The sequence below is a fragment of the Henckelia pumila genome, chromosome 4 (genome assembly GCF_033568475.1).
Source record: "Henckelia pumila isolate YLH828 chromosome 4, ASM3356847v2, whole genome shotgun sequence".
NCBI lineage: Eukaryota > Viridiplantae > Streptophyta > Magnoliopsida > Lamiales > Gesneriaceae > Henckelia > Henckelia pumila.
This window is the reverse complement of record NC_133123.1, coordinates 124,715,090-124,787,178: the sequence shown is the minus strand read 5'-3', so window position 1 is coordinate 124,787,178 and position 72,089 is coordinate 124,715,090. Positions and strand designations below refer to the sequence as shown.

The following is a 72,089-nucleotide window of genomic DNA, read 5'->3' as shown; positions in this document are numbered from 1 at the left end:
CTTATTATTATTATTGTTATTACTGTTGTTGTTGTTATTATTATTATTATTATTATTATTATTATTATTATTATTATTTATTGCATGATTAATTAAGCTTTAATATCTGATTAGTAGTGGATCCGGATTAGGCCTACACTACAAAATCTCTGAGTGTCATCAAATATTTATAGGTGATTTTTTTATCAACGTTCAAAAAAGTGGCCGGTAGAATATTTGTCTCTATTCAATCAAGAGATGCCACGTGTCCTCGTACTCTATAGTGGAACATTCTGAATCATTGTCGAGTACGAAAGATAACGGCTATATAACCAACAACTTTTTGTTGTCTTTTAGTCTACTAACTCGGATGAGATTAGGCCGCATAGATTGATCTGGTATGGCTTTGATATGGTCTCATTTTATCTTGTCTGAATAACGAGTGTTTCAGAAGAGAGATTTCCAAACATTTTAATTTATCCAGATCACTTATATCAGACCGACTTGATATCAGATCGATTTGAGCTGTGCTTTGTTCTTGGTTTTTATCCAATTGATCTGCTTTGTTATCACCAAAATTAAGGTGTATTGTAACGCCCGAAAATTCGTCACGTAAATCCGCATGCATAACTAGGAGATTTAATAATTTTAAAATAATTTGAAAATGTGTTAAATTGTTTTTATGATTAAGTATGTGAATTATGTGATTTATTTGCATGTTTTAAATATTTTTTCGGCATTTAAATCTGTATGATGTGATTTATGAATTTATTTAAGAAAATCATTTGATGACCGCGTAGGCGGGACCGTGGACGGACGAGATGTTAGTTTTTCACCCAAAATATTTTATGAGATATTTAGGAGCCCTAAAATATTATTTTAAGGTATTATTTCATGAAAATTGTAGTGTTTATTAGTATATATATTTGTGTGTCCATTTTTATCCAAAATAAGTCATTTTAATGACTTTTAATAACTTTTAAAAATCCTCTATTTTTATATTTCGGGATTTAAGTTAAATATCAGATTTAATTATTTTGTATTTAAGAGTTTTAAGTTTATTTTATTTTATTAAATAATTAGTTAATATCTTAAGCTTGTTATATTAAAGATTTAACCTAAACACTATCCCTAATCCCACGTGAAACCCCCTAGCCGCCTCCCTCACCTCTTCACCGTTCACAGCATAATCACAGCCTCCATAGATGATTTTCTAAAGTTTTTGTATTATTTTGGAGATCCGTTCGTCCCGACGAGCCCGATACACGTCGTTTTCATTGTTTTGTCCAAATCTTCAACAAGGCACGTCTCGAATCCATTCTTGAACACCGTTTAAATCATATACACGATTTTTTTAAGCATGTGTGATCTGTTAATATATGTGTTATTCAGATGTGAATGAGATTTTTTTTATAGTCATGCATGATTCACGTTTCTTGAACCTAGATGGCACGGTTTTGACTTGTTTTCTTGCATGGCTGTTCGAGACTGCTACCCAATGATTTGTGGTCCTAACTAGAGTCCTTAGGGTCGGTTTGAGGAGGGGGTTCAACCTTGTAGGGGGCTGGAACCATGGCTGGGCGTGGCTCCTCGGATGTGCAGGCCACACAGCAGCAGGTTGGGAGAACTTGGAATCGGGTTCTACATGCTGGTCCTTGATCGGACCAGGGATGGACCGAGGGCTAAGGGTTCGAGTTAGGGTCCTTAGGGGCTGTTCTAGAGGGTGTCTCGGTCTTGGAGAAGGCAGGATGATGCGATCATGGATAGTTCGCATGTTGATCAAGTGGTTAAGGATCCGTTGGAGATGCCAAGAGGACCGATTACGAGAGGTCGAGCTAAGAAATTCAAAGATGCGCTTCAATCGTTGATAATGGACTTTGGAATGCTTGAAGATCATTTTGAGGGATGCTATAATCTTATTGAAGTCCAAGGAAGTAAAGAAAGTGGAGGAAATATCAAAGAAAACACCAAAACAAGTGTCTTGGACAGTCATGCATGCGCGCCCGCGCCATTTCACGAGCGCCCGTGCGTGGATGCAATTTTAAAGTTTGGCGGACAGACCCTTATGTTCTCCCGCGCCTCCTTGACGCGCGCCCGCGCCTGATCTGGTGTTTTCAAGTTTTTCTGGACAGAGTCCTGTGCGCGCCCCCGCGTCGATTCAGAAAGCTATGCGCGCCCGCGCTGCACTCGTTTTCACACAGTTCGGCATGTTTGTGTGTGTGCGAGACTTTTTGATATTTTGGCATTATTTTCCTATTTTTGAGTCTTTCAATTATACTAGGAAACTTTTAGGAGATATCTTTGATATCTTTAGATATATTTTGAATTATTTTGCGATATCTTCTATTATTTGTAGTTGTATTATAAATACAACAAAACATTCATTATTATATAGAATTCAGATTTTTGATATTAATCAATTAAAATTCTCTCTAGAATTTTATCAAGCTTTTGCTTACCCAAAAATCAAACTTATCAAAGTTCTTCAACTTTGTGGCGTTTGTCGATTGATTATCCTCGTGGGTTGTCAGAAACAGGTTTTCTGAAGGTCCCGTTGTGATCAATTGTTTTCTTCGTGTTTAACTGTTGCTAGTTTCGTTGTAAGCTAGAGGTGGTTAATCCCAAAAAATTTTACTTGTTTTAAAGATTGGGCAATTTCTTGATGTCTTTTGTTATTGGATTGAGGGTACGATTTTAATATAGTCGTGTTTGCCTTCCATACATTAAGAATTCATATCAGTTGGTATCAAAGCCAAGGTTTTGAATCAAGTAAGTATTTATCTTCATCTATCTCTGTTCTTCGTGTTCCTCGTTCTTATCTGAGTCTATTCTTTATCAAATTTTTGTGTCGTTTTCTCTCAAACTTGTTGCCCAAGTCTCGTGTCTTGTACTACAAGTTATAAATTTCAAAAAAAAAAAAATAGAAAGGATCGAAAGCTTCAAAAAAAAATATATTGAAGAAGGAAGATAACTTGTGGTCAATTTTTGTTCTTGTTCATCCTTGGGTGCAAGTCAGAAATTCAAGTTCCTAAAATTCTTCATCTTGATTTTGTCAGTCTTCGAGAGTCAATCTTCAAGTATCTACAAGTTGTAAACTTGAAAGTTTGATTGAATTCTACATAACGCAAAAGCCTACATAAATTGAGTGAAAAAAAAAGGAGTGGTTGAGTGAATTCTTTGGAGTGAATTGTGAGAATTTGTGTGAGGTAATTTTATTACTAACGTTTTCTTGCAGGTACGATGAGTTCTTCTAGCCAAAACTTTTCTCAAGGTCAAATGGATGAATTGACCAAGATGATAATGGCGGCTTTGGGGCCAATACATGAGAAGTTGGATAAGCTTGAAGTTAGTGGGGGTGATGGTAAAAATAAAAAGAAAATATTTGAAGAAGATGATGATGGTGGAGAGGATGAAGAGAGTTTGGGTGAAAATTGGGGTAGAAATAGGAGGGTTCATGAGGGTGAAAGAAATAGAAGGGGAGCTGTGAGAGGAAGATACATCGAAGGGAGTCGAGAGGATGGGAATATTAGTGGGATTAAGATGAAGATTCCTTCGTTCCATGGAAAATATGATCCGGAGGCTTATTTGGAGTGGGAGATGAGAGTTGAGTCGGTATTTGATTGCCACAACTACAATGATGCGAAAAAAATAAAACTGGCGGTGGTTGAGTTTGTGGATTATGCTCTCATTTGGTGGGATCAATTTGTTACTTCTAGGAGGAGGAATCGAGAGCGTCCCATTGAGACATGGGAGGAGATGAAGCAAATATTACGGAAGAGATTTGTGCCTAATTACTACTATCGTGATATGTTTAGGCGTTTACAAAATTTGAAGCAAGGTTCGAAGAGTGTTGAGGATTACTTCAAGGAGTTGGAGGTCACCATGATTCGAGCTAATATTGAAGAGGATCGTGAAGCAACTATGGCTCGTTTCTTATGTGGTTTGAATAGGGAAATTCAAGACCAAGTGGAGCTCAGACATTGCATGGATCTTGAGGAGATGGTACAATTGGCCATGAAAGTGGAACAACAACTCAAAAGGAGAGGCATGGGTCAAAACTCTACTGTTGTGGGTTCTTCTACTCCTTGGTGTCCAAACATTGGTAAACGAGAGGATGTCAAGCCGGTGTCCAAACCAAAAATCTACACCAAGAAAGAAACACCAAAGCATTGAGTGCAAGGTAAATCTGAAACTCCTAATAATTGTTCTAGGGACATTAAATGCTTTCGATGTCAAGGTCTTGGTCATATTGCTAGTCAGTGTCCGAATAAAAAAATTATGATTATGAATGCTTGTGGTGAGTTTGAGTCGGAGAGTGAGGAGGAGAATTATGATAGTATGCCTGCGTTGGAGGATCCCGATGATGAGGGATATGATGCGGTGGTTGGAGAGTTGTTGGTGACTAGGAGAGTGTTGAATGTGCAACAAAAAAGTGAGGTGGCCTTAAAAAAAAGAATGAAAGAAAAAAAAAGATGAGAAAAAAATTGAGATGAAAGAGGCCGATAAAAAAATATACATGGCCCAAAAGAGTGAGTTACGAGAGATTTTACATGTGCATACTCCACTTGTGTTGATTTTCTATAAGGAGATTCTCCTTAACACAAGTGATATAGCCGGAAATCTTCCGAGCAATGTTGTTTCTCTCTTGCAGGAATTTGAAGAATTATTTCCGGAGGATTTACCTCAAGGACTACCACCTTTGAGGGGAATTGAGCATCAAATTGATCTTGTGCCCGAAAGTACGTTACCGAATCTTCCAGCTTATAGGAGTAATTCGGAGGAAACAAAAGAGCTACAAAGGTAGGTAAGTGAACTTCTCGATAAGGGGTTTGTGCGTGAGTCGATGTCTCCTTGTGCTGTACCTGTTTTGTTAGTGCTTAAGAAAGACGGTTCATGGAGAATGTGTGTTGATTGTAGAGCCATTAACAATATTACCATCAAGTATAGGCATCCTATTCTTAGGCTAGATGATATGTTGGATGAATTTCATGGTTCTAGCATCTTTAGTAAAATTGATTTGAAAAGTGGTTATCATCAAATTAGGATGAGAGAAGGCGATGAGTGGAAAACTGCTTTCAAAACGAAATATGGATTGTACGAGTGGTTGGTTATGTCATTTGGGTTAACTAATGCACCTAGTACTTTTATGAGATTGATGAATCATGTCTTGCGTGCTTATATTGGAAAATTTGTTGTGGTATACTTTGATGATATCTTGGTGTATAGCAAAAATTTGAATGAGCATGTTGAACACTTGAGAATTGTGCTAATCACACTAAAGGCTGAAAATTTGTATGCTAATTTGAAAAAGTGTGTGTTTTGTACAAAAGAACTTGTGTTTCTTGGTTTTGTTGTGAGTGCTCAAGGAGTCAAAGTTGATGAGGACAAGGTAAGTGCAATTCGAGATTGGCCAACGCCTACTTCAATTGGCCAAGTTCGGAGTTTTCATGGTCTTGCAAGTTTCTATAGGAGATTTGTAAAAGATTTCAGCACTTTGGCGGCTCCTATGACTGCAGTGATCAAGAAGAACGTTCCATTCCATTGGGGCGAGGAGCAAGAGAAGTCTTTTGATATCATTAAGCAGAAATTAATTAATGCTCCTTTACTTGTATTGCCTGATTTTTCTAATACATTTGAAATTGAATGTGATGCATCAGGTGTAGGAATTGGTGGTGTCTTGACGCAAGGTGGACGACCAATTTCATACTTTAGTGAGAAGCTAAGTGGAGCAGCGCTGAATTATCCTACCTACGACAAGGAATTCTATGCCTTGGTTCGTGTGCTTGAAACGTGGCAGCATTATTTGAGGCCAAAAGAATTTGTGATTCATATGGATCATGAGTCTTTGAAGCATCTCAAAGGACAACAAAAGCTAAACAAGAGACATGCCAAGTGGGTGGCGTTTGTGGAGACTTTTCCCTACATTATCAAGTACAAGCAAGGGAAAGAAAACGTGGTAGCAGATGCTCTATCACGAAGGTATGTGCTTCTATCTACTCTAGATTCTAAGTTTTTGGGATTTGAGTATGTGAAGGAGTTGTATGCCAATGATCATGATTTTGGTGAGATTTATGTGTCATGTTTGCATGGTCCGAGGGATAAATTTTTCATGCATGATGGATATTTGTTTAAGGAAGATAAATTGTGTGTGCCTAAATCGTCCATTCGTGAGTTATTTGTTAGGGAATCACATGGGGGTGGTTTGATGGGACATTTTGGTGTGGCTAAAACTTATGATACTTTGCATTAACATTTTTATTGGCCACATATGAAGCATGATGTTGAGAATATTTGTGAGAGATGTGTAACTTGTAGAAAAGCTAAGTCTAGGACACAACCACATGGATTGTATACTCCACTTCCTGTTCCTAGTGAACCGTGGGTAGATATTTCTATGGATTTTGTTTTAGGACTACCAAGGTCTAAGAAGGGGAGGGATTCTGTGTTTGTGGTGGTTGATAGATTTTCTAAGATGGCTCATTTCATTGCGTGTCATAAATCTGATGATGCATCTCATGTTGCGGACTTGTTCTTTAATGAAATTGTTAGATTGCATGGCATGCCTAGGAGTATTGTTTCTGATAGAGATACTCGTTTCTTGAGCTACTTTTGGAAAACATTATGGTGCAAGCTTGGTACTAAATTACTGTTTTCAACTACATGTCATCCTCAAACGGATGGTCAAACTGAGGTTGTTAATAGGACGTTAGGAACTTTGTTACGTGCTATAATTAAAAAGAATTTGAAAAATTGGGAGGAATGTTTGCCATTTGTTGAGTTTGCATATAATCGTAGTGTGCATTCTACTACAAATTTTTCACCATTTGAATTGTGTATGGTTTTAATCCTTTAACCCAATTGGATTTGATGTATTTGCCTATGAGTGAAAGGGTTAGTATGGATGGAAAGAAAAAGGTTGAGTTTGTGAGAAATTTGCATGAGAAGGTGAAAGCGAACATTGAGAAAAAGAACTTGCAATACACAAAGCAAACAAATAAAGGTAAAAAGAAGGTTGTATTTGAACCGGGTGATTGGGTTTGGTTGCACTTGAGGAAGGAGCGTTTTCCGGAGAAGCGGCGTTCTAAATTGTTACCTAGAGGCGATGGACCTTTCCAAGTCTTGGAGCGGATCAATGACAATGCCTACAAATTAGATTTACCAGATGAGTATAACGTCAGTACTACTTTCAATGTTTTTGATTTGTCTCCGTTTGATGTAGGAGATGATTAAGATTTGAGGACAAATCCTTTTCAAGAAGGGGAGGATGATGCGATCATGGATAGTTCGCATGTTGATCAAGTGGTTAAGGATCCGTTGGAGATGCCAAGAGGACCGATTACGAGAGGTCGAGCTAAGAAATTCAAAGATGCGCTTCAATCGTTGATAATGGACTTTGTAATGCTTGAAGATCATTTTGAGGGATGCTATAATCTTATTGAAGTTCAAGGAAGTAAAGAAAGTGGAGGAAATATCAAAGAAAACACCAAAAAACAAGTGTCTTGAACAGTCCCGCATGCGCGCCCGGGCCATTTCACGAGCGCCCGCGCGTGCATGCAATTTTAAAGTTTGGCGGACAGACCCTTATGCGCGCCCGCGCCTGATCTGGTGTTTTCAAGTTTTTCTGGACAAAGTCCTATGCGCGCCCCTGCCACTTCCCACGCACGCCCGCGCGTCGATTCAGAAAGCTATGCGCGCCCGCGCCTGCACTCGTTTTCACACAGTTCGGCATGTTTGTGTGTGTGCGAGACTTTTTGATATTTTGGCATTATTTTCCTATTTTTGAGTCTTTCAATTATACTAGGAAATTTTAGGAGATATCTTTGATATCTTTAGATATATTTTGAATTATTTTGCGATATCTTCTATTATTTGTAGTTGTATTATAAATACAACAAAACATTCATTATTATATAGAATTTAGATTTTTGATATTGATCAATTAAAATTCTCTCTAGAATTTTATCAAGCTTTTGCTTACCCAAAAATCAAACTTATCAAAGTTCTTCAACTTTGTGGTGTTTTTCGATTGATTATCCTCGTGGGTTGTCAGAAATAGGTTTTCTGAAGGTCCCGTTGTGATCAATTGTTTTCTTCGTGTTTAACTGTTGCTAGTTTCGTCGTAAGCTAGAGGTGGTTAATCCCAAAACTTTTTACTTGTTTTCAAGATTGGGCAATTTCTTGATTTCTTTTGTTATTGGATTGAGGGTACAATTTTAATATAGTCGTGTTTGCCTTCCATACATTAAGAATTCATATCACAGGAGAAGGGGCTGGGCGTGAGTCAAGCAGCAGGTGGTTAAGGGTTGATAGTAGCAAATTGCGGCAGTTTCGGGATTTCCGAATCGTGTGTCGCTAAGGCGGTGTAGGGATCGGTTCAAGGCGAGGCTTGGTTTGTTGAAACCGCCCAGACGTCGGCTACGTCTGGGCGGTGGAGCTCCGGCCATTCGACGGTCGGAGCTGGCCGGCAGCAGGCCTCAAAGCCTGCTGCTACACGGCCATGACCTGCACAATTTTTGTGCAGGTCACATTGGGTCTTGGGTGAGTGGGCCGTGGGTTTGGGGTGTTCTTGGGCCGGGCTTGGGTGTCATGCCCCGATCCCGGGGTCGGGTGACATCGCCATTGATTTCAAATAAAATTCGAAAACAGCCAGGCTCTTAATACAGTATATGCAAACCTGTCTTTTCTCATAAATAAAAGCTCCAAAAAAATTATCTTTACAACTCGTTAACCCAAAAACTAATACATAATTGCGGAAGCGACTAAAAGACTTAAATATCAAAATATTAAATGCAACAATCCCAAAAGAAATAACAAAATTAAATCCTAAAGTTCTTTCTTTCACCAACCCCAAAACTGGTCTTGTTCTCAATCCTCTAATTCTTCTTCTGTATCATCTAGGAGGGAAAAGGTAAGGGGTGAGTGTTTTGGGAAACACTCAGTAAGTGGGGACCGATCGATCATATCAAATATATACATATATATATATTTATTTTAAAAACTCATAGAATATTCAAAACGTAAACATTTTATATCATGTCTTAACATAGCATAGCATGAACATCATCATAACATAATTGACATGACATAACATAACTTTGGCCAGACACTGAAATTCCTCTTATTATTCGTGGCTAACTGATCAGTCCCCTATATGTAATCCTTCTAAGAGGTGAGGTCATAGAACGGTTATTATTACCCACCGCATCAGGGCCATAACATAACATGGTTCGAAAATTTCCTTTCCACTCATAATTTGAGTCATAACAGTGTCAAAACATACTCTTAACAAATCTTATCATGAATAAGAATTATATAGCAAAATTCCAAAGATTATCATGAACGATCGAATTTTAAATCATACATAATATTTTAAAACAAAGCCCACTTACCATTTAGATAAGTACGAAAATCAACAGACAAAGCTTGGATCGAAAATTCCAAAGACATTTCTCGAAAATCAAAATTGATAAACTTTCAAAAATTCCAAATTGGCTTCCTCAAGGGTCGGTAGATTATTGGACAATCTCTTGCACTAATTCCTCCAATTTCCTAGGCCACAACCTTCGAAATCATGGGAAAATTAGTAACTCTAATTGCTAGCTTAATTTTTTTTAAAAAAAAAACTAAAGAAAGTGGACCTACCTTGAAATTTCAAAATTCGAAGTGCAAAAGTGGCCTGAATCTTCTGACACAATAAGAAATTCTGCACTCTTCGAAAATAAAAAAAATAGTGGGAACAGAATTTTGGCTTGCATGAATATTGAAACGAAGGAGTCGGCTGCTTGCACTTAAAATAGGATAAAAGTCAGCCTTGATCTCACGTATCAGGGAAAGAAATTTTCAGATTTTTAGTCCTTAATTTGATTGCCAAATAAAGGTTGATTTCATGAACAAAAATCCCAATCATCAGATCTTGGAAAAGGTAAGAGTACAATTTGCATAATTTGAGAGATCCTTCCATAAATGGTGTAGACTTGTAAGCCAAGTTCCGGGTTTTACATCCCTCCCTCCTTATGAGAAGTTTCGTCCTCGAAACTTGATTTGTTTTAATGTCTAATAACATAAGACTAAACTATTTCACCAATATTTTTCAAACTTACATACCAAAAATCATAAAGTCCAAATGTCAAACTTAAATATCAAATCATGACTTAAATGATTCTATATATCACGTACTCTAAGTATTAGTCCCAAAAATCAATCTAACATAAACCAAGAATTCACCAACAAAATTAATTTCAAATTTTATATTGCCTATGCAATATAAATACTACACTCAAGTGGTTCCTTTTCATCAAGATCATAAATTCTAAATTCTAATTTTCCATCAAGTCCATGAACCTGATTTTGCTCTGATACCATTTCTGTCATGCCCCGATCCCGGGGTCGGGTGACATCGCCATTGCTTTCAAAAAAATTCGAAAACAATCAGGCTCTTAATACAGTATATGCAAACCTGTCTTTTCTCATAAATAAAAGCTCCAAAAAAATTGTCTTTACAACTCGTTAACCCAAAAACTAATACATAATTGCGGAAGCGACTAAAAGACTTAAATATCAAAATATTAAATGCAACAATCCCAAAAGAAATAACAAAATTAAATCCTAAAGTTCTTTCTTTCACCAACCCCAAAACTGGTCTTGTTCTCGATCCTCTAATTCTTCTTCTGTATCATCTGGGAGGAAAAAGGTAAGGGGTGAGTGTTTTGGAAAACACTCAGCAAGTGGGGGCCGATCGATCATATCAAATATATACATATATATATTTATTTCAAAAACTCATAGCATATTCAAAACGTAAACATTTCATATCATGTCTTAACATAGCATAGCATGAACATCATCATAACATAATTGACATGACATAACATAACTTTGGCCAGACACTGAAATTCCTCTCATTATTCGTGGCTAACTGATCAGTCCCCTATATGTAATCCCTCTAAAGGGTGATGTCATAGAACGGTTATTATTACCCACCGCATCAGGGCCATAACATAACATGGTTCGGAAATTTCCTTTTCATTCATAATTTGAGTCATAACAGTGTCAAAACATACTCTTAACAAATTTTATCATGAATAAGAATTACATAGCAAAATTCCAAAGATTATCATGAACGATCGAATTTTAAATCATACATAATATTTTAAAACAAAGCCCACTTACCGTTTAGATAAGTACGAAAATCAACAGACAAAGCTTGGATCGAAAATTCCAAAGACATTTCTCGAAAATCAAAATTGATAAACTTTCAAAAATTCCAAATTGGCTTCCTCAGGGGTCGGTAGATTATTGGACAATCTCTTGCACTAATTCCTCCAATTTCCTAGGCCACAACCTTCGAAATCATGGAAAGATTAGTAACTCTAATTGCTAGCTTAATCTTTTTTAAAAAAAACTAAAGAAAGTAGACCTACCTTGAAATCTCAAAATTCGAAGAGCAAAAGTGGCCTGAATCTTCTGACACAATAAGAAATTCTGCAATCTTCGAAAATAAAAAAAATAGTGGGAACAGAATTTTGGCTTGCATGAATATTGAAACGAAGGAGTCGGCTGCTTGCACTTAAAATAGGATAAAAGTCAGCCTTGATCTCACATATCAGGGAAAGAAATTTTCAGATTTTTAGTCCTTAATTTGATTGCCAAATAAAGGTTGATTTCATGAACAAAAATCCCGATCATAGATCTTGGAAAAGGTAAGAGTACAATTTGCATAATTTGAGAGATCCTTCCATAAATGGTGTAGACTTGTAAGCCAAGTTCCGAGTTTTACATTGGGTCCTTGGATCCGGGTCCGGTTCGGGTCTAAATTTAAGGGTCAAATTATTTTTAGTCCGGGTTTAGATTTTTTTTAATAATTAGGCTTGGATATTTTATTTTAATTAATTAAGTGTTTAAGTTAGTAATTTATGGGTTGATTAAATTAATTAATCGGACTAATTTAATGGGCTTAAAGTATGTTTTAAGTGAGCCCATTAGTTTTCCATGGGCCTGGGAGCCCATGAAACTTAATGGGCCAGGTCAGGTTGGGCTTTTGGGTTTTTGAGTCAGTCTAGGAATTTTTGGGTTTAAGTCAAGGGGTCAGCAACTCGAACAAGTCATTGGAAAAAATAAACGTCCGTAAATATATATTTAATTCATGCATGCATTTTTATTAGATATATAAGTATGATTTTTAAGAAAATAAATTAAATATATATTTACGGGCAAATTTTCATGAAATAAAGAAATAAGTGAAAATTTTCAAGTTCATGCATCATGTAAGAATTTTTATGATAAGTTTAAATGCATGTTAAGAAAAATAAATTTTTCATTGAAGTTGAAGTGAAGGTGGGGAAAGTGATGTGGTTGGAGGCCGGGATACCTGGGCCCGGTGACCTTCCTAATGATGTATAAGTATGATGAGCTTATGGATCCAGCTGAGAGGGCTGGTGAAGTGGCAGCGCAGAGGTGGAAACTCCACCGCCGCGTACGTTGGTTTTAAGATTGATCAATCGCTTAGTATGATGCCACCGACATGGATACGACCTGTTGATAACTAAGAAATCATGATAAGTCATTTTTATGAGAATTATGAAGTATGATGATTTATGTTATTGCATGATGATTAAACTGTATAATTACTTATTTCATGTTTATATGCATATAATTTTAAGATCATGCAATTATAATTATTATTCACGTATTTTATATGATGTGTGCTTGTATATGGTTTCATTTTGTTATATAAGGATAGAACGTGCTGAGCCTCTAGGCTCACTAGATTTAAATGGTGCAGGTGAGCAAAATGTCAATGAGGACAATGTGTTCACGACTGGCGGCGAGGGCCTATGAGTTTCCAGGCGGCTAGTACCCGTGACAATTGCTCTATTACGATATTTATGTTGAGATTTAAAATATGTATTTTCGCACACGATTAATTGCTTTAGATTTTTAGTATATGCATGATTGTTAGATTTAATTATTGTATTTTAAAGTTTGCATGGATTTTGGTGTAGAATTATTATTTAGGAATTTTATTATGAAAATTTTTATAAATGATTATTTAGTAATTATTGTTAGGTATTTAGTTGCATGCATGTACTTTTATTATTATTTATGTTTATCGTGTAGATGTATATTTAATTAAGAAAAGTAATTTTTAAGTATGATGTATATATATATGTATTGCATATATATTTTTTTATTCATTATTTTATAGTTAGAGAGTTTTAAAAAAAAAAATTCCAGTAGAAGTTCTAGGACGTTTCATTTGGTATCAAAGCCATGGTCCTTGGAGGGTGACTAGCTTGCTGCTCGGAGCTCAGAAACCGCACTGCCAGTATGTAAGTTTTAAGTGTTTTAAATTATGATTTATGCACGGGACACATGAGTTATGTTTTTAATTATTTATGAAAATGAGAATTTTAAGTTATGGCAGTCTTAAAGTTGCGATTTACGCGAAGAAATATGTGGTGGTGCAGTATGCCTCTAAGATACGTTACACACGAGGATGACTAGAATGATATATGTTTAAATTAATTTTGATAATTTAGGAGATGTAAGTTTGAAATTTAAATTGGTAGATTAAGTTATGAATTGTATATTTAAGTTTGACAAGTTAGAATTTTTGATATTTAAGTTGAATTTTAGATTTGCAAATTAAGTGATGTTTTTGGGATTTAAGTTTGGAAATTAGTTCTGGAAAATTTTTAGTCATTTGTTATTAGACGACTAAGTTAAATCCAATTTCGAGGACGAAATTCCATTTAAGGGGGAGAGAATTGTAACGCCCGGAAATTCGTCACGTAAATCCGCATGCATAACTAGGAGATTTAATAATTTTAAAATAATTTGAAAATGTGTTAAATTGTTTTTATGAGTTAGTATGTGAATTGTAGTAGCCCGTGCCCTAATTGAGTAATTAAAGGATTAATGCTAATTAATTCAATTAGGCATCGGACGGATCGGAAGCTCCGATGAGGATCGGAGGCACCGATGATATTACGTCATCCATGACGTGTGGCGGGATCGGAAGCTCCGATCAGGACCGGAGGCTCCGATCACCCCTATCCGGAGTCAACAAGTGATATTTTGACACGTGGCAGATCAGGATCTTCGGAAGCTCCGATGGCAGGATCGGACGTTCCGATCGAGGTTCGGACGTTCCGATCAAGGATCGGAAGTTTCGATCGTTGTCTATAAATAGAAGGCCGAGACTTCATTTCTCCTTGCCAATTCCGGATTTCCTCTTTATTTCTAGTCATATTCGAACTGTTCTAGTCTTCTTAGGCTTGGTCCGGAGGTCGGAGAGGCGTTCGGTAGTCGTAGCGGAGTTGTGCCCAAGTTCTGGAGGCATCGACATCAAAGGGCTAACGACGGACGAAGGTAAAGCTTTTGCTTCCTATAAATATTTAGGAGTATGTTATAGCTTAGTTAAGGCTTTTAGAGCACTATAATGATAGTGGTATCATTTGGCAGTGTAGAGCAGACTTTAGGCTTAGACTTAGAGCTGGTAGTGCCTACCTGGTATTTGAGGTACGAAAGTACTGTTCGAGATATCCTGACTGAGTATGCATGTATTATGTGACTGCATGATTTATATGCCATGATATTATGCTGCATTCATTTGCATCTTGCTGTATCTCCTTCGAGATGTCTGTTAGTAGGGTTGTATCCTATCCTGTTAGTGGATGGACTTCCATCGATTTGGGTCCGGCGTATCCACAGTTATCTCGGTATGGGAGCCACCTCCTGAAGCGACGGCACAGCGTGCTACATACCAGGGCCCGGTCTGTCTCTGTTATCTGATCCTTGACCTCGAGTCTATAGAGAGTTCACTTTGCATGCATGTATACTCATACTCTCGCACTGAGCGTTTTATGCTCACGTCTCGTACTCTGTATTTTCTGGACACCCTATTCCATGGGGCAGGTTTGCGATTGGACGAGGAGGGTGGATCCAGGAGGGGCTAGTCAGTGGTTGGCCAGCCGGAGCTTCGTCTAGGCTTTATTACTGTTGTTTGGGTTTATACAGCTATTCGATTTGGTTGTATATTATTGGATAATTACAGATTCCTTTACTTGGGATTGTATAATGTTATTGGTTTCCGCAGTTTTATTCTGATATCTGTTTTATTAAGTTAATTGCATGCCTAAGTTCTGTTTAGTAGGTGATCTGGGTAAGGGTCACTACATTTATGGTATCAGAGCATGCAAAAGATTTCTTGAGATTTAGTCTCATCTTGAGGTATTTTAGTAGGTGATCTGGGTAAGGGTCACTACATAAATGATTATTTAGTAATTATTGTTAGGTATTTAGTTGCATGCATGTACTTTTATTATTATTTATGTTTATCGTGTAGATGTATATTTAATTAAGAAAAGTTATTTTTAAGTATGATGTATATATATATGTATTGCATATATATTTTTTTATTCATTATTTTATAGTTAGAGAGTTTTAAAAAAAAAATTCCAGTAGAAGTTCTAGGACGTTTCATTTGGTATCAAAGCCATGGTCCTTGGAGGGTGACTAGCTTGCTGCTCGGAGCTCAGAAACCGCACTGCCAGTATGTAAGTTTTAAGTGTTTTAAATTATGATTTATGCACGGGACACATGAGTTATGTTTTTAATTATTTATGAAAATGAGAATTTTAAGTTATGGCAGTCTTAAAGTTGCGATTTACGCGAAGAAATATGTGGTGGTGCAGTATGCCTCTAAGATACGTTACACACGAGGATGACTAGAATGATATATGTTTAAATTAATTTTGATAATTTAGGAGATGTAAGTTTGAAATTTAAATTGGTAGATTAAGTTATGAATTGTATATTTAAGTTTGACAAGTTAGAATTTTTGATATTTAAGTTGAATTTTAGATTTGCAAATTAAGTGATGTTTTTGGGATTTAAGTTTGGAAATTAGTTCTGGAAAATTTTTAGTCATTTGTTATTAGACGACTAAGTTAAATCCAATTTCGAGGACGAAATTCCATTTAAGGGGGAGAGAATTGTAACGCCCGGAAATTCGTCACGTAAATCCGCATGCATAACTAGGAGATTTAATAATTTTAAAATAATTTGAAAATGTGTTAAATTGTTTTTATGAGTTAGTATGTGAATTGTAGTAGCCCGTGCCCTAATTGAGTAATTAAAGGATTAATGCTAATTAATTCAATTAGGCATCGGACGGATCGGAAGCTCCGATGAGGATCGGAGGCACCGATGATATTACGTCATCCATGACGTGTGGCGGGATCGGAAGCTCCGATCAGGACCGGAGGCTCCGATCACCCCTATCCGGAGTCAACAAGTGATATTTTGACACGTGGCAGATCAGGATCTTCGGAAGCTCCGATGGCAGGATCGGACGTTCCGATCGAGGTTCGGACGTTCCGATCAAGGATCGGAAGTTTCGATCGTTGTCTATAAATAGAAGGCCGAGACTTCATTTCTCCTTGCCAATTCCGGATTTCCTCTTTATTTCTAGTCATATTCGAACTGTTCTAGTCTTCTTAGGCTTGGTCCGGAGGTCGGAGAGGCGTTCGGTAGTCGTAGCGGAGTTGTGCCCAAGTTCTGGAGGCATCGACATCAAAGGGCTAACGACGGACGAAGGTAAAGCTTTTGCTTCCTATAAATATTTAGGAGTATGTTATAGCTTAGTTAAGGCTTTTAGAGCACTATAATGATAGTGGTATCATTTGGCAGTGTAGAGCAGACTTTAGGCTTAGACTTAGAGCTGGTAGTGCCTACCTGGTATTTGAGGTACGAAAGTACTGTTCGAGATATCCTGACTGAGTATGCATGTATTATGTGACTGCATGATTTATATGCCATGATATTATGCTGCATTCATTTGCATCTTGCTGTATCTCCTTCGAGATGTCTGTTAGTAGGGTTGTATCCTATCCTGTTAGTGGATGGACTTCCATCGATTTGGGTCCGGCGTATCCACAGTTATCTCGGTATGGGAGCCACCTCCTGAAGCGACGGCACAGCGTGCTACATACCAGGGCCCGGTCTGTCTCTGTTATCTGATCCTTGACCTCGAGTCTATAGAGAGTTCACTTTGCATGCATGTATACTCATACTCTCGCACTGAGCGTTTTATGCTCACGTCTCGTACTCTGTATTTTCTGGACACCCTATTCCATGGGGCAGGTTTGCGATTGGACGAGGAGGGTGGATCCAGGAGGGGCTAGTCAGTGGTTGGCCAGCCGGAGCTTCGTCTAGGCTTTATTACTGTTGTTTGGGTTTATACAGCTATTCGATTTGGTTGTATATTATTGGATAATTACAGATTCCTTTACTTGGGATTGTATAATGTTATTGGTTTCCGCAGTTTTATTCTGATATCTGTTTTATTAAGTTAATTGCATGCCTAAGTTCTGTTTAGTAGGTGATCTGGGTAAGGGTCACTACATTTATGGTATCAGAGCATGCAAAAGATTTCTTGAGATTTAGTCTCATCTTGAGGTATTTTAGTAGGTGATCTGGGTAAGGGTCACTACATAAATGATTATTTAGTAATTATTGTTAGGTATTTAGTTGCATGCATGTACTTTTATTATTATTTATGTTTATCGTGTAGATGTATATTTAATTAAGAAAAGTTATTTTTAAGTATGATGTATATATATATGTATTGCATATATATTTTTTTATTCATTATTTTATAGTTAGAGAGTTTTAAAAAAAAAAATTCCAGTAGAAGTTCTAGGACGTTTCATTTGGTATCAAAGCCATGGTCCTTGGAGGGTGACTAGCTTGCTGCTCGGAGCTCAGAAACCGCACTGCCAGTATGTAAGTTTTAAGTGTTTTAAATTATGATTTATGCACGGGACACATGAGTTATGTTTTTAATTATTTATGAAAATGAGAATTTTAAGTTATGGCAGTCTTAAAGTTGCGATTTACGCGAAGAAATATGTGGTGGTGCAGTATGCCTCTAAGATACGTTACACACGAGGATGACTAGAATGATATATATTTAAATTAATTTTGATAATTTAGGAGATGTAAGTTTGAAATTTAAATTGGTAGATTAAGTTATGAATTGTATATTTAAGTTTGACAAGTTAGAATTTTTGATATTTAAGTTGAATTTTAGATTTGCAAATTAAGTGATGTTTTTGGGATTTAAGTTTGGAAATTAGTTCTGGAAAATTTTTAGTCATTTGTTATTAGACGACTAAGTTAAATCCAATTTCGAGGACGAAATTCCATTTAAGGGGGAGAGAATTGTAACGCCCGGAAATTCGTCACGTAAATCCGCATGCATAACTAGGAGATTTAATAATTTTAAAATAATTTGAAAATGTGTTAAATTGTTTTTATGAGTTAGTATGTGAATTGTAGTAGCCCGTGCCCTAATTGAGTAATTAAAGGATTAATGCTAATTAATTCAATTAGGCATCGGACGGATCGGAAGCTCCGATGAGGATCGGAGGCACCGATGATATTACGTCATCCATGACGTGTGGCGGGATCGGAAGCTCCGATCAGGACCGGAGGCTCCGATCACCCCTATCCGGAGTCAACAAGTGATATTTTGACACGTGGCAGATCAGGATCTTCGGAAGCTCCGATGGCAGGATCGGACGTTCCGATCGAGGTTCGGACGTTCCGATCAAGGATCGGAAGTTTCGATCGTTGTCTATAAATAGAAGGCCGAGACTTCATTTCTCCTTGCCAATTCCGGATTTCCTCTTTATTTCTAGTCATATTCGAACTGTTCTAGTCTTCTTAGGCTTGGTCCGGAGGTCGGAGAGGCGTTCGGTAGTCGTAGCGGAGTTGTGCCCAAGTTCTGGAGGCATCGACATCAAAGGGCTAACGACGGACGAAGGTAAAGCTTTTGCTTCCTATAAATATTTAGGAGTATGTTATAGCTTAGTTAAGGCTTTTAGAGCACTATAATGATAGTGGTATCATTTGGCAGTGTAGAGCAGACTTTAGGCTTAGACTTAGAGCTGGTAGTGCCTACCTGGTATTTGAGGTACGAAAGTACTGTTCGAGATATCCTGACTGAGTATGCATGTATTATGTGACTGCATGATTTATATGCCATGATATTATGCTGCATTCATTTGCATCTTGCTGTATCTCCTTCGAGATGTCTGTTAGTAGGGTTGTATCCTATCCTGTTAGTGGATGGACTTCCATCGATTTGGGTCCGGCGTATCCACAGTTATCTCGGTATGGGAGCCACCTCCTGAAGCGACGGCACAGCGTGCTACATACCAGGGCCCGGTCTGTCTCTGTTATCTGATCCTTGACCTCGAGTCTATAGAGAGTTCACTTTGCATGCATGTATACTCATACTCTCGCACTGAGCGTTTTATGCTCACGTCTCGTACTCTGTATTTTCTGGACACCCTATTCCATGGGGCAGGTTTGCGATTGGACGAGGAGGGTGGATCCAGGAGGGGCTAGTCAGTGGTTGGCCAGCCGGAGCTTCGTCTAGGCTTTATTACTGTTGTTTGGGTTTATACAGCTATTCGATTTGGTTGTATATTATTGGATAATTACAGATTCCTTTACTTGGGATTGTATAATGTTATTGGTTTCCGCAGTTTTATTCTGATATCTGTTTTATTAAGTTAATTGCATGCCTAAGTTCTGTTTAGTAGGTGATCTGGGTAAGGGTCACTACATTTATGGTATCAGAGCATGCAAAAGATTTCTTGAGATTTAGTCTCATCTTGAGGTATTTTAGTAGGTGATCTGGGTAAGGGTCACTACATAAATGATTATTTAGTAATTATTGTTAGGTATTTAGTTGCATGCATGTACTTTTATTATTATTTATGTTTATCGTGTAGATGTATATTTAATTAAGAAAAGTTATTTTTAAGTATGATGTATATATATATGTATTGCATATATATTTTTTTATTCATTATTTTATAGTTAGAGAGTTTTAAAAAAAAAATTCCAGTAGAAGTTCTAGGACGTTTCATTTGGTATCAAAGCCATGGTCCTTGGAGGGTGACTAGCTTGCTGCTCGGAGCTCAGAAACCGCACTGCCAGTATGTAAGTTTTAAGTGTTTTAAATTATGATTTATGCACGGGACACATGAGTTATGTTTTTAATTATTTATGAAAATGAGAATTTTAAGTTATGGCAGTCTTAAAGTTGCGATTTACGCGAAGAAATATGTGGTGGTGCAGTATGCCTCTAAGATACGTTACACACGAGGATGACTAGAATGATATATATTTAAATTAATTTTGATAATTTAGGAGATGTAAGTTTGAAATTTAAATTGGTAGATTAAGTTATGAATTGTATATTTAAGTTTGACAAGTTAGAATTTTTGATATTTAAGTTGAATTTTAGATTTGCAAATTAAGTGATGTTTTTGGGATTTAAGTTTGGAAATTAGTTCTGGAAAATTTTTAGTCATTTGTTATTAGACGACTAAGTTAAATCCAATTTCGAGGACGAAATTCCATTTAAGGGGGAGAGAATTGTAACGCCCGGAAATTCGTCACGTAAATCCGCATGCATAACTAGGAGATTTAATAATTTTAAAATAATTTGAAAATGTGTTAAATTGTTTTTATGAGTTAGTATGTGAATTGTAGTAGCCCGTGCCCTAATTGAGTAATTAAAGGATTAATGCTAATTAATTCAATTAGGCATCGGACGGATCGGAAGCTCCGATGAGGATCGGAGGCACCGATGATATTACGTCATCCATGACGTGTGGCGGGATCGGAAGCTCCGATCAGGACCGGAGGCTCCGATCACCCCTATCCGGAGTCAACAAGTGATATTTTGACACGTGGCAGATCAGGATCTTCGGAAGCTCCGATGGCAGGATCGGACGTTCCGATCGAGGTTCGGACGTTCCGATCAAGGATCGGAAGTTTCGATCGTTGTCTATAAATAGAAGGCCGAGACTTCATTTCTCCTTGCCAATTCCGGATTTCCTCTTTATTTCTAGTCATATTCGAACTGTTCTAGTCTTCTTAGGCTTGGTCCGGAGGTCGGAGAGGCGTTCGGTAGTCGTAGCGGAGTTGTGCCCAAGTTCTGGAGGCATCGACATCAAAGGGCTAACGACGGACGAAGGTAAAGCTTTTGCTTCCTATAAATATTTAGGAGTATGTTATAGCTTAGTTAAGGCTTTTAGAGCACTATAATGATAGTGGTATCATTTGGCAGTGTAGAGCAGACTTTAGGCTTAGACTTAGAGCTGGTAGTGCCTACCTGGTATTTGAGGTACGAAAGTACTGTTCGAGATATCCTGACTGAGTATGCATGTATTATGTGACTGCATGATTTATATGCCATGATATTATGCTGCATTCATTTGCATCTTGCTGTATCTCCTTCGAGATGTCTGTTAGTAGGGTTGTATCCTATCCTGTTAGTGGATGGACTTCCATCGATTTGGGTCCGGCGTATCCACAGTTATCTCGGTATGGGAGCCACCTCCTGAAGCGACGGCACAGCGTGCTACATACCAGGGCCCGGTCTGTCTCTGTTATCTGATCCTTGACCTCGAGTCTATAGAGAGTTCACTTTGCATGCATGTATACTCATACTCTCGCACTGAGCGTTTTATGCTCACGTCTCGTACTCTGTATTTTCTGGACACCCTATTCCATGGGGCAGGTTTGCGATTGGACGAGGAGGGTGGATCCAGGAGGGGCTAGTCAGTGGTTGGCCAGCCGGAGCTTCGTCTAGGCTTTATTACTGTTGTTTGGGTTTATACAGCTATTCGATTTGGTTGTATATTATTGGATAATTACAGATTCCTTTACTTGGGATTGTATAATGTTATTGGTTTCCGCAGTTTTATTCTGATATCTGTTTTATTAAGTTAATTGCATGCCTAAGTTCTGTTTAGTAGGTGATCTGGGTAAGGGTCACTACATTTATGGTATCAGAGCATGCAAAAGATTTCTTGAGATTTAGTCTCATCTTGAGGTATTTTAGTAGGTGATCTGGGTAAGGGTCACTACATAAATGATTATTTAGTAATTATTGTTAGGTATTTAGTTGCATGCATGTACTTTTATTATTATTTATGTTTATCGTGTAGATGTATATTTAATTAAGAAAAGTTATTTTTAAGTATGATGTATATATATATGTATTGCATATATATTTTTTTATTCATTATTTTATAGTTAGAGAGTTTTAAAAAAAAAAATTCCAGTAGAAGTTCTAGGACGTTTCATTTGGTATCAAAGCCATGGTCCTTGGAGGGTGACTAGCTTGCTGCTCGGAGCTCAGAAACCGCACTGCCAGTCTGTAAGTTTTAAGTGTTTTAAATTATGATTTATGCACGGGACACATGAGTTATGTTTTTAATTATTTATGAAAATGAGAATTTTAAGTTATGGCAGTCTTAAAGTTGCGATTTACGCGAAGAAATATGTGGTGGTGCAGTATGCCTCTAAGATACGTTACACACGAGGATGACTAGAATGATATATGTTTAAATTAATTTTGATAATTTAGGAGATGTAAGTTTGAAATTTAAATTGGTAGATTAAGTTATGAATTGTATATTTAAGTTTGACAAGTTAGAATTTTTGATATTTAAGTTGAATTTTAGATTTGCAAATTAAGTGATGTTTTTGGGATTTAAGTTTGGAAATTAGTTCTGGAAAATTTTTAGTCATTTGTTATTAGACGACTAAGTTAAATCCAATTTCGAGGACGAAATTCCATTTAAGGGGGAGAGAATTGTAACGCCCGGAAATTCGTCACGTAAATCCGCATGCATAACTAGGAGATTTAATAATTTTAAAATAATTTGAAAATGTGTTAAATTGTTTTTATGAGTTAGTATGTGAATTGTAGTAGCCCGTGCCCTAATTGAGTAATTAAAGGATTAATGCTAATTAGTTCAATTAGGCATCGGACGGATCGGAAGCTCCGATGAGGATCGGAGGCACCGATGATATTACGTCATCCATGACGTGTGGCGGGATCGGAAGCTCCGATCAGGACCGGAGGCTCCGATCACCCCTATCCGGAGTCAACAAGTGATATTTTGACACGTGGCAGATCAGGATCTTCGGAAGCTCCGATGGCAGGATCGGACGTTCCGATCGAGGTTCGGACGTTCCGATCAAGGATCGGAAGTTTCGATCGTTGTCTATAAATAGAAGGCCGAGACTTCATTTCTCCTTGCCAATTCCGGATTTCCTCTTTATTTCTAGTCATATTCGAACTGTTCTAGTCTTCTTAGGCTTGGTCCGGAGGTCGGAGAGGCGTTCGGTAGTCGTAGCGGAGTTGTGCCCAAGTTCTGGAGGCATCGACATCAAAGGGCTAACGACGGACGAAGGTAAAGCTTTTGCTTCCTATAAATATTTAGGAGTATGTTATAGCTTAGTTAAGGCTTTTAGAGCACTATAATGATAGTGGTATCATTTGGCAGTGTAGAGCAGACTTTAGGCTTAGACTTAGAGCTGGTAGTGCCTACCTGGTATTTGAGGTACGAAAGTACTGTTCGAGATATCCTGACTGAGTATGCATGTATTATGTGACTGCATGATTTATATGCCATGATATTATGCTGCATTCATTTGCATCTTGCTGTATCTCCTTCGAGATGTCTGTTAGTAGGGTTGTATCCTATCCTGTTAGTGGATGGACTTCCATCGATTTGGGTCCGGCGTATCCACAGTTATCTCGGTATGGGAGCCACCTCCTGAAGCGACGGCACAGCGTGCTACATACCAGGGCCCGGTCTGTCTCTGTTATCTGATCCTTGACCTCGAGTCTATAGAGAGTTCACTTTGCATGCATGTATACTCATACTCTCGCACTGAGCGTTTTATGCTCACGTCTCGTACTCTGTATTTTCTGGACACCCTATTCCATGGGGCAGGTTTGCGATTGGACGAGGAGGGTGGATCCAGGAGGGGCTAGTCAGTGGTTGGCCAGCCGGAGCTTCGTCTAGGCTTTATTACTGTTGTTTGGGTTTATACAGCTATTCGATTTGGTTGTATATTATTGGATAATTACAGATTCCTTTACTTGAGATTGTATAATGTTATTGGTTTCCGCAGTTTTATTCTGATATCTGTTTTATTAAGTTAATTGCATGCCTAAGTTCTGTTTAGTAGGTGATCTGGGTAAGGGTCACTACATTTATGGTATCAGAGCATGCAAAAGATTTCTTGAGATTTAGTCTCATCTTGAGGTATTTTAGTAGGTGATCTGGGTAAGGGTCACTACATAAATGATTATTTAGTAATTATTGTTAGGTATTTAGTTGCATGCATGTACTTTTATTATTATTTATGTTTATCGTGTAGATGTATATTTAATTAAGAAAAGTTATTTTTAAGTATGATGTATATATATATGTATTGCATATATATTTTTTTATTCATTATTTTATAGTTAGAGAGTTTTAAAAAAAAAATTCCAGTAGAAGTTCTAGGACGTTTCATTTGGTATCAAAGCCATGGTCCTTGGAGGGTGACTAGCTTGCTGCTCGGAGCTCAGAAACCGCACTGCCAGTCTGTAAGTTTTAAGTGTTTTAAATTATGATTTATGCACGGGACACATGAGTTATGTTTTTAATTATTTATGAAAATGAGAATTTTAAGTTATGGCAGTCTTAAAGTTGCGATTTACGCGAAGAAATATGTGGTGGTGCAGTATGCCTCTAAGATACGTTACACACGAGGATGACTAGAATGATATATGTTTAAATTAATTTTGATAATTTAGGAGATGTAAGTTTGAAATTTAAATTGGTAGATTAAGTTATGAATTGTATATTTAAGTTTGACAAGTTAGAATTTTTGATATTTAAGTTGAATTTTAGATTTGCAAATTAAGTGATGTTTTTGGGATTTAAGTTTGGAAATTAGTTCTGGAAAATTTTTAGTCATTTGTTATTAGACGACTAAGTTAAATCCAATTTCGATGACGAAATTCCATTTAAGGGGGAGAGAATTGTAACGCCCGGAAATTCGTCACGTAAATCCGCATGCATAACTAGGAGATTTAATAATTTTAAAATAATTTGAAAATGTGTTAAATTGTTTTTATGAGTTAGTATGTGAATTGTAGTAGCCCGTGCCCTAATTGAGTAATTAAAGGATTAATGCTAATTAATTCAATTAGGCATCGGACGGATCGGAAGCTCCGATGAGGATCGGAGGCACCGATGATATTACGTCATCCATGACGTGTGGCGGGATCGGAAGCTCCGATCAGGACCGGAGGCTCCGATCACCCCTATCCGGAGTCAACAAGTGATATTTTGACACGTGGCAGATCAGGATCTTCGGAAGCTCCGATGGCAGGATCGGACGTTCCGATCGAGGTTCGGACGTTCCGATCAGCTCCGATCACCCCTATCCGGAGTCAACAAGTGATATTTTGACACGTGGCAGATCAGGATCTTCGGAAGCTCCGATGGCAGGATCGGACGTTCCGATCGAGGTTCGGACGTTCCGATCAAGGATCGGAAGTTTCGATCGTTGTCTATAAATAGAAGGCCGAGACTTCATTTCTCCTTGCCAATTCCGGATTTCCTCTTTATTTCTAGTCATATTCGAACTGTTCTAGTCTTCTTAGGCTTGGTCCGGAGGTCGGAGAGGCGTTCGGTAGTCGTAGCGGAGTTGTGCCCAAGTTCTGGAGGCATCGACATCAAAGGGCTAACGACGGACGAAGGTAAAGCTTTTGCTTCCTATAAATATTTAGGAGTATGTTATAGCTTAGTTAAGGCTTTTAGAGCACTATAATGATAGTGGTATCATTTGGCAGTGTAGAGCAGACTTTAGGCTTAGACTTAGAGCTGGTAGTGCCTACCTGGTATTTGAGGTACGAAAGTACTGTTCGAGATATCCTGACTGAGTATGCATGTATTATGTGACTGCATGATTTATATGCCATGATATTATGCTGCATTCATTTGCATCTTGCTGTATCTCCTTCGAGATGTCTGTTAGTAGGGTTGTATCCTATCCTGTTAGTGGATGGACTTCCATCGATTTGGGTCCGGCGTATCCACAGTTATCTCGGTATGGGAGCCACCTCCTGAAGCGACGGCACAGCGTGCTACATACCAGGGCCCGGTCTGTCTCTGTTATCTGATCCTTGACCTCGAGTCTATAGAGAGTTCACTTTGCATGCATGTATACTCATACTCTCGCACTGAGCGTTTTATGCTCACGTCTCGTACTCTGTATTTTCTGGACACCCTATTCCATGGGGCAGGTTTGCGATTGGACGAGGAGGGTGGATCCAGGAGGGGCTAGTCAGTGGTTGGCCAGCCGGAGCTTCGTCTAGGCTTTATTACTGTTGTTTGGGTTTATACAGCTATTCGATTTGGTTGTATATTATTGGATAATTACAGATTCCTTTACTTGGGATTGTATAATGTTATTGGTTTCCGCAGTTTTATTCTGATATCTGTTTTATTAAGTTAATTGCATGCCTAAGTTCTGTTTAGTAGGTGATCTGGGTAAGGGTCACTACATTTATGGTATCAGAGCATGCAAAAGATTTCTTGAGATTTAGTCTCATCTTGAGGTATTTTAGTAGGTGATCTGGGTAAGGGTCACTACATAAATGATTATTTAGTAATTATTGTTAGGTATTTAGTTGCATGCATGTACTTTTATTATTATTTATGTTTATCGTGTAGATGTATATTTAATTAAGAAAAGTTATTTTTAAGTATGATGTATATATATATGTATTGCATATATATTTTTTTATTCATTATTTTATAGTTAGAGAGTTTTAAAAAAAAAAATTCCAGTAGAAGTTCTAGGACGTTTCATTTGGTATCAAAGCCATGGTCCTTGGAGGGTGACTAGCTTGCTGCTCGGAGCTCAGAAACCGCACTGCCAGTCTGTAAGTTTTAAGTGTTTTAAATTATGATTTATGCACGGGACACATGAGTTATGTTTTTAATTATTTATGAAAATGAGAATTTTAAGTTATGGCAGTCTTAAAGTTGCGATTTACGCGAAGAAATATGTGGTGGTGCAGTATGCCTCTAAGATACGTTACACACGAGGATGACTAGAATGATATATGTTTAAATTAATTTTGATAATTTAGGAGATGTAAGTTTGAAATTTAAATTGGTAGATTAAGTTATGAATTGTATATTTAAGTTTGACAAGTTAGAATTTTTGATATTTAAGTTGAATTTTAGATTTGCAAATTAAGTGATGTTTTTGGGATTTAAGTTTGGAAATTAGTTCTGGAAAATTTTTAGTCATTTGTTATTAGACGACTAAGTTAAATCCAATTTCGATGACGAAATTCCATTTAAGGGGGAGAGAATTGTAACGCCCGGAAATTCGTCACGTAAATCCGCATGCATAACTAGGAGATTTAATAATTTTAAAATAATTTGAAAATGTGTTAAATTGTTTTTATGAGTTAGTATGTGAATTATGTGATTTATTTGCATGTTTTAAATATTTTTTCGGCATTTAAATCTGTATGATGTGATTTATGAATTTATTTAAGAAAATCATTTGATGACCGCGTAGGCGGGACCGTGGACGGACGAGATGTTAGTTTTTCACCCAAAATATTTTATGAGATATTTAGGAGCCCTAAAATATTATTTTAAGGTATTATTTCATGAAAATTGTAGCATTTATTAGTATATATATTTGTGTGTCCATTTTTATCCAAAATAAGTCATTTTAATGACTTTTAATAACTTTTAAAAATCCCCTATTTTTATATTTCGGGATTTAAGTTAAATATCATATTTAATTATTTTGTATTTAAGAGTTTTAAGTTTATTTTATTTTATTAAATAATTAGTTAATATCTTAAGCTTGTTATATTAAAAATTTAACCTAAACACTATCCCTAATCCCACGTGAAACCCCCTAGCCGCCTCCCTCACCTCTTCATCGTTCACAGCATAATCACAGCCTCCATAGATGATTTACTAAAGTTTTTGTATTATTTTGGAGATCCGTTCGTCCCGACGAGCCCGATACACGTCGTTTTCATTGTTTTGTCCAAATCTTCAATAAGGCACGTCTCGAATCCATTATTGAACACCATTTAAATCATATACACGATTTTTTTAAGCATGTGTGATCTGTTAATATATGTGTTATTCAGATGTGAATAAGATTTTTTTTATAGTCATGCATGATTCACATTTCTTGAACCTAGATGGCACAGTTTTGACTTGTTTTCTTGCATGGCTGTTCGAGACTGCTACCCAATGATTTGTGATCCTAACTAGAGTCCTTAGGTCGGTTTGATGAGGGGGTTCAACCTTGTAGGGGGCTGGAACCATGGCTGGGCGTGGCTCTTCGGATGTGCAGGCCACGCAGCAGCAGGTTGGGAGAACTTGGAATCGGGTTCTACATGCTGGTCCTTGATCGGACCAGGGATGGACCGAGGACTAAGGGTTCGAGTTAGGGTCCTTAGGGGCTGGTCTAGAGGGTGGCTCGGTCTTGGAGAAGGCAGGAGAAGGGGCTGGGCATGAGTCAAGCAGCAGGTGGTTAAGGGTTGATAGTAGCAAATCGCGGCAGTTTCGGGATTCCCGAATCGTGTGTCGCTAGGGCGGTGTAGGGATCGGTTCAAGGCGAGGCTTGGTTCGTTGGAACCGCCCAGACGTGGGCTACGTCTGGGCGGTGGAGCTCCGGCCATTCGACGGTCGAAGCTGGCCGGCAGCAGGCCTCAAAGCCTGCTGCTACACGGCCGTGACCTGCACAATTTTTGTGCAGGTCACGTTGGGTCTTTGGTGAGTGGGCCGTGGGTTTGGGGTGTTCTTGGGCCGGGATTGGGTCCTTGGATCCGGGTCCGGTTCGGGTCTAAATTTAAGTGTCAAATTATTTTTAGTCCGGGTCTAGATTTGTTTTAATAATTAGGCTTGGATATTTTATTTTAATTAATTAAGTGTTTAAGTTAGTAATTTATGGGTTGATTAAATTAATTAATCGAACTAATTTAATGGGCTTAAAGTATGTTTTAAGTGAGCCCATTTGTTTTTCATGGGCCTGAGGGCCCATGAAACTTAATGGGTCAGGTCAGGTTGGGCTTTTGGGTTTTTGAGTCAATCTAGGAATTTTTGGGTTTAAGTCAAGGGGTCAGCAGCTCGAACAAGTCATTGGAAAAAATAAACGTCCGTAAATATATATTTAATTCATGCATGCATTTTTATTAGATATATAAGTATGATTTTTAAGAAAATAAATTAAATATATATTTACGGGCAAATTTTCATGAAATAAAGAAATAAGTGAAAATTTTCAAGTTCATGCATCATGTAAGAATTTTTATGATAAGTTTAAAGGCATGTTAAGAAAAATAAATTTTTCATGGAAGTTGAAGTGAAGGCGGAAAGTGATGTGGTTGGAGGCCGGGATACCTGGGCCCGGTGACCTTCCTAATGATGTATAAGTATGATGAGCTTATGGATCCAGCTAAGAGGGCTGGTGAAGTGGCAGCACAGAGGTGGAAACTACACCGCCGCGTACGTTGGTTTTAAGATTGATCAATCGCTTAGTATGATGCCACCGACATGGATACGACCTGTTGAGAACTAAGAAATCATGATAAGTCATTTTTATGAGAATTATGAAGTATGATGATTTATGTTATTGCATGATGATTAAACTGTATAATTACTTATTTCATGTTTATATGCATATAATTTTAAGATCATGCACGTATAATTATTATTCACGTATTTTATATGATGTGTGATTGTATGTGGTTTCATTTTGTTATATAAGGATAGAACGTGCTGAGCCTCTAGGCTCACTAGATTTAAATGGTGCAGGTGAGCAAAATGTCAATGAGGACAATGTGTTCACGACTGGCGGCGAGGGCGTATGAGTTTCCAGGAGGCTAGTACCCGTGACCATAGCTCTATTACGATATTTATGTTGAGATTTAAAATATGTATTTCCGCACACGATTAATTGCTTTAGATTTTTAGTATATGCATGATTGTTAGATTTAATTATTGTATTTTAAAGTTTGCATGGATTTTGGTGTAGAATTATTATTTAGGAATTTTATTATGAAAATTTTTATAAATGATTATTTAGTAATTAATGTTAGGTATTTAGTTGCATGCATGTACTTTTATTATTATTTATGTTTATCGTGTAGATGTATATTTAATTAAAAAAAGTTATTTTTAAGTATGATGTATATATATATGTATTGCATATATATTTTTATATTCATTATTTTATAGTTAGAGAGTTTTAAAAAAAAAATTCCAGTAGAAGTTCTAGGACGTTTCATGTATACTTTACCAAATGTTGATCGAGTTGTTCATTTTGTCAATTTAACGGTTAAAACTAACTTTAACATGACATGTGACAGTCATACTACTAAAATCTCAAAAATTCATCAAATGCGCCAATTTCAAGCAAGGACAAACCTTTTTCTTTCTCGTTGCTATTACACTCATAAATTTGGTTAAGCCTTGATAATGAAATTGACGTTGTTGCACACAATTGATATCTCTCAAGTAACTCCGGCTTTATGATCTTTCGCATTCTGACCACATTTGCTTGTTTTCGGATTCCGACATTAACGTAGAACTTTAAATTTAGGGTTTTCAAAAAAAATTAAAATAAAAAATCACTTTTTACTGGATGTATTGTTATTTGGTTGAATTTCGTATTATTATTTTTCGATTATGTTTTTTTTTTCTTATCTTGCCATTGAATTTTTTTAGAATTAAGGTTCAAAAATTTCAATTAAGGATTTTTTTTATAATTTCTATTTTTATGGAAAAAATTTGAGTAATAAATTAAATAAAAGTTTGTAACCATTGATGTTGATAAATTTATCTATTTTTAATTGAGTTATTTTGAGGGCAACTCGGTCAAAATTTACAAACAGTTAGGACTAAATTGGAAATTCTGAAACATTTGAAATTAAACTGAGAAATAAGTCAATCATCTTGGACTAAATTGAGTCTTTTTTCGTTAATTTTAACCATTAAATTGACAGAAAATCAACTCGGACTAATTTTTAAAATATTTAGGACTAAATCAAAAACAATAAAACATTTGAAATCGAACCAAAAAAAAAACTAAACAACCGAGAGTTCGCCCACCAAACGGCTACAAAAATATAGAGAATGTGACTCCGTGCAACATAGCATAATTTGGAAAAAAAAAAAAAAAAAAAGATTAGAAAATATGGGACCATAGAAAATGACAATTTCTTTTCTTTTATTAAAAAAGAAAGACCAACGATTTTAATTGTTGTGTTAAAAAAAAAGCCCAATGATGATAAAGTCATTAATTAATAATTGGGCCGAGCTGAGGGTGCATGGCAAGAAAAATTGAGGCCGCACGTGGAGGATCGACAGTGGCCCTACCCCACCGATTTCTTGAAATTCCACAGTGAGTGGAGTTCTGGCCTCACTCTCATTTTCTCCACCAATCTTTTTGTCCTTCCTCTCAATCCCTTTCCCAGACTCTCTTGGATTTCCCAGCAACACCGCGCGGGCATTCTGTCCGAGTTCGCCTTCTGACTCTAAGATTCCGGAGGTACTTCGAACTTTGGTTTTTGAACGTTTTGCTCGGTTGTAATGGTTGATTTGGGTTCCATTTTATCTGCCTTTCTTGGGTTCTGATGTGAGTCTTGTGGGTGAAAATTATGGAAAGTGTCTGTTGTAGTGTAGTATATATGAAGTAATTTGAGGTTTTTTTTTTTTATGTTTTGTTCTTGGCTACCTATAATTATGGAAGATGTCGATGATCTTTCATGGTGATTTGTAGATTGTATCATGGTTGCTTGTGAGTGCTCTCCGGCTTAATATTGCAGATTATGTTTTGTTGAATTTTTTTCTACTTGGAACATGACCATGGAATGAATATTATGATTTATTTTATGCAATGATTTGTCTCTCAATAGGGGTGTTTCGTGAAGTGTGATTCTGCTTTCTCTTTTTGTTCTTTTGTAGTGGAGGATTTATGATGAAATATTACATCTTTTTCTTAATCCAAGGATCGGGCTCCTGCCTGACTAATCCTGGGGTGGATGGCCGGCCTGTCCCCCTGTTTTGTTCTCCTCTGGGATTTGATAGTTTGACCCTCACGTTAATCTCCAATTTCTTTGCCTATGTTCTGTGCCCATGTAGACAAAATGACATTTTTTTATGCTTGAATGCAGTACGATGCGGTGCTTCTGTGTACTCTATTTTAGTTAAAACAGTGGCAGATATGTGTAAAATTTATTGCATGGAAGACACTCATAGTTTTATAGCTCTTATACTGAAATTTTTATTTTTTTAAAATCGTCACTCTGTCATGTCTGCAATAATCATAGATAAGATGGGGTCTTTCTGTGATTGGTGGTCGTTCATGTCTCATTTGGTTGGAACATAGTTCTTTAGTTCACACATTATGCTTGGGGTCGGTTGCAAATTTAGGGCACATGTACAAAAATTTTCAAATAAATAGACCTCATAATCAAAAAACATTTGATCCTGCATGTGGGACGACGTGTTTTAAGTGGAGTGAGACCTATTATTTAAAAAACAATATTGTACGGTCTATTTGTGCAAATCATCCTCGTCTTTTTTTCTTACGATGAAAGCTTCGAAAGTCCATACAATTCCAAAGATCCCTGGAGATTATTGTTGGCGTAACAATTCTATAGTGTTTGGTTTATGCATGTGACTATTGGAAAAAATCATGTGAAAAATGTTATTTCTTGAGGTTAAGTTATGAAATGTTTGATGATTTTAGATTTCATTTACTCTTAAGTTCATCTATTTTCGTCTGAAAACTTCAGTCTCATTGTGAATTTTCATTCAAAATTCATAGCAATTCGTATCATCCGAATCTTCTGCATGGAAAATTCTGAGCTTATAACATACTTTTAATTTCTTGAAACAGGATCACTCTTGCGAGGGTATCATTCTGCAATTGATGATAATACTTCTCAAATGATACTGTCCTGCAGCTTGTAATCCTCTTGTTAATCTCGCATTCATAGCTCATATGATGGATCGTCAAGACACATCAGGTTTTGTAAGCGGTGGTTGCCTCGTCTTAGAAAGCTTTGGTTGTAATCTGTAGGTATTATATCTTTTTTGACACTCTTTCTCCTTTTTAAACCATAGGAATACCACAATCTGTTTCTATTTTTTTTTATTGTTATTGACCAGTTTTAGTACGGTTTGCTTAGTCCACTATCTTATTGCATGGACGTTATCCATGGCTATACTACTAATGTGGCATCAATGTCCAAAGATCAGACTGAAGTATTTGATCACCCAGTTGTTTCTACTCTAGAATTTAATTCACATGGTGTGTCAAGCCCTTGCATTTCCAAGGGAAGCCAAAGAAAATTTAGCACTACTGACCAACCCATTAACTTGAAATATGGGTCGTCTCAGGTTCTTGGCTTAGGACATTCATCAAGTGCCTATACTAGGATGTTCTCAGAACATGAAATTGAAGGGGAGTCTTCCATTGATCTTGGTCTTGGTATGGACCTTAAAGTTGGGGATAACAGGTTGTACAGTTCAAAGAAGGGTTCTGTCGAGACATTCAATGCATCCAAGACCAGGGTGCCTATTTTAGACCTTCAATTAAGTCTATCTACAGGACCTGCTGGTTCTGATGTAACCACAAGTCAAGGGTTTTTTGCGAACCAGATTTATTCCGACTCACCAGCTTTGATGTCTACGCTTCAACTAGTGGATGAAGGGTCAACATCATCTCGGTGGAGACCTGGCTCTCGTATTCCCCCATTGCAGAATGTCGAGATTCCCATCCCTTTTGACCAAGAACATGGCTGTTGCAAACCAAATCAAACACCAAGCTTAGTTAGCAGTTCTTATGATATATTTAATGAGCAACCGCTCCATAAAACTAAGCTGAAAGCATGCTCATTTGAAGGATGCACGAAAGGTGCAAGAGGTGCTTCTGGTCGTTGTATTGCTCATGGAGGTGGAAGGAGATGTCAAAGAGCTGGCTGTCAGAAAGGAGCTGAAGGTAAGACTGTTTTTTGTAAGGCACATGGAGGCGGAAGACGCTGCCAGCATCTTGGGTGCACAAGAAGTGCTGAAGGCCGCACCGACTACTGCATAGGTCATGGTGGCGGTAGGCGGTGCAGTCATGAGGTTTGCACACGTGCTGCAAGAGGTAAGTCTGGCCTTTGCATTCGTCATGGAGGTGGCAAAAGGTGCAAGATTGAAAATTGTGAGAGGAGTGCCGAAGGAATCACTGGCCTTTGCATCTCCCATGGAGGCGGTCGTCGCTGCCAGTATCCCCAATGTTCGAAAGGCGCTCAAGGTAGCACAATGTTTTGTAAAGCCCATGGTGGTGGCAGAAGGTGCACGTTTTTGGGGTGCCAGAAAGGCGCAGAAGGGAGCACGCCACTTTGCAAAGGTCATGGGGGTGGTAAAAGATGCAGATCCGAAGGATGTACCAAAAGCGTGCATGGGGGAACTTTATTTTGCGTTAGCCATGGTGGGGGCAAAAGATGTGCCGTTCCAGAATGTACAAAAAGTGCGAGGGGGAGAACTAATTATTGTGTTCGACATGGTGGAGGCAAAAGGTGCAAGTTCGAAGGATGCCCAAAGAGTGCGCAAGGAAGCACCGATCTTTGCAAGGCACATGGTGGAGGAAAAAGATGCTCGTGGGGCCAGTTGGGTTCGGGGCTCGGTAGTCAATCTGCCATTCCTTGTGATAAACTTGCTAGAAACAAATCTGGTTTATGTTCTTCCCATGGTGCGGAATTTCAGGACAATCCACGTCCTAGCACGTCTTCTTGCTCGATACCCCTACCAAGTTTGCCAAATGATGGTTTCTGGGACCGGCTCTCTCTTCCGGAAGGGAGGGTTCATGGAGGTAGCCTAATGGCGATGCTTAGAGGTGCCACAACATTTGAAACAAATGACAGTAGACAAGAAGGTGATGACCTACTGGAGCCAAGAAAACCTCATGATATGCCTCATAGCTGGGTGTAAGTAAAGTTATTTTCCCTTAGTACTCTATTGTATATATACCCACTGGCGTTGATTTTCGTCTCGAATTTGTCTACACCGAGTCTAATCATGGCGAATCCGACATTCTGATCTATTTCTGTGTCTTTTAGCAGAGATATGCTCGAGGCATCTCATGTCAAAGGGTGTAAGTTGTGAAGTTAAGGTCATTTGAAGTGTGTGTTAATCATGTTGCATGTGTATTCTATTTGGACGTATAATTTAAGAATAACGGTGGGTTCTAAATGTAATGTTCTTTTCCTGTATATTATATGTTGTTACTCATCCACATTTTCATTGTATATTTTATGTATTTAATTTAATTTAATGGACATTTTGAATTTCTAAGCAGCTAAAGAAATTGTATAAAAACAGTATTCGCTTATCAGTCAAGTGACTATGATAAGTTTCGGGCCTGAGACCAATTACATTCGAATCGTTCTTCATTATCGTTGCTTTAGATTGAGTGAAGAATGAAGATATTTATCTCTCTTTCTAATTAACAAATTTGATATTTACCTCCGTACACTATTGCATGTTATAATTTTTAATTTGATAAAAAGATGCAAGTGTTAAATACAATGTATATAGGGAAAGTGAATTTAAAACTATTGTTACTTACATGTAGGCCAAAATTACTAGAAAAATATTGTACACTTTTTTTTTAAAAAAAAAAGACCTCACGACAAAATATATATATATATATATATATATATATATATATATATATATATATATATATATATATTCGCCAATGAAATTGAGTTAGATCTATTTCTATGTTTTTGAATTAAAAAAAAAAAAACAAGTATACAAATCTGATGTTTGGGATTTTTTTTATGATGTTGTTTAGAAAATAAAGTATATAATTGAAATCTATTCATATTTAATTGTAATTATATATCTATGTACTCTTATTAAAAATGAGAGTATCATACCTAGGGGTGTTCATCGGTCGGTTCGGTTTTAATTTGTCTAATTTTGGTTCGGTTTTTTGGTTTTCGATTTATAAAAAATGTAATCCGAAGTCAAACCGTTTTACTTCGGTTCGGTTCGGTTTTTGCACTATAATGGACCGGTTTTTACGGTTCGGTTTAGTCGATTTGATCATTAATAATATATAACACAATAAAAAAAATATTAATTTCATCCAACATGTAATTTAAATACTTCAACACACAACTTAAAGTTATAGTCGTGTAGTGAAGGAACAAAAATAACAAACAATACAAGTACAAACATTCAACCACATGCTAATAATATTTTCAAAAAAACAAAACAAATTTTGATACGGTTATTTTGATTTTAATAAAATTAATAATATAAATACATTATAAAATATAATATATTTTTTTACATAAAGAACAATCAACTAATCAACTATAAATTACATAAACAGCAACAATGAATTAAATAAACAACAATAAAAAAATATTCAAAATGATTATTCATTCACTAAATATCATCTCATAACATATATAATATAAATAAAATTATTAATTTAATTCAATTTTGGTTTTTTTGGTCTGTTCGGTTTTGACATATATAATCCAAAACCGAACCAAATAAACTTCGGTTTTAATATTTATATCCGAATTACAAAATACGGTTTTCGGTTCGGTTCGATTTTTGATTTTTTTGGTTTAGATTTTCGATTTTTTCGGTTTTATCCGAAATATGAACACCCCTAATCATACCCACCATTTTTGGTCAGCTGGTATGATATTTTATCAAATTATACTGTGTTCTCAAACAAAATTGCAATATAGTCTATTATAAATCATTATAATTATGATATTATTTTTATTTTAATATAAATCAAATTAATGATTTAAAAATTAAACTTCAAAAAAATTTGAAAAAAAATCAAAAACTATATAAAAAAATGGGTGCGTTCGAATACTTATATATATATAATTAAAAAAATCTACAACTATATTAATCTATTTTCAATTAATTTGTTGAACCTAAATGATATGATATCTTCTTTTATATAATATTAATATTAATATTAATTAATAATATATATATATATATATATATATTTATAAATTGCTATTTAATTAAAACTTTTCACCTTATTAATTTGGTGATGAAAACAGTAGAAACACTGACGAGTGATTCTAAAAGGAGCGGGAATGATATATGCTTATGGTTTTAGTTTCGCGCCACTCAAAAGTCCCCAATTTCCATCTTCACTCAGAATCCAATTCCTCCAAATCTACCAGATTTCATTTATCACTCAATTTTTGAATACTGGGTGTTAATTCAGCTTCCATGGATGGATTATCGAGCATTTGCGCTGGTATTGGAACGCTGCTGGAAGACGATAACGGGAATCGCTTCGGTTACGAGAAGGGGGATTATTGCTCAGGTGCTGTTTTTACCATTATTTTGTTTTCATGGATGCCGAGAAGTTTTTTTTTTTGTTATTTAGAGGATTTAAATACCCGTCTTTTTTTTTGTGGGTTTGGCAGATAATTTGAAGGATTTATTGAGGTTCTTGAGGCGGGATGAACCTGAGAAGCGGGATGTGTTCAAGCAAGTTTGCAAATGGAATATTGTGGGGAAAGATTTGATCCCCATTATTGAGTATTGCCAGGAAGATCGAAATTTGATGCTAAATGCTGGTAATTTACTTTTAATTTTGCAAAACACTGTAGTTTCTAGATTGGAAGTGTAAAAGTGAGGACTTCTTGCTTATGATCTTACTTGTTTGTTTCAAATTTAATTTAATTTTTTTTTTTGCAGTGAAAATCTTGGTGTTTCTGACTATGCCTGTTGAGCCTACTTCCACTGATATACCACAGCAGATAGAGTATCTATGGGGATTAAAGTCAACGATTACCTATAGTGATACTGTCCCAGTGGCAGTTTCTTTGCTGGAAAGTCCTTTACAAAATTTGGAGAAGTGAGTGGTGTTTCGGATTTTTTTCCCATTTTTGGGATGCAAACTATTTTTTTTGGAAAATTGCATAAGATGGATCTATTGGCATTCATTAATGTTTTTATTTTTCAAGCTGAATTTGGGTGTGGAACTGTTTGTTAGGTCCATTGAAAAAATCATCACACCCCTAATTCCGAAATTTACTCTCAGGCAGATAACTAGATGGAGGGAGTGATGGATAATATTTAGATAATGACACAAAGCTAGAAGTTCAAAAAAATTCTGCGTTCTAGTTTTCATTTATTTTTTTGACGCCTTCAAGTTTTTGTCCAATTTGAAATCTTCAATATCTTTTAGAGTTTGACTCTTGAATGACCAGATACCCTTTTATTTTGGGCCGCATTCAAAAAATAGTTATGCAAATGCCAGTCTTCTTCAGGATTGGGAAGGGCAAAACTCACTTGTTTCCTGGTGTGGTCTCATTAATAATTTGACTAACAGTTTCTTTAATTTTTAAGATACCCTAGCAAGTTTGACGTTAATTTCCAAGTTTAAAGCCATTGTTGCATGCTTGATTTTGCCAGTCTACATATTGAATTTTTTTGTAAGATATGTCTATCTGAAACTGACTCCACGAATAAATAGTGAATCTTTCACAGAAGATGACTGGAAATTGGTCCAGCTGGTCCTTACATTATTTCGAAATATTCTAGCTATTCAAGATATATCAACTCAGCAGAGAGCTGTGGGATCTGCTTCTCAATTGTTATCCCTGCGGGACAAGTTCCTAGAACTGTTGTTCAAGGAGAATGTCATGGACATAATTATAGCATTGTCGCAGCACACTGGTGGTTCTCATGGCTACCTACGTCAAGACAACTTGCTTTTACTGGAAATTTTCTATTATATATTCAACGGTCAAGAGCCAGAATTAATTGCTAAGATACACTGCAAAGGGTCAAAGGTTTGTTTCTTGTTGTTATTTCTTGTTATTAAGTTAAGCTATGCATATGTTATTATTTTTTTAGAATTATGCATATACTATTTTCAAAACAAGCCTATAATGAAATTAATTTGGACAGCAGTCTAGATCACAATCATCTGAAGAGTGCATGGCGTATTTTAAAGATCTAATTTATCTTAGAATATTGGTTCTAAGTTGGCTAGATTTTTTTCGTGATTGCTCGTACATTAGTTATATTTTGATAATTTTTCCTTCTAGTCTAAGTTGGATGCATCTGGCTTTAACCTTCTTCGCCTCTATGTAGAATTGCCCATAAACCAGGATTTTCGGAAAGGCTAATCCCTAATCATTTTGAAAGTTTAACTACTTGCCTTATTAATCAAATGCAGCTCTCTCAACCCCTGCTAATCTACTACTATGTTCCAATATCTCTTGCATTGTTTCTGCCCGGATAACCATGGAAGAAGAAATTACCACATGGTTTGTGTTTCTTATTTCTTGTTTCAACCACTGACTTCTTTTCTGGTACTCATGACAAAAATTAGTTAGTGGGGACTAAAATATATTTAATTTAATCCAACAAAAGGGCATGGCTATACCTTTATATCATAAATTGCTTATTCCTAAGAGAAAATTGAACTTCTCGGATGCCTGACAAAAAATTGAGGAAAACATTTGGTGGGGTCAAAGATGACATTAATTTTCAAGCTCATGAGGGCTTTCCAGTTGAACATGAAAGCCAAGGGTTAGCTGAAGCACTGAGTCATATATAGTTCTTGCCGGGCTTTCCATCATGGATAAGCTGTCATCGTTTTTATTACTTGCTTATTTTTCTGTTTTTTTGGACTTGTTCTGCGCTTTCTATTTATTGCACTTCCCTCCCTCCATATGTGCAAATTCACATGAGAGGACAAGTGTTTGCTTGTGTTTTCTTATTTGCTCACCATAGGACACTAATGGAAATATAATTTTGGTGGTAAAATTTTCATTAGGTGGAAGAAGGTGATGAAAATTCAATGACTAGTCTCCATTCAATAATGAAAGAGGAACAAGAGAACAGAAAGTTGGCTAGATTACGCAATCTGAGTTGCTATTCGCAGTTTACTGGAACATATACTCGGGTCACTTTGGTATGAGCTTTATTCGCATCTTTGACTTTCAAATGAATTCTTTACGATTGAGAGATTTATGCATTTGCATACTTGAAAACAGGATGGTTCTAAAGCACTTTTCAAAGGAAATCCTTGTTCTGTTTCCAATGATGTTCTGCGAAAAGCTCAAAAAGGTCACCGAGGCCCGTCAAAAAAAACAATATGGGACTATGGACAACTACCATCTACAAGGCATCAAATCCTGGAATTTCTTTATGAATTTATAAGCCAATTTCTAACAGGGGGATACGATGGTAGTAATTTTCAATTGCTCCATCTATTTTTTGCTTTACCAAATTATCGCTCTTTCTCATACTTTTTGTCTAGTAGATAATCTCATTGTGCATGTCATGTTCATCAGTGTTGATGCAGTCGATTCGCGAAGATATTGAGAAAGAACATCGGGAAATCCAGAGCAGTGATATTGTAGTTTTCTTTCGCGTTGCTCAATTTGTCACCTCATTCCAATATTACAAGTCCTTAACTTCAAAGGTACGATACATTAAAAAAATAAACTTCGAAGGTACAAAGGCCAAGGCTTAACAAATATAATTTTGAATGAGAACTTTGTTGAAGTTAGCAAGCAAGATACAACTCTTTTTCTTGGTTCCAATCAAAGAAGCTTAGTTAGAGATTTGTGTTGGTACTGGGTCACAAAATTCCTCTCTCTTCCCCTCTCTCCTCTTCAGCATCGAATGATTTTGAATGCTCGAGGGCATGCTTGCCGCCTTGGTATCATGCTACGCACTGCTTTGTTATCGTGATTTGTACTTTCATTGTTTAATTCAATTCCAAATAATGTTCTGTTTCACCCATTAAGTGTAATTTTAAGACGTAAAAAATTGAAAAGTTCTTCGAACTTCGAAGTGCACTCATGCTCATTGTCTGGTGTGTGGTGTCTCATCAACCTGGTTACTTCGTGGAGAGCTAAGGTATATTCATTTTAGAGGACCTGTGGCAGGATTTTGATTTTACTGATTATCGCCCAATGAGAAAAAATTATTGCATCCGAGAATCATCGGATAGGCGAACACTCACGGAAAACCTTTTTAGAACCTGTAATTGTGTTCTTGGCCTTGTCTAGCAAATGTTTAGCTCTAGCATTTTCCGTGAGTGTGGCTGGGGATGGGTTGGAGTATTGAGTTGTTCATGCAGTGGGTGGCGTGATGCAACCATTGCTGATGATAGATGACGATTGCATTTTATGTTGCTTCTGTTCCATGTAATCTTGGTCAAACTCACGTATTATTTGTTGGACACGCTAAAATTGTGTACAATTGCTAAGATTAACGTGTTCTCGTTTTTCTTAACCAGTTTGGCTTGATATAATGTGTTTTACATAGAGCTTTTAGTCTTAGTATCACAGCTGATATCTAGGGCCCTCTGCGTTGACAGTCTGGTAATGTTGCTGACAAGGAAGTACAAGTGACTACCGATGACGGTGTCACTTTGTTTGATGGTTGTATATGCGGACCAGTTTCTCAAACACTGAATGAGTCAATGTTCCTAATGGTGATCTCGAAATGGCGTTATGCATTTGAAGGCTTGAAACAAACAAATGACTATAAGCTTGTTTCTGCAGCTGGATCATTGGTGAAAACCATGGTATGTATATGCATTCTCTAAGTAAAAAATTGAAACTATTTAAGAAATTTGCTGCAGTATTTTTTTTCATATGATCTCAGCAGATGTGCTTACTGCAATATGTTGTCTTTTCTTACTGACATAATTGTTTTCATCCAGATACGTATGCTAGATTTGGTACTCAAAGAATCCCCAGAAGATTCTGATGAACCTCGAACTGCTCGCGCCCTTTTATACAAGTTGTTCTACGATCAAACAGAGGAAGGGATGACTCATTTTCTTTTGAACCTGATCAAATCATTTGATACTCATAAACAGTCAAAAAGGTTTTTCTTCGTACCTTATGTCATGGAATTTTATTTTCCAGTAAAGGAAGCAGTGGTCAATCTCTACCTCATGACCTTGTATTCAATTTATAGGACATCTTGCATCAGAGCAGCTTTTTTCCTCATAATCTGTTGCAGCATGCTTTCAAGTATGCTCGTGGGTGTGAATGCTTATTCTACATGCTCTAGTTATAATCCCCACAGTAAAAAAAATAAGGCTCAAGTGCTCGAATTATAATTTCTACAGGTTAAAAATTATCTTCTGCAATAGAATGAATGGGAGTACTTGTGGCATGATTGCTATACATACATTTTTGGCACTTCTAGTTTGTAGTATGGGATAACTGTATAAAGTATATTGTTGCTAATTTAAATAACTTCATTGTGATAATATACTCGTCTATAGATATAGCCTGCAAAATTATGCAAATGATTTTCTGAGGTTGAAATGGCTTTAAAGTAAAGTTGATCCTTTGACATGACATATAACACTCTTCAGACTAAATTTTCTTATATTTTTGTTTGCAAAAAGAACCATGTTCTTTAAGTGTAATCTGTGTTTCACACTAACAAGTGATCACTTCTCCTATCATGACAACTTATTCTCTTAAAGCTCTTCACAAATTTTAGTGGCATGAATTTTGTAGTTAGAACATTGTTTATGACATTCATCTCCCATGCTAAACAAATACTGTTCGTCTTAAGACAATAATGTGTATTAGTAGCATTTTAGCATTTTGACTTTCAAATAGATCAAGCAATCCTTAAACATATCACACTTTATCAATTGGGTTTTGATCCATCTTACTTCCTTATTTCTATAATAATTATCATTCTTGATATTTGATTTAATCTTTCCAAAATATCCAGCTCTAAAATGAAATGGGAAAACCATCCTTTGCCTCCTTTTGAGTGCCTTAGATGGCTTGAGCACACTAAAGTCACTATTGAAAACTACATAAAAAATGCATGCAAAGATAGAAGTCAGGAGACAATTTATAAAATTTCAAGTACTGTCTTTTTCTTGCCCTATGTTCAAGTTAAACTAAATCCTGCTGTTTTAATATTTCTAGAGATCTATCCAACTTGGTGGAAACCATGCATGTAATCATACGGCTCATGGAGAACCTTCAATCGCGTGGGTTTATAAGGGTACATCTATTTTACTAGCTGTTTTGATCTATAGCAGTTTCTTTGTACATTTTTTGATGGAATTCCCAGTGTTTTGTTCATCAAGCTTAGTTAAAGTTCGTAAGAAACTAGCTGGATTTCATTTTTTAAGATTCCAAAAAAGTTTCTGGCAGAGTTGGTTGCGAGAATCTCTCCTAACAGGTTGAATTTTAGTAGGTTTAGGTGATTCAGAACCGTCTGATTTTATCAGATGCTTTTTTAGTGCTTATTAAATACTCTCCACCTTTTCTCAAACCACAACTATCTTTCAGTTATTCTTGGTTGGATAAGAAACAGGCAAGGAGTTTCTCCTGCATGATAGAAAACAACAAGTGGAGTCTGGATTGATAGACTCGTGATTCAAAGTGCAAAAGGTCACCAGAATGAAAAATAATTTCTTCAAAATGGCAGACGATGTGTGGCCTTCTTCTAAGTCAAGAAAATATTTTTCTTGAAGATTACATTTCATTCCCTTCGAGTTTTCATTAAAGAGGTTCCACGATATTAAAATACAGAAATTTCAATTACGTTTTGGCTTTTGTAGACTTTTCTAATTAACATATTTCTAGGGTATTAAGTTCGAATTATGTGAAAGTAACCTTTAAGTTATAACTTATAATATAAGAGATGCAATAAGAACTTTCTATACTGAAAAAATAAATAGAATAGCATGAGATGGATAAGTTCCATGTTGCCTATTCATGAAATAGTGACTTATTTCCCAGATTTCATCTTATAATATACTATTTATTGGGAAATTGCATAACAAAAGAAAACCAGTAACTTGAAACATTCATACTTTTCATTATCTCTAGAAAGTGGACTGATTCTGGTTAGTTCATGTGCACAGTCTTTTAGAATGAGTTTCTATAGGACACTTGTGGGTACTGAGATGTCTGGGTTTGTTCACCAAATCTTAGTAGCAGCTTATTCCTAATTTCAAATTGTTACGGCATCAAGGAATGCTGATCCTTATCTCATTGCAGTGATTTCAGTTGTGCTTGTAACAGGCTTTCTGTTAATATTATTAAGAGATAAATTGCACTATTGCAGTATTAGTTTAGTCGCAAACTTGCAATTAACGCGCCAATTCATGCAACCAGAGATAATTTATTAAGTTAAAATATAAAGCTTGTTAATTGATATAAATACAACTCTAGTTTTCTCAATGATGAACACCTCATGTGTGGTTCAAGCTTATCATGTAACAGTTTTCCTAATGCTAAAAGGTCAGGTAGATCTGAGAAGAAACTCTAAATAATTGTAATTGCCATCTTCATCGCATTCTGCATTGCCTGCTTAGGATAGTAGCCTAAAAATGCTATGAGTTTGTATATGAAGTCAAATTATCCTTGGTAACACAAAATTACTTGGCATTTTAGTAACAGAAAGGAAGAACAGTGAAATGGACATTTTTCATATTTCATTTTTCTGTTTCAAAGAATTCTTAAACACTATTTCTCTATAGAGGCTAGCATTATTCAATTATTAAAACTAGTTATTTTTATGCAGGTATCTAAAAAGGCAAGGAAGAAAAAGACGAAGAAGACAATGACCAAGAAGGAAACTGTTTGTGAACCGAGTAATGATAATACTGCCGCTCAGAACAAGGTTGGTACCTTTACCTGTGAACCATCTGACAGTGTCAACTTGTTGGAAAAGGAAACTGTAACTGCTCCGAACTCCATCAGGCCAGATGAAAGTGTTTTTGATAAGGTTAATGAGCCTGCATCAGAGCCTACTAATTTGGGAAGCACCCAATTAGAGACAGAAGACACGGTTGTAGGTGATAATAATGATGATCTTTATCTGGGAACTGATGATTCTTCAGATGATGAACATCTAGTATTAACCAATGAAGTTGACTTTAAAGTATCTTCTTTGGTTTCTGCGCTTGCAAACAACACCATAGTTTGGAAATTGTGTTGGTTGCTGAAATTTTACAGGAGCAATCCCATTAGCACAAATCATTTCGTTTTAAGCATTCTTCGGAGAATATGTGATGACTTGGAGCTTTCCCCAATGCTATATCAGGTAAACACTGCTACGATCAATTTTAGCTGCAGTTTTTTTTTTTTATAAAATATATACTGATACAGAGAAATATGTGGAATGGATGTTATGTTAATAAACGGACAGCTATCACTCCTCACAATATTTTACGAAATCCTGGAAGAGCAAAAGTTAAAGCCATGCAAAGAATATGAGAACATTGTTACTTTTCTCACAAGCTTCATCGGGAGAATGCTATGGGAAATGAAGAATTATCCCCTTCTTTCAGTAGAGGTTCTTTTTTCAAAGACACGGAGGGAATGCCACTACATCAGTTGTGGATCTATGCTAAAAGAGCTCAACAGTATGAAAAATAATAATGGGGAAGGCGAAAGTGGCACCATGGATGATGGAAATCATTTTGTTGAAGGGCAAAAATGGGTTCGCAGGAACATAGCCGATGCCCTGGGTGATGACGATTTTGAAAAGATGCATCACGAAGTCGGAGAGTAAGATTTTATCATTTTAAACACTAAATGGTAGTTTAAGTAGTGTAAAAGGGAGTCAATCAAGACATGCTTTAGTACTTTTCAAATCTGAACTTATTTATTAGGAGCACAAGGTGCACTAAGGCTCATAGTGTTGTGGAAATTAAGCACAAGACCCAAGAAAGCTTGTAATTTATGAAAGTGAAGCATTATAAAGGATGGTTCCCTTGTTTATATAAGCAAAAAGAATTACTTTTATCTTGCATTTTATCTTAATTTACAATCTCTGCATCCAAGTTTTGCTTAAAAGATGTTTTGCGCCTATAAAGAGATCTAAGACTCGGTTTACTTATTGAGGCAAAGCTTTGAGCCTAGTTGCACGTGTTGTGGGTTTCTAACAACTATGAATTAGATTGAATAACCTATAGAAGCATGGTCACTTGGGGATGATATAATTTATTCTTGGAACATTTAATTTCTCAGCATGAATTCTTTTTTCATTTAAAATGCATTGCAATGATGATTGGGATGAGTTGATAGCGTTAAAAGGTTGAAGGCTTTTCTATTTGGCATTGAATATCATGAATAACTTGCAGGGAAGATCCTTCTGAACCCAAATATCAGTCGATAGGGCAAAGTTCTGGGGAATTAAAGAACAGCATCAACTCAATTCTTAAGAAAGGGATTCATGGGGGCGAAATTTCTGATAGGTATGGTCTTCTTTAATACTATTGATTTCTCTATTTATAAACTTGCTTGACTTATCCTTTGTTCTCCGTCTTAGGGACGAGCATTCTGGTGAAGAAGAGCTTGGCAGAAAGCCAAAAGGAGGTTATCCTGTTCTTGATGACGAACTCCAAGGCAAACTCAATGATCTCTATGAGAAGTTAGTCTCCTTACTCATTTTCTATATCTAGAGTCATTCTTGTAAAACCTTGTGGAATCAGTAAAAAGCCCATAAAATTGATTTGGTTTTAGTGGCTCGCATCAGAGCACCTATAAATTTGACTTGGTTTTATGCTGGGGCAAGAGAATTGATTATCTTCTATCCTGTAACAAAGATAATTTCCTTCGCTAGTATTACTGTTTAGATGTCTCTTATTGAATCAATTTACTTTCAGTTATTATCTTCGCTAAATTATGTGATTCCTTGTTCGATTTCTTGTTGATTTTACTTGCTTCTGATTTGTGGGAAAAACAGTCTGTAACATATTCTCTTTGTTTTATGCTGTAGATATTATTTTGCCAAATTCATCCGATTTTCACATTGTGATTGATAGTTTAAAATTTCAAATTGAAACTGTTTTACTTCGTACTTGCCTGTGCTAGGTTTAAAGATAATTCAGATTGCTGTCAGCTCATTGCCAGAGAGCTGGACCCAATTGGAAATATTTCAGCAATGCGAATTTCCAAGTCACTTGAACAGCTCGGATATAAAGTTCCAGCTAAGAAAAAGATGCAAAACTCGGGTACCCTTAATAAACTTAAGCATAGCAGTAGTAGAGATCTTCCAAGGGTGCAGCCAAATTTGTCTATCATCAACAAAAGTTCCACATTGAGAAAACCTATGTATGTGTATGTTTCAAGCATTTAAACTCTCTCTTTCTCTCTCATATGTGTATATATCGTGTGCGCGTGTGGCTGCCTGTGAGCAATTATTATGTATGTCTGCTGTAATGGCAGCAATGGAATTTTGAAGACCTCATTTTCTATATGTTGATCGATTACTTCTTTCTCAGCCACTCCAGAAAAAGAGTGCAAGATTTTAGCGTTGATCAGGAGGAGAAGATTAAAGAGTTATTTGAGCAGTAAGTGCATTTTTAAATGGATGTCTTAATTTCTTTAGTGTATTTTCCATTTATATGATTTCAATCTGAAGGAGAATGTTTTCTGGAAGGTATAAAGATCACCGGAGGTGCAGTTACATGATTGCTAATGAACTTGACAGCATGGGCAACATTTCTGCAGCCCGGGTCTCTCGCAAACTAAAGCAACTCGGGCTTGTTCTGCACAAACCGAAGAGGAGTGATGCTAACTTTCATTTGAGGGATGAGGGTTCTAATGACGTGTCTTCAAAAATTGCAGGAGAATCCGATGATGAAACGTTGTTATCTCTGCGAAACAGGTAATGTCAAATTATAAAACGAGTGTCTGATGTAAAATTTGTTTTGTTCTCATCATCTCTAAAACCCTTTGTCAGTTCTTGGGATAAGTGCATAAAATCTATTCTTCACAACATCATTTCGGATGCTTACCTTTTGTCCTAATTGCCAAATATTTAAAAAGGCATTTTCTGTAAAAATTGTTTAAAGTCAGGTGAGGATCATCTGCGCACTTGGCCCTTCTGCATTTCAAGCCAACTTTGAAGCAAAATAAGTTCATTTCCTAGTTAAATTAAGTGCCAAGAACTCACTTTTCAACATAAATAGCAATGCAAGTATCAGAGGCCCAATTATCGGTCACATAATTAAATTAATTCATCATTTATATTTTTCCCAAATGAAAGTTGAATATTAATACGGTAGATGCAGATCAAAATAATGTGAGCTCTTTTGTCTTTTAAGGAGCAAACACAAGCCTAATGGAAACCATACTGAAAGAAAAAAACAGAAGATTGTGCGAAAATCATCTGAAGGCATGATGGATGATGAACCGCTCAGCTCTATTTTGGTGTATGTCTCTGTCCCTCCCTCTCTCTCAATGCATTTTGATGTTACTCCATTCAAGTAGCTTTTATCGAACAAAACAGATACAGGGTGCTCAACAAATATCGAGATATTTCCATTTTAGCTTAGCATTCCCCTCAAATCAATGGAAGATCTATTTACGTGTGGACTAGCCTAACTTGTAAGGCATGATCTGGAGAAATATATGTGAACTATTACTGTCAATTGAATATCATAAAGAACTCATTCTGGAAATTAGTACTTCATTCTTCCTTGGTGTTTTGCAGTATAAATAAGACAGGTGGCTGACCGACAAATATACTTCTTAAACGGCTTTATATTTCATTATTTCTAATCGTAAAATATAAATTGAGATGCAAGTATTCTTCCTTAGGAGTTGCCCGTCTTGTGCCGATGAAGACTTATGATAAGCTGTTACTGTGTCATTTGTGGTTTCTGATTCATGTTATTTTTCCACTCTATATTGAATGCACGAACCTATTTTCGGTTATTCTGAATTTAGAATAGTTCGTGTATCATCTTTGCAAAGTTTCAATCTTTTTTCCATTGCCTGCTCTTTGCTTTCGGATGCATTGATGTCGAATAAAATTACAATCCATGGATGAATATTTGAAAACCTTCTCATTGTAAAAAAGATGCATCTTCTTTTATGATGTTACCAAATACTTAAGACGTTGTAGAAAAAAGAAGAAAATATCTCCAGAGAGTGGAGAAGAGGAGCTTATGGCCGACACAACTAAGAAGAATGCTGATGAAAATAACTTCCAATTCAGGAATATTCAGGTTTCAGAAAGGTACTTCATTGCCGTTTCTTCGACTTTTCATTTGGTTGAATGCTGATTGCTGATTGCTGCAAGTAGATGTATAATTTTCAATGTCTTGTGTAAATATTAATTTTTTTTGGAAAAAAAACTAATTTAATTGTTACTGTTTTCACTATTTATAACTGCTAACCGCAATACAAGCCTGTTAGTTTAATTTGTTCCACTGAATCTTGGAGCAATGATGAGCTGTACTGATTTAAATCCCAATACGTAACTAAAGCAGGTTTGCTCGGGAATTGTGGATCACTTTCATCATGTTCTTTAATTGCAGCTAATTAACTAAGAAAGATTTGAAAACTTTTAAAACTCAAAGGGCATAAATCCGGTGGAATCACTTTACTGTGATTATTCTTTGTTCACTTCTTAATCCTGTAACTGTGACGCCACTTTGATTAGGGAAAATTAGCGTTTTAGTCCTGTATGTTGGCTTTTTTTTGGTTTTGGTCCTGTATGTTGGTTTGTTTTGGAAAAGATCCTGTAACTCGGTTTTTGTTTTGGATTTAGTCCTATATGTTGGCTTATTTTGGTTTTGGTCCTGTAAGTTGGTTTGTTTTTTGGTTTTTGTTTAGTAAGTTATCATGTTTTGGAATTTAGAATTTGATCTCTAATTATTTTTATAAAAAAATATTTTTTATTCTTTCATGTTTTATTTGTTTATTGGTTTGAGATAATTACAACTAACTAATAAAAAATATATTTTTTACGCTTAAATTTTATTTAATCTAAATAATTTAATAAAATTTAAAATATGTTAATTTAATGTATTAAATGTAACATACTTTTGTTCATTTAAAAAGTAACAAACAAATATTCATTTGTATCGTTCTCACTGTAACTTCAATTTTTTTATTTATTTGGCAATAAGTGTCGCCCACTTAGCACCTATTAATGATCATATGGCATAAATAAGTTCCAACCTAAATTAACAAAATTAGCTAAAAAACTAAAAATATATTTAAAACATACTTTCGTTATTTTAAAAAGTAACACACTAATATTTTTTTATCGTTTCAACTATGGTTGACTGTTTTTGTTCCGCTTTTCTCGAAAGCAAAGCTTTTTAGGTATGTTTCACGTTTATCACGTTTAATCGTCGTTTAAGCGTGCTTTTTAGAACACTGCAAATAAATAAAATCTTGTTGCTCCCTCCAGGCGACGGAGGAAAAATACAAAAAAAAAAACCAAGTTATTGTACCTTTTAGAAAATAATTATTATGTTAAAAAATAATTAGAAGGTCAACATCTAAATTTTTTCAAAACATGAATTTGTATAGGACCAAAACCAAAAAAATAAGCCAACTTATAGGACCAAAACCAAAACAATCAACATATAGGACTAAATCCAAAGAAAAAACAATGTTACAGGATCTTTTCCAAAACAAGCCAATATACAGAACCAAAACCAAAAGGAAGCCAAGATACAGGACTAAAACGCTAATTTTCCCCTTTGATTAAATCAAGCCGCATTTCAAATTTACTGCATGTTCTATAGAAAATTCTTGTTCTCGATCAGCGGTATCTTTTTAACAACTGTTGTCCAGGGATGAGGTGGATGCCACAAGTACAAACCATTCAAGTGATTCAGAATCTGAAACAATGAGGCTGGATAGTCTAAATGCATCAGAGATCAGGACTTTCGAAAATTCTGACACTTCACAGGATCCACTCTTCGATGATCAGCTTGTTGATGAGTTGATGGACTTTGACGAGGACACAGATCCCATCCGCACGCCAAAACACAATGTAGTAAGAAGACGGGCTCGGATGGTAATTGATTTTGAGGACGACGATTAAGATTTAAGGTACTAATTATCCCAATTTGTAAATTGAAGGAAAAAAATTGAGCAACAAAAATACTTCTGGAATAGTCCTTTGCTCTCCTGGAACAGGTCTCATTTAATATTGTTCACTGTGGTATATAATATAATTTGAGTTTGATTTCAAATCGCCAAGATGTTACCTTTCCTGGTAATCTAATTTTTCCTGCATGCTTATCAACGTGCATAGGAGGTTACAATCTGAGAGTGAACTCAGTTCAGTCTTTTTTTCGAACAAAAGAACTTTCATGTTTTACTTGCAAGTTTTTAAAAATACATGTTCTACTTGTTCAAATCCAGTTAGTTATCTCATTCATCAGAATCTCTGGGTCTGCCCCATCACTTGTCACATATTTTCCTTGGTGTTCATGATACTATTTTTGTGCAAACAATAAAAGTGTCGCCTTTTCTCTTTAACAAATCAATTTGGTATGAACACAGTCATGTTTCCCATGTATGCTATGCATCTTGTCGTTTCGTTTGGTCGGCCTACATAGATTATAGAAACGATGTAATCTATCGTTGAAAATCAGGATTATTTTGAAAGCCAGCGAAATTGTGTGCACAATGCCTCTGGTTTAGTTGGGAAACACTACACTATTTGTTGTTATCTTCAATGTTTTTGTCTTTATTAATCCTGAAACTTTCTTTTGGATCAGAGGATAATATATCAATAATTTCTGATAAAAGAAAGGAAAAACAGTTTGTTTTTGAAAGGGAGCATGAAGGGGGACCAATTGGTTTCAAGTCAATTCCAGATTCTGTTTTTTGCTGCCTAATAGTTAACTTTGATGTCTACCTTTTTATCAGACAAACAAGGGGACCTCTGTCTGGTATTTTTGTTTGTCTAGGTTGTTTGCAAGTGTTATAATAGAGGCTGGATTTTAAAGTAAAAGACAAGCCTATAAGAATCATTTACTTTGAGGAATTTGAAAATTGAAATCACCACCACCCGGGTTGTGGTGGATATTAAAGCTTGAAATTTCCATTACCAAGAAAATTTCTTGATATTTCCTTCTTGAAGGTTTTGATTTGTCTGCTCAACTCCATTCGACCGCGTCAAAATATTGCTGATTGAGTCGGTTTGGACGAACAAAAATCTTCCATAATTTTCCAGTGTATAGCAATTTACTGATACTCAAAATCTACCTAGATCTTTGTCGTACATGTTGCATACTCGAATCATCATCAAAATCATGGAGACATGGTGATGTATATAATTTTATTAAAAAGAAGTCAGGAAATAGAGTGAAAAATAGATCTTATACACAATTTTTGCAAACATATGCTCGAAAGCAGATGGAGTGGCATCAAAACCCAACAATCTCCCCTCCAAACTATTGCATGTTAGACGAACAACAATTTAACACGGTTGCTCATGTCATAGCTCGCTTTACTTTTTTTCCCTTCTCCGATTACTTGGCAGAATAAGAATTTTCCAGTTTGGTGGAAAATCTGTAATTTGACATTATTATATCAATGAAAATTGCGAGCTTTTTTGTATTAAAAAAAAATTAATAGCAATTCATGACTAACCTCTGATTCTAAGAAAAATTCAAGTGTGGTACTGAAGAAAATGCATACTTGCAACAATTACCATGGTAATTTCCATCAATTTATGCATAGCAAGAATCTAGGTGTTACATGTCGGTAAGCACGCCTCATAATTCATTATCTCACTTATCATAATATATAAGTTCCGATTTGATCCTTAATCCTCTTAAATTGAAGGGTCGGCAATGCAAAGAAAGAATATAATAAAAACAAGAAGCTCCATTCTTTTCTTGTCAATTATTAATTACACTTTGTCTGAGGTTTGAGCACCACAAATTTTATTGTCAGCACATATAATAAGAAAAACACAATATGTCTGATTAAAATATATCATATGTACATAGGACCATATGGCCAAAAAAAAAAAAGAAAAAGAAAAAAAAAACTACTTTACAACCTATCTTTGCACAATATACTACCTTAAAACTCCAAATAACCCCTGGCTCTTTTTCTCCCATATTTTTATCTTTCTTTACAACCAAAAACCTTCAATGGAAACCACCCTTCAATCCCCCTCCATCGAAAGCTTCTCATATAGTTGGCTAGCTAACTTGAACCCGACCCCGTTCGACGACCCCGACTTGTATCTAGCGTCGAACGATGCTCCCTACTATCATGACGAAGCACCCTTCATAGAAATGGATCCAAGATTGCCACCTTCAAAAAGATTCATCAGGGTTTCTTCGGATTTCGGATTCGACTTCCCCGTGTCCGAATCCCCGTCATCCCTAGTCCATGCTGACGAAGTCATATCCAACGGCATTTTAGTGCCAATTCTTGTCAAGGAGTCGAAAAGGGATCATCGACTCCGCGCGGAAGATTGCCATGTTGCGACGACGTCCGTACCCTTGTCGGGTCAGAAAACGTTGCAGTACTCTTCGAGTAGGGTGTTTCGTGTGTCGTTGAGGCGGTGTCGAAGGATTTTGTCGAAACGTTGGTTTCATAAGTATTTGAAGTTGTTGTTTAGGCCTTTCGTTTGTAAAAGGAGAGGGATTGTTAATATTGGTGAATTCGACAAGAAATGGGGATTTTCAGCCGCAACATCTCCTAGGAGCAGCAGTGTAACATATTCTGCAGATGATAATTGGCGTAGGTCTTGTGATTCTGAGAGCTCTATCTATGAAGCTGTCCTCCATTGTAAAAGAACTCGAGGTAATTATTAATTATATATCAAACTCAGATTTTTTATCTAGTTTAATTTGTCCTAAAAATAAGTTCTTGGATCAATGTACGTATATGTAAACTATTTTTCTAAAAGTTTTGTTCTTATGTTTTGTCTATTATTTACTTTTATTTTTATTTTTTTGGCAGATTTGGTTGTTTCAAGAGAATAAATTAACGAGCTAGCTAGCCCATGATTGGATCTTGAAGCGAAATATTGGATGTTCAAGAATGAAGACGATGAAAGGTTTCAAGAAAATGAAATATACACGGTTTTCTTGTTTTTTTTCATGGGAGAATATTGTGTTTATTTTTTATTTTTTGGGTGTGTGATTCCGTGAAAATTGTCAGCCATAGAAATTTGTAGCCTGGACTTATTCGAACTGATCAGATTTCAATTTTATAAAGATTTGAGGTGTTTCTTCTTGTGAAGTAGTGTTATATACTTATATATATTTAGTGTACGTACTGATAAATTTTTTGTTCTTCATTAGGTAAATAGCTGCCTTGGATCCGACTATGAAACATGAAATTTAATTTATTATATATATCTTACTATTCATGTAGTAATTATAAAGTTTATTTTTGAGAGATTATATATCGACATGATAATTAGTACACTTAAATTCAATTTTAAGTGTGTGATTCAAGATTTGTAACCAACTTAATTATACATAATTATTGTGATGAATTATGAATAATAATTGTTTTAGGGGAACATAACGCATCGATTATTACCAATTTATCACTATCACAACCAGATTTTTCATGGAAATATTACAAATACATTGTCAAGTTGATCCAGGAAAATATCTCTATGGGTACATGGAGAAGAAACGAATTTTGCCACTAACTTTTTAATATCCAAATAAACAAAAAAAAATTATGAAAACTTTCCACGGGTCAATTTTATAAAACAACGTCCAACCTAACTTAAGAAAATATATATGTTAAAATAATATTTCTTACTATATACATGAATCGGATTGATCGTCTCACAAGAAACTAATTCCCATCCCATGGGACGAAAATATATGGTTTCAAAATTATACTTGTAAAGATATAAAGGGTAATTTTAGAAAGGGGGAATGATCAATAAATCCCCAATAGAAATATAAACTTTGCTGTCAGTCCCTGCTTCAGATTTTTTATGTTTCAACTACCTAAAAAAACACTGTAATTTGTTTGAACTCCCTAATTGAAGTAAAATACGAAATTATCCTCAAATATTTTAGAAACTCATTAACCAACAATATATATATTTTTAATAGTAATCTCTCTCCTTCAATCTCCTGTCTCCCCAACCTCCTTCTACTCCACCATTAATGGCTAAACCATCAACAATCTGTACATTTGAATCGAAATAAAGCGAAAGGATTTTAAAGTGAAGAAGAGTCGGATTTAAAAAATCTCAGTGTAGACCGACATCGAAATAACAACTTCAAGGTATGTTTTTTTACTGGAAAAATTAAGAAAATTTTTAGATGCAATTTCATCTTGATGATTTTTTCTTTTTTAAGACTTTCCAATTCATTGATTTTTTTGAGGTTTTTGTTTATTGTGTGGTGATTATGATGAAATTTCGTACATCGTTTGAATTATACATAGTTGATGATGAATATTTAGGTTTTACTTATCTCAGTGGATCTGTGGTTCATCTCAATCAATTATAGATTTATTATCTGAAATTCGTTATTGTTCTTGATTATAACAATTTTATTGCCAATTTTTATAATTTAGTACTGGATTAATATAAAAATTATATGGATATTCTTTATAGTATTCGAATTTGCTACTTAAAAGTGTGATTTTATGATATTTTTTGTTGCGGAATGGGCTATTAATAAAGCTATGATCTTCATTTTTTTTTATCTTATTGCATTGAATGTTATGTTTTTATTGATTATATCGAAACTAAAATCTCGAAGTGATTTTTACAACCTTGCGTTTTTTGGTTGTTATAAATACAAGAAGCATATGTTTGTGACCTCGATCTGTAGTGAGCGTATTTTGATTGATATATTTGTGAGTATCGACAAAAAAAACGTGCAGAAATTTTTCCAGAATTCATGATTATACACTACAGAGCACCACATCATAAGATCTTCGTGTTTCTAACGATAATGTCCTTATTATGATTTATTTTTATATGTGAATAAAACTCACAATGATCGAATTGAGGGCAGAGAGCAAACATGAGCATCTTAACATTTTTTTATTTTGAGAGGTAATGTGTGTGTTTGTGTGTGTGTGTTCATATTGCGATTTTGATAATGGTTTGTGTCACATCTATTAAGATTGAAATTATGTTTTGATATTATTTCTATTTTATATCGAATTGATAAGAGTTCGTAAGGAAGACACATAATTATGAATCGCAGTTGGATACATGCGGTGGAAACAAGCTATGTAGCAGATGACATCGTAAAGCCGATACTGGTGAAATAAAAATTGATATATGAGTTCTCTTATCATCCTTCTACTCTGCAGAACTACTTGCAAATAGATTACAGGGTAGAGTTAGAATACCGCAAAGTATGAAAAGACAAAAAGTGGCAAAATATGATATTCATGGCACATATAACGATGGATAAAACTTGCTTATGATTGTACGATCAGAGATCCAGAGATTAATGTATTTCATGATTGCATTTGATCAAAATTTGAACTTCTTGAATGATTATTTAAAGGTCATAAATTCTGATATAGTGCTCGATTATTATCATATTGTTCTCAAATTTCATATTTTTCTTCTTTTTATTGTATATATGATACTGTTATGAATGATAATGTTAATATTTTTATATATTTTTCATTATTTCAAATTAATATGGAATGATTATGAATCCGGGTCAATTTTATCCTAATTTATTTTCACTTGGCAAAGTTGGTCTTGCGGACCTAAAATTTTATCATGGTAAGTACAACAATTTATGTTGAATTATACCACATTTGTATTCTTATTATGGATGTGTTGCATCAAACAACATGATCAGACATGCTCTTTTGATAATGAAGTTCAAATATAAGTTTAATATAATTAATTAAGCTAATCAACGTTTAAATATTTATTATATTTAAAAAAATTTAAATTTTATAATTACATATAGTTATGCAATTGTTGTAACTGTACAATGAACAATATCACTTATGTGATCTCATTCAATAATGAACAATGTATTCATTTTCTACATTTGTCAAAGTAGTAATCATGATATTATATGACCAACACCAATGTAATTTGATAATAATTCATACGACAATGAAAATTTGTTATAAATAAACAATTCATACAACAATGAAATTTTTTTATAATCATTATGATATGTGTTGTGCACAAAATAATAATATTTTTGTGTGTGTGTGTGTGCAGAGAATGAGTCTCTCTCATACCCAATTGTTTATATATTTATGTCGTAAATGTTCGAGATTATTCTAAATTAATATGGAATGATTCTTAATCCGAGACGATTTGATTCTATTTTATTTTCACTTGGCAAGGTTGGTATTGGTGACATTAAATTTTATCCTTATAAGTAGAACAATTTATGTTATTTTATCATCTATTACATCAATTTGTAAGACGACACGTGTATTTCAACTCCACTAATCTCAAAAAATATGAGACTACGAGATCCGGCACAATGCGTATGCATTGATAGGATACATTAGCCTTAATCGAGCATAAATTGTTTCATCTTGAAGGACAATCGTTAAGGCCATCAAGATCACTTTTTCTTAACGTTCAAGATTTCGGCTCTAAATGTCAGGTATTTGGAACAATCCAAGCAATATCAGGGATAATACTCTTAATTTTCGGCACAATAAAACATGTTATTATGATCTTGAGATTCATCATTTGCACACGCACCAAGATGCTACAATATGTCTCATAACAAATGTTATGAAGAGTTTTTAATACCTCAAAATCGGTTGAACAATTACCCAAGTGTTTATCATGTAATATTTTGTGAACTACTTTGTCTAATGTATAAGAGGAATATTACTCAATGAGATCACATTTGTTGACGTCAATTGTCTTCCAATGGCTATAATTGGGTAATAATTCAAACTTTCAAACTCATAAGTTGTTGAATCTGAGTTTTTATCATCTATTGCATCACTTTGTAAGACGACGCATGTATTTCAACTCCATTAATCCCAAAGAGTATAAGACTACGAGATCCGGCACAACACTTACGCATTAATAGAATACATTATCTTTAATCGAGCATAAATTGTTCCAACTTGAAGGACAATCATTTGGGCCATCAAGATCATTCTTTCTTAGCGTCCAAGATTTTGGCTCTAAATGTCAGGTATTTGGAACAATCCCAGCAATATCAAGGATAATACTCTTGATTTCCAGCACAATAGGACATGTCATTGTGAACTTGAGATTAATTGTTTGCATATGCACCAAGATGCTATAATATGTTTCATAACAAACGTTATGAAGAGTTTTCATTACCTCAAGATTAGTAGAACAATTACCCAAGTGTTTATCATGTAATGTTTTGTGCACTACTTTGTCTAATATATAGGAGGAACACAATGATCATTACTCAATGAGATCACATTTGTTGATTTCAATTGTCTCCCATTGGATAGAATTGGGTAATAATTCAAACTTTCAAACTCATAAGTTGTTGAATCTGAGTTTTTATCATCTATTGCATCACTTTGTAAGACGACGCATGTATTTCAACTTCACTAATTTCAAAGAATGTAAGACTGCGAGATCCGGTACAACGCGTACGCATTAATAGGATACATTAGCTTTAATCGAGCATAAATTGTTCCGACTTGAAGGACAATCATTTGGGCCATCAATATCATTCTTTCCTAGCGTCCAAGATTTCAGCTCTAAATGTCAGGTATTTGGAACAATCCCAACAATATCAGGGATAATACTCTTGATTTATAGCACAATAGGACATGTCATTGTGAACTTGATTAATTATTTGCATATGCACCAAGATGCTACAATATGTCTAATAACAAACGTTTACGAGGAATTTTCAATACCCCAAGATCGGTAAAACAATTACCCAAATGTTTGTCATGTAATGTCTTATGGACTACTTTGTCTAGGGTATAGAAGAAATACAATGATCATTACTCAATGAGATCACATTTGTTGATGTCAATTGTCTCCCAATGACTACAATTGAGTAATAATTCAAACTTTCAAACTCATAAGTTGTTGAATCTGAGTTTTTATCGTCTATTACATCAATTTGTAAGACGACACATGTATTTTAACTCCATTAATAGAATACATTATCCTTAATCGAGCATAAATTGTTCCAACTTGAAGGACAATCATTTGGGTCATCAAGATCATTCTTCCCTAGCGTCCAAGATTTCGGCTCTAAATGTCAGGTATTTGGAACAATCCCAACAATATCAGGGATAATACTCTTGATTTCCAGCACAATAGGATATGTCATTGTGAACTTGAGATTAATTGTTTGCACATGCACCAAGATTCTACAATATGTCTAGCGTCTAAGATTTCGGCTCTAAATGTCAGGTATTTGGAACACTCTTAGAAAGAATAGGGATAATACTCTTGATTTTCGGCACAAGACGATAGTACCAATCTTCTTGAAATTACTCTTTTGACCCTCACAATAAAACAAAAATTAATAGCTTTATAACAGTGATCAATCAAAGGCTTTTACTACCACCTACCTTTCATTATTGAGTCTGTTGATACAATACATCTATCATTCACTCGTTCCTTCAAGTTCTAACTTGTAAAAAAAATTTAATTTGCAGAATGAAATTGAAGATTGTACCACAATGTCTGTGTGGCACAACACATGAGCTAGAAGAGTACAAATATGTCTCAATTGAGCACATAATATTTTACTTCTCATGATAAAATTTTGGGTCACTATGACGACTTTCCCAAGTGATATTACAATCAGTTTCAATTGTCTTCGATCCGAGATAATTTCAAATATAGTTGGAACAACACAAGAGAACATAATACATTAGAGTACACTACAATTAGAACTCAAATTAATATAAAACAATTGTGTGTTCCACAAAATCATTAAATCAAGCGTAAACCAACAATGCTTCCACTGAAACATGTATATGTCCTCAAAGGTCCGTGCTCGAGCCAACTTCCATAACCGCTTTCTCCTGTACAAGTGTAAATATGGAGCATACGTTGCTTTCTTGATTATGGAAGCCCAATATTTTTATTTATGTCGACAGTAACTTCTCAACACCTAAATAAAAACAAAATAAATTACATTGAGCTTAAAAAGATAAAATCGCCTATGAAAATTTTAATAAAATTAGAGAATAATAAATAATTTAGTATTATTAGCTTCACAAAATTATCTACAAAATGTTACAAACAATAACATGATGACTCCCCGTAAATAATCGTTCAAATTTCTTGATAATCCAGGATGTCTATCCGAGAAAAAGTGAACTCGTCGAATAGAGCGCATTGATATGAAAGTTGAATACTTCTCAGATGATAGTGGAGATACGTATCGAAGAATCATAGTTTCTAATGAAATTTCAGCACATTGTTCACAGGCTTGCAAAAATATCCATCAATCTACATGCAATGAAAGAAATCACAAAAAATATGTTATTTTTTTTACTTGTAGCAACCAAAAAAAGAAATATTACAAGAACCACTTATAGATTTCATTATCAAACTATTAAAAAATACATTCAATATAGTAAGATCTAAATTAAAAATCATACATTCATTCATATAACATATGACACACAAAAAAACCGTACACAGTAACAAATTCAAGCATCCCATTTTTATTTTAATGATAAAAAAATTATCAATATCTAAGTCATAAAGCAGCACTAAAACCATTATGATTCAGAATTAAATCATTATAATCGAGAATAACAAGGAATTTCAGCTACTCTATATCAAAATTGCAGTAAATGAGATTCATTTCTACTCACAAACGAAAAAACCAGAGATTGATAAAAAATATGTATAATTCACACGATGACGCAAAATTTAATACAATCAATAAAACCATAACAAATCTCAAAAAATCGCTCAAACATATTCCACAACAACAACAACAATATGATAAACAATGAAAATCATGACTTTATTCAAAATTCCTTAATTTTTCAAAAATAATCATACCTTAAAATTATTGGTTCGATGCTATTTTTTCGCAAAGAATTTCAAAATCTAATGCTTCTTGGCTTTAAAATCCTTTTGCCTATGTAAAAAATAATGTAAAAAAAAACAATCATCGAGATAAAATTGCATCTAAAAAATTTCTTAATTTTCAGTTAAAAAAAACAAAAACATACATTGAAATTGTTGTTTCGATGTCGGTTCTTCACAGAGATTTTTTAAATCCGACCCTTCACTTTAAACTCCTTGCGCCACATTTTTTTGCACCAAACTTCGACGCAAATATACAGATCGTTGATGATTTAGCCATTAAAGGTGAAGTAGAAGGAGGTTGGGAGACGAGAGATGGAAAGATGGAGATTGCTATTAAAAAATATCTATTGTTGGTTATAATGACTTTCTAGAATATTTGAGGGCAATTTCGTATTTTATCTCAATTAGGGAGCTAAAACATATTACAGTGTTATGTCAAGGAGTTGGAACACAAAAAATCTGAAACGGGGACTGACAGCAAATTTTAAGTTTCTAATGAAGATTTATTGATAATTTTCCGTTTTAGAAATAATCAAAAAAATTTAAAATTTATTTTTATTTGTTGAGGGTAACATTTAATGGGAAAATAATCCATAGAGTTTTTTTTATTTTTGTTTTTGTTTTTGTTTTAACATAAGAGTCTATATATAGATTTGAGACTTTCATAATTGTTTATCAAATGGTCCATGTGACGTAACATTGCTGATTTCGTGAAAAGCAGACATCCACTTTGTAATGTCTCGTTTTAAATGCTTTTAATTAGTACTTATATACTTTCTTTCGTACCTTGTAAAACATCTACTCCCTTCGTTCTAGCGATGCAAACGAATCGAACCTATTTGTGAGTTTTTCAAGATGGCTCGATAAATATTTGATTTGTACTCGAACTTATTAAACTCGAGCCGAATTCGAACATGTTCGAACTTTTTTCGAGCCGAGCTCGAGCCAAAATTATTTTGTTCGATAGTTCACGAATAATTCGCGAGTCTTAATATAATATTATATAACAAATATATATACATTTCGAACATTTTTGAATATTTCGAGCTTTTCGAACCATAATATCTGACAATAGTTTACGAATATGTTCGAATATTTCGAGCTGAACTCGAATTCGAACTTCAATTCGAGCCGAGCTCGAGCCAAAATACTTGAAATTATCGAATTTCGAAACGAGCTTAAACTCGAATATACTTATATCGAGCCGAATTCGAGCTTTAAAATTTTACCATTATTCTGCTCGATTTAGTTCGTTTGCACCCCTACTTCGTCCATATATATTTAGATTTGTGTATATTTTCATACAAATGAAAAAAATAATTATTGGAATAGTCTACAAAATATATATTAGAAAATAAATCTCATTAAAAAAATTTCTCATTATATTCTTATTTATTAAATGTTTTAATATGGTAAAAAATTAAAAGTAATTAAAATATTTAATGATGATGGTAAAATGGTAAAAAAAAATTAAAAAAATAATATTAAATATGAATGCTAGACTATATGTTTAGACACAAAAACTCTTGTAAGACGGTCTCACAAGATAATATACATGTTTAGAATGAATGAAAAAAATGTGTAATTTATATTTAGAACATATATAATACTCCCTCTATCCCGATTACATTATCTTGTTTTGTTTTTCACACATATTAAGAAAAATTTATTGGGAAAGCAAATTTTATATAAACTTCCTATTTTATCTCTATTTAATGTATTAAAAAATGATTGCACAATTTTCAAGGTGTAGTTAATAAGGGTATATTAGTAAAGAAGTGTAAAAAAATATTACTAAATATGATATGTGACTATATATTTGGGACAAACAAAAAAGGAAACATGAACATTATAATTGGGACGGAATGAGTATTAATTTATTCAATCTATAATACAACGCACAATTTATAAATACTGACCGGCATAATTAACATCGTACTTATATCAATATTATGATAAATATCAAATAGTATCGTTTAAATTGTAAAGGTTATATCTTGTGACAGAGTATATCGATCGAGATTAATATGTAATCTTTATTATTATTCAGAAAAAGGGTTGACCCCGAAGGGTACCCCATCCCACATGATTCAGAGGTTCATTGGCTCATACGGGGTTAAATCGAGGAATGTGTACGAGTAGGCTGGGAACAACATGGTCCAACCCCCAAAGCATACCCTCAAATATTTCAATGAGGAATATGCTTCACACAAGGATCGAACCCGCAACGCTGGAGAATTTTTTCTCACGTCACCTCAAGTTTTACCAACTCGTCTATGCCTCTGTGGACATAATCTTTATTATTATTATTATTATTATTTTATTAAATGTGTGTAGCCTATTCTAACTTTTTTTGGTGTCATGGTTTGTTTTTTCCAAATTTTTCTTTTGTACCCCTACACTCTCTCCAACTCACTTATCCCAAGTTTTCTCTCAACTGCTCGCATCATTTATTCTTTTATCATATCTTTTTCCATCAATCTAAAACTGAATTTTATTCTCCTGTAAAAAAATTGAATTTTATTCTTGACTAATTTTTTTATATTTAAAAAAAATAAAATAATAAGTACTTTAAAATTAACAAATTATTCAATATACAATACATTATATTTGTATATAATATTTTACACACGTCCGTCGCTAATATATATTTATGCATGTGTGCATGTACATATTAGTAAACAAAAAAATAGGTTGGATAATTATGTGAAAATCTAAATATTATATTAAAATTTAAAATTTTAAAAATGATTTATTGATTTTTCATTCTAATTATTAATGTCATGGGTGATAATTTTTGTCACGCCCCGGGCCAAGCCCGCGACTGCACACAATGGGCCCTTTTAGCAATTACTTCGTATTCGTCCTCGTTTTACGAAAATGATTTGTAAGAGTGGGTGCCCAGTGAGCCAACTGTGTGGCTATGGGCTTTGTTGACTCTTTGTATAAACAATCTTTTGTTTAATATTATTTACACTTTTATGGCAATGACTTTATATTACTTCATATTGTTATATTGCGATATACTATTGTTGTTTTGATAAAGACCTTGAATATACTATAGTGTATGTAAGATGTGGTAGAACATGGAGATGTCTATCATGAAATACATCTTATAGTCACTGTATATTCTAAAACCGTTCCTAGTCGATTGAGCCGTCCGATAATAAGGATAAGGATCGCTCGAGTTTGAGACTAGCATTTGCGATGCGGAGTACCACGTTTCATTGGTAGGGAACATGGAGATGTTCGAAGCATGCAAATGGATATTCATAGGATGAATAGTCGAACTACCCTATCCGGACTTTCCAAGTGGTTATCACTTATCGAGTGGATAAAGTCCGCGGTTTTGGTTGTACACCATTAGTCCTTACGACTTGAAACATCATGGAGACTCTATATGCTAGTACTGTGCTTTGACTCGTTTACCGACTCTGAGGGGGTCATCAGGTGTCGAGATTGGGTACAGTTACGACACATATAGGAGTCAATGCATTGTTGTCAAGGATTCACCACATACTTGCGAGTGTGGATATCCTATGCGATCTGAGGAGATATTAGTGTGACAAATCTCTGGCCAGAGTACTTGATGTGATTTAAGAAATGGTTTCTTAGTAGCACATGCGATGTCACTAATTTGATCTTCAAGATGCATTGCATAGTTATCGAATCTTGAGCGACTCTCGATATACCAATGGTTGTTGATTCGATCGGGATATATGGATGAAGGGACCGTACTGTACGTTAACCAAAATCTACTGGTTCTTGTAGGCACTATCAGTGATACCTAGGGAATCATGGGGCGATGTTGCTAGGCGCTTTACCATGATTCGTTGGGCAAGTCGGAAAGTGTTGTTCCGAGTCACAAGGAGTTGTGAGCCCACGGCTAGCTGTATCCCTGAACCATTGAGGGTCACACAGTGTAATGGAGTTTTTAATCCCCGTTGAGATAGTTAAATTTAAAGAGTTAAATTTAATGAACTAAGGAGTTGGACTTCTTAAATAAGAGTAAGGGAGTAGGATTTCCTAAAATGACATAGGGATGGACATTTTTGGAAACCACTGAATTCGGATTCAGGAAAATTTATTTTGACTTTAAAACGTGCAGAAATGGTTTCTGTGCACATTGGTGAAATCGTTTCATCAATCGGAGTCACGATGAATTTTATATTAATTTCTGAACGAGCGGGCTTTGCTTGTCGGGCCCCAGCTTATGACTAATGGGCCCTAAGGTGTTAGTGGCCTGCATTATAAATAAGTTATTTCAGTACAGAAATTACACACAACAGGTCATTATTTTGAGAGCAATTTTTCGAAAACCCTAGCCTCTCAAAACGTTTTTGGCCGCCCCCTCCCTACTCTGTCAGAGAAAATTCCGGTCTGTGATTTTGAATCGCAGTAAGGAATAACGAATCAAATTCGTGTATTCTCTTCGCAGAAAACTTCTGATAGATTTTCTAGTGCAATCTATCAGAGGGATTAAACCTCTGTTCGTGGACCTGATTGAAGGCGTTCATCGGTTCCAGGGAGAGACAACAAGAGCAGAATTGTTCTGTTGGTGTCCATTAATCTCGTTGCGAGATTTGAGGTAAAATTTATTTAATTGTTATTTAAATTTTACACACACGTAATTCAATCGATGAACGGTTGATACCCATATCATGGAAACGTTCCATGAAAAATTTTTAAACTTCCGCTGCACCGGGTATCAATCGTAATTGGTCTGGGAACTCGCCAGTTTTCCAACAGTGGTATCAGAGCCAGGTTGCTCAGATCAATCGATTGAATAATCAATTGTACAAAATTTTTGAGTCTCGGTTTATGAAACAAAATAAATATTTTTAATAAAAAAAATTTTTTTCGGGGCAAAACCCGGGCAGCGATTGGATCGCTGCCCGGTGGGGCAGCAATTGTTGCTGCCCCGGGCGGCGCACGGCGCCGCCCAAAGGGGGCGCACAGCGCCGCCCAAGGCGGCGACCGTCGCCGCCCAGGGCGGCGACCGTCGCCGCCCAGCGCAGCGCTGGGCGCTGCGCAGGGCAGCGCTCGGCGCTGCCCAGGGGCGGCGCTCGGCGCCGCCCAGCGCAGCGCTGGGCGCTGCGCAGGGCGGCGCTCGGCGCCGCCCAGGGGCGGCGCCAGGCGCTGCCCTAAGGGGGCAGCCGGGCTGCCCCCGGCCCGCGCCCCGGGTGCGGGCCGACCCGGGAGTGTCCCGGGTGGCCCGCGGGAAAAATTAATTTTTAATTTTTATTAATTTTAATATTTAAAATTTTATTTTTGGTCCGGTCAAAAATTGTTTTTGATTGGTTCACGAGATTTCGGATCGAATTGTTCGAGTCCGTAAATTTTAAAATTGATTTTGGATAAATTTGAATTTTTGGAAAATTTTAATATTTTATCCGTAAATTGAATTTTGAAATCAATTATTTTGGTACAATTGATGATAAGATATGATCTTATGATATATTAGATAAAATATGATTTTATTTGTAAAATTGGATTTTATAGATAAAATATGATTTTATTTGATATGGAGATAAAATATGATTTTATATGTGAAATGTGATTTTATATATAAAATATGATTTTATCTTGTTTAAATTTGAATTGCCACAGCATATTATCCAATAAATTAATTTTGAATTAAATGTTATTGGATAAGGATGATCGATTGCCATGACCAATTTTGTAGGTGTATGTTAGGAATTTACATTTTGTCTTTATTGTTGTTGGTTTTATTAATGGGCCTGGTTTATGGCCCGATATGAATGTCATATGTAATAAAAGTGGGCTTGGTTTATAGCCCGTTCCCACCCCCTAAAAATGTATCCCCTACTTGTCATTGTTATTTAATTGTAAATACATTAGATTTAGTGGGAGATCAAGATTTGAAGATGGTGGGTCCAGCAGACAATGAAGACTGAAGAAATGTAAATTGGAAGCATATGTAATAGGATTGCATTTGCATACTGCATATTACCTAGGATTGGACTAAGACCCGTGATTGGCAACCACGGGTCAATTAGAAATGGAATCGATCATCCTATATAATATGTGATATTATGATTGTATGCATGTTTAGACATAAATTGCGTGAATCCGGCAATGCATGCAATAAATTAAATATGATGAGACAAATATTTTAATAAATAAAATCCCTCATTTTAAATATGATTTAAAATTTATATCAAGATAAATAAAGGAAATTTAAATATTGTTTAAATGTTCCTACCTTCCATCAACGGTCAATGTATGTGATGCTACCCGCGGATACGGTCCGACTCATATTATTGGGGGGGCCCGTCCGTCGGAAAGCTGTACATTGGATCGACAAATGTTGTAAGTTGGGTGGAACTCCCATGGGATCGGCTCATATTATTGGGGGATCCACATGGCGACCGTCCATCACAACTTAATATTAATGGGTCATCTTGACATGTCACTTTAAACGGCGTCATATTATTGGGCCCTTATTGGACATGAGGTAAATACATGGGGGTTGCTTTGGAAGCAATTGGGCTCTACCTTTTGAGAATTATGGTTGGCTGATATTATTCGGGACCATAAGTTTGTCAATTGGACTCCATGTTCTCACTAAGGAAAAAGTTTCCCGTTTTCACTAGAGGGTGGTGAAATCGTTAAAATAGTGGGAGTGAGATTCATAAAATTAAATTCGCCTATTTTATGTCTTAGTAAATTATTTAAACAATCATCGATAATTGTCTGTTTTATCTCAGTAATCCACATGTTTCTGTTCTCCAACAAAACAAACTTATTGACGCAAACAATACAGAATGATTCCATAAGTTAAGATTGTCCTAAGTTCGGAAAAGATTTTCTAAGTGTTAGAAAAGGCTTCTCCGAAAACAACCCCGGCTGATGTAACTGCCGAAAGGTTGGCCGAACTAGAGAAATGGTTGGACCATGATCTCAAGGCCAAATGTTACATGCAAAATTGGACAAGTCTAAACAAGTTTGCCATCATTGCAAGAAACCCGGTCATTGGAAACGTAACTGCAAGGAATACCTCAAGCAGTTGCGAACTGCAAAGGGTATGTTTTACATTAAATGTTTTTCTTAATACTACTTCTTGGGTATTGGATACCAGATGTAGATATCATATTTGCAATGAGTTGCAAATGATGACAAGAAGTAATAGGCTAAGGATGGGTGAGACCCAGTCAAGGCTCGGGAATGGTTCCAGAGATAAATCCAAAGCTATAGGAGACATTTTTGCAGAACGGTTTTAAATTATTGTTGAGAGATGTTTTATTTGTGCCAGATTTAATTAAAAACATTATTTCTATTTCTATGCTTGATAGAGATGGTTATTCTTGTAATTTTGTGAATGGGATTTGCAATATTTACAAGAATGAATGTTTAATTGGAAATGGACAACTTGAAAACGATCTATACAATTTAAAACTAAAAGACGTTCCAGTAAATTGTATTGACAAACCGGCGACAACAAACAAAAGGAAAATCGATAGTCAAAACCCGGCAAACCTTTGGCACGCTAGACTAGGTCATATTTCCTCAAGGAGGATGAACAAGCTAGTGGGAGAGGGCATGTTTGATATGTCTGATATTAACTCTCTACCTACTTGTGAATCCTGCCTAAAAGGGAAAATGACTAAATCTCCTTTTAAGGGGAAGCCTGAACGTAGTCAAAATCTGTTGGATTTGATCCATACAGATGTTTGTGGTCCATTTAGAGTAGGGACTCAACATGGCCACACCTACTTCATTACCTTTACTGATGATTATTCAAGGTATGGGTATTTATATTTAATGAAATATAAATCTGAAGCATTTGAAAAGTTCAAAGAATTCAAGGCTGAAGTAGAAAACAAGCTAGGTAAAAGTATTAAAGCACTTCGATCGGATCGAGGTGGAGAATACTTGAGTACCGAGTTTTTGGACTATCTAAAAGAGAATGGGATTCTCTCTCAGTGGACTCCTCCTATGACACCACAGCTTAATGGTGTATCGGAGCGTCGTAATCGAACTTTGTTGGACATGGTTCGATCCATGATGAGCTTCACTGAGCTTCCACCTTCGTTTTGGGGCTATGCGCTTGAAACGGCGGTATTGTTGTTGAACAACGTCCACACTAAAGCAGTGGACAAAACACCATACGAGTTATGGAATGGCAAAGCTCCTAAGTATTCGTACTTGAGGATTTGGGGATGTCCTGCTTACGTGAAGCGGACAGTGGGAGATAAGTTGGATAGTCGATCCAGCTTGTGTTATTTTGTGGGGTATCCGAAGAATTCAATCGGATATTATTATCCTGCTGAAACAAAGGTGTTTGTTTCTAGGAATGCCACCTTCTTGGAGAAGGAATTCTTATTGGATAAGAAAGGCGAGATGATGGAACTCGAAGAAGTTCGAGAAGAACCCGAAATACAAAATAACGATCCCACACCTCAGGAACCATTGCTGGACACGCCTGCACCTAGAAGATCCGAGAGGACTTCTAGACCTCCAGTTCGATATGGTCTTCTTCTTGAAGAGGGTCAAGATGAACCCGACATTGGATGTGATCCAAGAAGCTTCAAGGAAGCAATTTCTGATGCGGATTCGAATTTATGGCTTGAAGCTATGCAATCAGAATTGGATTCGATGCATACTAACCAAGTCTGGACTTTAGTGGATCCTCCCGATGGAATTGTTCCAATAGGGTGTAAATGGATCTACAAAAGAAAGCTTGGGCCTGATGGTAAGGTATTGACCTACAAGGCGCGATTGGTGGCGAAAGGTTATACTCAAAGGCAAGGAGTTGACTATGACGAAACCTTTTCACCAGTTGCAATGTTCAAGTCCATAAGAATCCTTATTGCCATAGCTGCATGGTATGACTATGAGATATGGCAAATGGATGTGAAGACTGCTTTTCTTAATGGAGACATTAAGGAAGAAATCTATATGAAGCAGCCTGAGGGGTACACATCCATGGGAAGCGAGCATAAGGTATGCAAGCTTCAGAGATCAATTTATGGTCTAAAACAAGCATCAAGAAGTTGGAACCAGAAATTTATGATGAAACAATTAAAGACTTTGGTTTCATCAAGAACCCGGAGGAACCTTGCGTGTACAAGAAAGTAGTTAAGGATGCGGTGACATTCTTAGTACTTTATGTTGATGACATCCTACTCATTGGGAATGATGTAGGGATGTTGCAGTCAACAAAGATATGGTTATCAGGTAGATTTTCGATGAAGGATTTGGGTGAGGCATCCTACATTCTTGGGATACAGATCTATAGGGATAGATCTAAGAGAATGATAGGACTCACTCAATCAACCTACATCGATACCATATTGAAACGGTTTTCAATGGATGGGTCCAAGAGAGGACATCTACCCATGTGTCATGGAGTTTCTCTATCCAAGTCGATGTGTCCCAAGACTGATGCAGAGATAGAGAATATGACACATGTACCATATGCGTCAGCTATAGGTAGTATCATGTATGGGATGATATCTACCAGACCGGATGTAGCATTTGCTCTGAGTGTCACGAGCAGATATCAGTCTAATCCTGGTCAGATGCATTGGAAAGCCGTGAAGGACATTCTTAAGTACTTGCGAAGGACTAAGAATATGTTCATGGTTTATGGAGGACGAGAACTCAAACTGGAAGGCTATACCGACTCTAGCTTCCAAAGTGATGTGGATGACTCGAAGTCAACCTCTGGATTTGTGTTCATGCTCAATGGCGGTGCTGTCTCTTGGAAGAGTTCCAAGCAGGACACCACAGCGGATTCCACCACTGAGGCTGAATACATTGCAGCATCAGCTGCTGCTAAAGAGGCCGTTTGGATGAGGAATTTCGTCCAAGAGTTGGGCGTCATTCCTGAATTTGTTGGTCCAGTCCCGGTGTACTGCGACAACACGGGTGCCGTTGCTCAAGCAAAGGAACCAAGGTCTCATCAAAGATCCAAACACGTACTGAGGAAATACCACATAATCCGGGAGATTGTGGAAAGAGGAGACATCAGTGTCGAACGAGTGGCCTCTGCAGACAATATCGCTGAACCACTTACTAAGCCTTTGCCAGGACCATTGTTTGACAAACATCGCGAAGCAATGGGTCTACGTAGTATGACTAGTTGGCTATAGGGCAAGTGGGAGATTGTAAGAGTGGGTGCCCAGTGAGCCAACTGTGTGGCTATGGGCTTTGTTGACTCTTTGTATAAACAATCTTTTGTTTAATATTATTTACACTTTTATGGCAATGACTTTATATTACTTCATATTGTTATATTGCGATATACTATTGTTGTTTTGATAAAGACCTTGAATATACTATAGTGTATGTAAGATGTGGTAGAACATGGAGATGTCTATCATGAAATACATCTTATAGTCACTGTATATTCTAAAACCGTTCCTAGTCGATTGAGCCGTCCGATAATAAGGATAAGGATCGCTCGAGTTTGAGACTAGCATTTGCGATGCGGAGTACCACGTTTCATTGGTAGGGAACATGGAGATGTTCGAAGCATGCAAATGGATATTCATAGGATGAATAGTCGAACTACCCTATCCGGACTTTCCAAGTGGTTATCACTTATCGAGTGGATAAAGTCCGCGGTTTTGGTTGTACACCATTAGTCCTTACGACTTGAAACATCATGGAGACTCTATATGCTAGTACTGTGCTTTGACTCGTTTACCGACTCTGAGGGGGTCATCAGGTGTCGAGATTGGGTACAGTTACGACACATATAGGAGTCAATGCATTGTTGTCAAGGATTCACCACATACTTGCGAGTGTGGATATCCTATGCGATCTGAGGAGATATTAGTGTGACAAATCTCTGGCCAGAGTACTTGATGTGATTTAAGAAATGGTTTCTTAGTAGCACATGCGATGTCACTAATTTGATCTTCAAGATGCATTGCATAGTTATCGAATCTTGAGCGACTCTCGATATACCAATGGTTGTTGATTCGATCGGGATATATGGATGAAGGGACCGTACTGTACGTTAACCAAAATCTACTGGTTCTTGTAGGCACTATCAGTGATACCTAGGGAATCATGGGGCGATGTTGCTAGGCGCTTTACCATGATTCGTTGGGCAAGTCGGAAAGTGTTGTTCCGAGTCACAAGGAGTTGTGAGCCCACGGCTAGCTGTATCCCTGAACCATTGAGGGTCACACAGTGTAATGGAGTTTTTAATCCCCGTTGAGATAGTTAAATTTAAAGAGTTAAATTTAATGAACTAAGGAGTTGGACTTCTTAAATAAGAGTAAGGGAGTAGGATTTCCTAAAATGACATAGGGATGGACATTTTTGGAAACCACTGAATTCGGATTCAGGAAAATTTATTTTGACTTTAAAACGTGCAGAAATGGTTTCTGTGCACATTGGTGAAATCGTTTCATCAATCGGAGTCAC

General features: G+C 35.8%; 3 protein-coding genes across 8 annotated transcripts; all 3 read left to right on the top strand.

The window, feature by feature from the left end:
- Nucleotides 1-31,318: 31,318 nt before the first annotated feature.
- Nucleotides 31,319-35,244, top strand: LOC140864254 (uncharacterized). Of its 4 annotated transcripts, none has more exons than XM_073268309.1 (4): nucleotides 31,319-31,452; nucleotides 32,806-32,984; nucleotides 33,309-34,882; nucleotides 35,018-35,244. In XM_073268309.1, the coding sequence occupies exons 3-4, from the start codon at nucleotides 33,348-33,350 to the stop codon at nucleotides 35,058-35,060; spliced, it is 1,578 nt and encodes a 525-aa protein (XP_073124410.1). In that variant the 5' UTR covers nucleotides 31,319-31,452; nucleotides 32,806-32,984; nucleotides 33,309-33,347; the 3' UTR covers nucleotides 35,061-35,244. The 4 variants fall into 4 exon arrangements, with proteins under 4 accessions (XP_073124410.1, XP_073124409.1, XP_073124408.1 ...); XM_073268308.1 differs by having other exon boundaries at nucleotides 32,806-32,988; XM_073268307.1 differs by having other exon boundaries at nucleotides 32,806-32,988; nucleotides 33,098-34,882.
- Nucleotides 35,245-37,040: 1,796 nt separating this feature from the next.
- Nucleotides 37,041-50,874, top strand: LOC140864668 (uncharacterized). Of its 3 annotated transcripts, none has more exons than XM_073268961.1 (20): nucleotides 37,041-37,275; nucleotides 37,379-37,531; nucleotides 37,653-37,812; nucleotides 38,434-38,752; nucleotides 39,745-39,882; nucleotides 39,965-40,157; nucleotides 40,265-40,395; nucleotides 41,299-41,508; nucleotides 41,647-41,813; nucleotides 42,887-42,965; nucleotides 44,496-45,017; nucleotides 45,123-45,484; nucleotides 46,060-46,173; nucleotides 46,248-46,349; nucleotides 46,793-47,032; nucleotides 47,203-47,271; nucleotides 47,361-47,588; nucleotides 48,028-48,135; nucleotides 48,831-48,944; nucleotides 50,516-50,874. In XM_073268961.1, exons 1-20 carry the CDS (start codon nucleotides 37,179-37,181, stop codon nucleotides 50,766-50,768), a joined length of 3,759 nt encoding a protein of 1,252 aa, XP_073125062.1. In that variant the 5' UTR covers nucleotides 37,041-37,178; the 3' UTR covers nucleotides 50,769-50,874. The 3 variants fall into 3 exon arrangements, with proteins under 3 accessions (XP_073125062.1, XP_073125061.1, XP_073125063.1); XM_073268960.1 differs by having other exon boundaries at nucleotides 46,793-47,038; XM_073268962.1 differs by lacking the exon at nucleotides 50,516-50,874 and adding an exon at nucleotides 49,198-49,477 and having other exon boundaries at nucleotides 46,793-47,038.
- Nucleotides 50,875-52,772: 1,898 nt separating this feature from the next.
- LOC140867465 (probable membrane-associated kinase regulator 6) lies at nucleotides 52,773-53,910 on the top strand. The gene is made up of 2 exons (XM_073272532.1): nucleotides 52,773-53,497; nucleotides 53,657-53,910. The coding sequence occupies exons 1-2, from the start codon at nucleotides 52,837-52,839 to the stop codon at nucleotides 53,677-53,679; spliced, it is 684 nt and encodes a 227-aa protein (XP_073128633.1). The 5' UTR covers nucleotides 52,773-52,836; the 3' UTR covers nucleotides 53,680-53,910.
- Nucleotides 53,911-72,089: the final 18,179 nt, after the last annotated feature.

Excerpts from the sequence above, each read along its gene's own strand:
- LOC140864254 (XM_073268307.1), top strand. The coding sequence starts at position 33,114 with ATGGACGTTATCCATGGCTATACTACTAATGTGGCATCAATGTCCAAA. Across the intron at positions 34,883-35,017 it reads GATATGCCTCATAGCTGGGT|AGATATGCTCGAGGCATCTC; the intron begins GTAAGTAAAGTT and ends GTCTTTTAGCAG.
- LOC140867465 (XM_073272532.1), top strand. The coding sequence starts at position 52,837 with ATGGAAACCACCCTTCAATCCCCCTCCATCGAAAGCTTCTCATATAGT. Across the intron at positions 53,498-53,656 it reads CCATTGTAAAAGAACTCGAG|ATTTGGTTGTTTCAAGAGAA; the intron begins GTAATTATTAAT and ends TTTTTTTGGCAG.
- LOC140864668 (XM_073268960.1), top strand. The coding sequence starts at position 37,179 with ATGGATGGATTATCGAGCATTTGCGCTGGTATTGGAACGCTGCTGGAA. Across the intron at positions 41,509-41,646 it reads GATCATTGGTGAAAACCATG|ATACGTATGCTAGATTTGGT; the intron begins GTATGTATATGC and ends GTTTTCATCCAG. Across the intron at positions 46,174-46,247 it reads GGGGGCGAAATTTCTGATAG|GGACGAGCATTCTGGTGAAG; the intron begins GTATGGTCTTCT and ends TCTCCGTCTTAG.